Source organism: Physcomitrium patens, chromosome 4, assembly GCF_059467195.1.
Source record: "Physcomitrium patens ecotype Gransden chromosome 4, ASM5946719v1, whole genome shotgun sequence".
Classification (NCBI taxonomy): domain Eukaryota; kingdom Viridiplantae; phylum Streptophyta; class Bryopsida; order Funariales; family Funariaceae; genus Physcomitrium; species Physcomitrium patens.
In genome coordinates, this window is record NC_143413.1 from 21,115,821 (window position 1) to 21,187,560 (window position 71,740).

At 34.2% G+C, this 71,740-nt stretch overlaps 5 protein-coding genes across 14 annotated transcripts; 2 read left to right on the forward strand and 3 right to left on the reverse strand.

Annotated features, from left to right (window-relative positions):
• Positions 1-7,041: 7,041 nt before the first annotated feature.
• Positions 7,042-10,010, forward strand: LOC112280891 (NEDD8-conjugating enzyme Ubc12). Its single transcript, XM_024516808.3, has 6 exons — positions 7,042-7,174; positions 7,885-8,017; positions 8,395-8,503; positions 8,755-8,833; positions 8,948-9,064; positions 9,695-10,010. The coding sequence occupies exons 2-6, from the start codon at positions 7,912-7,914 to the stop codon at positions 9,830-9,832; spliced, it is 549 nt and encodes a 182-aa protein (XP_024372576.1). The 5' UTR covers positions 7,042-7,174; positions 7,885-7,911; the 3' UTR covers positions 9,833-10,010.
• A 3,718-nt stretch (positions 10,011-13,728) lies between these two features.
• On the reverse strand, positions 13,729-15,581 carry LOC112280997 (ubiquitin-like protein ATG12). 5 transcript variants are annotated; one of them, XR_016502742.1, is made up of 6 exons: positions 15,361-15,578; positions 15,065-15,181; positions 14,753-14,869; positions 14,392-14,545; positions 14,117-14,179; positions 13,729-13,982 (listed from the first exon to the last, which is right to left on the reverse strand). XR_016502742.1 is itself a non-coding variant. In XM_024517028.3 (6 exons), the coding sequence occupies exons 2-6, from the start codon at positions 15,108-15,110 to the stop codon at positions 13,923-13,925; spliced, it is 297 nt and encodes a 98-aa protein (XP_024372796.1). In that variant the 5' UTR covers positions 15,111-15,181; positions 15,361-15,423; the 3' UTR covers positions 13,729-13,922. The 5 variants fall into 5 exon arrangements, 3 of the variants coding, with proteins under 3 accessions (XP_024372796.1, XP_024372795.1, XP_073389506.1); XR_016502743.1 differs by having other exon boundaries at positions 14,753-14,811; positions 15,361-15,485; XM_024517028.3 differs by having other exon boundaries at positions 14,392-14,460; positions 14,753-14,811; positions 15,361-15,423.
• Positions 15,582-17,515: 1,934 nt separating this feature from the next.
• Positions 17,516-20,362, reverse strand: LOC112280865 (protein FATTY ACID EXPORT 4, chloroplastic). Its single transcript, XM_024516758.3, has 5 exons — positions 20,187-20,362; positions 19,391-19,682; positions 18,464-18,528; positions 18,152-18,239; positions 17,516-17,821 (listed from the first exon to the last, which is right to left on the reverse strand). The coding sequence occupies exons 2-5, from the start codon at positions 19,671-19,673 to the stop codon at positions 17,703-17,705; spliced, it is 555 nt and encodes a 184-aa protein (XP_024372526.1). The 5' UTR covers positions 19,674-19,682; positions 20,187-20,362; the 3' UTR covers positions 17,516-17,702.
• An 18,889-nt stretch (positions 20,363-39,251) lies between these two features.
• On the reverse strand, positions 39,252-46,430 carry LOC112281528 (putative E3 ubiquitin-protein ligase ARI2). 6 transcript variants are annotated; one of them, XM_024518167.3, is made up of 9 exons: positions 46,252-46,430; positions 44,827-45,110; positions 44,253-44,285; positions 43,527-43,812; positions 42,913-43,393; positions 42,252-42,812; positions 41,772-41,962; positions 40,620-41,112; positions 39,252-40,215 (listed from the first exon to the last, which is right to left on the reverse strand). In XM_024518167.3, the coding sequence occupies exons 2-9, from the start codon at positions 44,971-44,973 to the stop codon at positions 40,197-40,199; spliced, it is 2,211 nt and encodes a 736-aa protein (XP_024373935.1). In that variant the 5' UTR covers positions 44,974-45,110; positions 46,252-46,430; the 3' UTR covers positions 39,252-40,196. The 6 variants fall into 6 exon arrangements, with proteins under 6 accessions (XP_024373935.1, XP_024373934.1, XP_024373932.1 ...); XM_024518166.3 differs by having other exon boundaries at positions 44,827-45,113; positions 46,159-46,419; XM_024518164.3 differs by having other exon boundaries at positions 46,150-46,414.
• Positions 46,431-48,361: 1,931 nt separating this feature from the next.
• On the forward strand, positions 48,362-50,132 carry LOC112280887 (large ribosomal subunit protein eL33z). Its single transcript, XM_024516799.3, has 5 exons — positions 48,362-48,449; positions 48,743-48,778; positions 49,036-49,264; positions 49,641-49,686; positions 49,970-50,132. Exons 1-4 carry the CDS (start codon positions 48,421-48,423, stop codon positions 49,680-49,682), a joined length of 336 nt encoding a protein of 111 aa, XP_024372567.1. The 5' UTR covers positions 48,362-48,420; the 3' UTR covers positions 49,683-49,686; positions 49,970-50,132.
• Positions 50,133-71,740: the final 21,608 nt, after the last annotated feature.

The window sequence follows — 71,740 nt, forward strand, 5'->3', positions numbered from 1 at the left end:
TTTGTAATGTTTGAATTAGATTTTTATATATATATATATATATATATATATATATTTTTACTATTAGATTGAAACATATATAAAATTTTAAATAAGATAAATTTATCAATAAATATTTTATTGTGGTTTTAACACTATCCTAAAGTTGATTAAGATTGATTAAGTTTTGGATAGGATTTAATTAGGATTTTAAAGATAATTTTAGGATTTTAACATGGCATGTTAGAATTTTGGTTATGATTTCATTAGGTATTTTGGAATATCTTTAAAATTTTATTAATTATTTTTAAAATATTTTAAATAAAAATAAAATAAATAAAATAGGATTTATTTAGGAGTTTTTAGAAATTATTTAGAATATTTTAAGAATTATGAGAATTTATATGGGTTTGGTTAGATTTTTTAATAGAATTTTATTATGATATTTTTAAGATTTATTTAAAGATTCTATAGGATATTTTTTATAATTTTTTTATGATTTCTTATTTTTTAATTTTCTATAGAATTTTTGTATAATTTCTTTAATTATTTTTTTTATGTAATTTCTTTAGAATCTCTATTTGGTTTTTTTAGGATTTTTAAAGGATTTTTTTATGGTTTCTTTATGATTTCTTATGGAATTCTTTATGAATCCTTTTAGAATTGTTTAAGAATATTTTTAAATATTTTTTGTAATTTCTTTGATAGTTTTTATGAATTATCCACTAATTCTTTAGAATGTCTTTAAAATTCTTTAGGATTTGATTTGACAATAATTTTTAAAATTTAAGTAAGTTTTGTATAGAATTTTATTATAATTTTCAGATTCTTTGTTTTTTGCAAATATAAATTATCTTCCACAATCAGATATCCACTACATTTCCAAGTTAATTTTTACATAACATGAAAATGGCTTTATTGTATAGTGGATGAAAGTATTAGTTTTTGAGGTGTAGAAAAAAAGATAACTTATTATAGAAGATAGATTTTGAGTGTGAAGTAAAAGTTAAAAATAATAATAATAATAATAAAAAAAAATACAATTGTGATTTGTTGAATTGGTGGCTTTTGGTATTCAGAGATCAATCTAAAAGCAACATATGGTGTCATAAACATAATTGGCACTTATAATTACCAAGTTAAGAAGAATTAAATAGAAATAAGTAAAAGTAAGAATATTGAATAATATCTTATATAATATTTTCTTAGAAACTTCATAGACATAGATTAGATTTTATATGTATTTATAAGTGATTGATAGGTTGAAAACTTAGCCAACAAGTTGGCCACTTGTTACACATGTTGGCAACTTGTGGTACAAGTTGTGCACATATAACAAACTTGTCTTGTTAGTTAAACATATGTCTCACAAGTTAGATACATGTTAGAGGTCTTATGGAATATTTAGTAACTGGTCTATACAAAATATTTTTTATCATCTTTTTATTTTATTATATATATATATATATATATGGAGTTTATATATGCAAATAATTTATTATTTATTTATTTACTTTGCTATAAAATATTACATATGATTTAAACAGATTTATTCTAGTTTATTTATAATCATAATAATTTTCTTTTCAATATAATAATAATAATTATCCAAAAAAAAATTGCTCAATCTCTTTTGGCTATTGAAACTTTGAAATTATAATATGATGTTTTTAGTTAATTAATATTTATTTAATTTTCATGAATTATGATTGATATCTGCCTTTTATTGTATTTAATTACTTATAACTATATTTATTATAATCCTAATTAGAAATATTTTTATTTGATAATATTTTTAGAAGTATATAATATATTTTATAAAACTCTAAATATAACTATTGAAAAAATTATAAAATATTTAATGATAAAAATTTAAAAAATAAAGTAATTTCTCTCTCAAGCATAGTATGTTGTGTCTCAAAATTCCTATCAACCATCTTTATGCAAAGCATACCTAAATTTTATTAAAAAAAAATGTTTTTTTGATCTTACAATTTATTAGCTTCTAATAGATTTTATAAATTATTCTTTTTTATTTTTTTAATAATACTTATATGTATAATTGAAGGAATTAAAAAATTATAAGATAAAAAATTTACTTTAGAACGAATTTAAAAAATAAAAATAATTTTTTTTTCATGAAGTTATTTATATTGGAAAAAAATCAAACTATGTAATTTATCTAATTACTAAAATTTATTAATATTTAATAAATTAATATTGATGTAATACATATGTATAGTTTGAGTTTTAGTCTATGTGCATATTAATTTTATATCTAATTACAATTCCTATTATAAGTATCTATCATGAGGGCCTTAGATTAATCTTCAAATTTATTTTCTTTAAGAGATTTTGCACCAAATTCCATCTTTTATTTCTATTTCTAATTTAGCAATAGCCTTAAGATTTTTTGCTTCCTATTAAATATCCTTGAAATATTCATCTATAAAAATGGTTGGTAGAACCAATATTACCCCACGCTTTAATCTTTGGTGCTTGGATTTTATTCAAATATTAAGACTTGAACATCTTTATATATTCTACTGCAATACATGGATAGCTCTCCCATGTTATTTCAACTAGATGCCTTATATTTTACAAAATATTATAATGTTGCATTCCATAGATGCATGGATAAGCTTAAAGTCATATTTATCAAACAAAATATGGACAAGGTTATTATGGATGAAATAAAAAAATAATAATTTGTATTCCACCAGCATCAACTCAAGAAGATAGTCTATAAAAAACTCAAGAACCAAACCACCATCCTTGTATCTTACTTCAGCCACTCATATAACCTTTCAAAGAAATTCTTTCTCTATATATATATATATATCATTATTTCAAATTAAGATAAGATATTTATTAATATTGTTAAAATTTTGGATCTTAAAATATCAATTTTTTTATTTTTTCAATTTTGAAAGTAATTTCGATTTAAAATAATTGTGGTTATTTTTATTTAGTTTTAATTTAATCTATGAGGTATATAAAATTAATATGAATCTATTTTAATTAAAAGTATTATAAAAACGTAATAAACTTAGAATATTTTTTAAAAAATTATGTTGTTTTATTATTACATTGATATATATAAAATATGTTTACTCTCATTTAACTACAAATTCAACAAGTATAGAGTTTTATGTTTTGAAATAAAAAAATAAAAAATAAAAATCTTAGATTTGTAATAATAAACTTAATTTTCAAAGTAACTAAAAAACATTTCAAATGATACTCTAGTATTCGAAATTTAAATCTTGTCTAACATTACTTTTATTAGTATAGTATTGAATGAATTCAATTTCTTACTTTTAATATTTATCCAAGTTAGATTTAAAAATTAATAAGATAATGAGAATATAATAGGTTCATAATAAAGTAAATATGAACTTTCTTGTAGAAATATCTATTTAAATATTTTTAACCTAAATTTAAAAACCATATGTCACCATGTATTTCAAAAAATTATTTATAAAACCTTATTGAATTCAGAGCTTTGTAAAAAAATACAATATTTTATTATAAAGTTAAAATCTTTATTTTAAAGGGTTGAAAAATATTTTAAAGCAAGGTATTTGAAACCTCACTTATACAAAATAAACCAAGTTGCTTAAATATTTTTTCAATATGAGAGAATTTAATTTAAAATTTTAAATATACCTATATCTATATATATATGTATATATATATGTATATATATATATATATATATATATATATAAAGATAACTTTATATGGTTTAGACTTCAATTTAATTTTTACTAAAATTTTGATTCCTAATACAGATATACAAAGTCATATTTTTAAAAATATTTATGACTTCGAAATGTCATAATGTTTCTTTTTTTCTTAATGCTTGTTCATGTTCAATTATCTTCTACTTTAAATTACATTTTTTGAATGGAAGAATATTTAATGTCACTTTAATTAATCGAATAGTATAAAGAAAAAAAAATCAATACATTAATATTTGCCAAGAAATTTAATAACATCTGAATAAGAATTTATATTGAAGAGCATATATATAAAGCGAGTGTACTTCAATTCATATTACTATGTAAACATGTAAATATTTAATAAAGAGAGAATAGTTGAGTAGATTTCAAACAAATTTATAAAAGTAATTTTTTAGGAATCATTAAAATCTTAGTAAGAGAGTAAACTTTGCATAATATTATAAACTATAATTTTTTTATGCTTTTGATATAGTTTAGTATTATTTTTATTGCACCATTTGATTTGTGTATATATATACATACATATATATATAGATATACTTAAAATACCTAAATACTATAAAATAAGTAAAATAAGCAACTGTTTTCTTCACAAAAAATAAGAACCATAATTAATCTTTTTTCATACATAAATATTTCAAATAAAAAGTTACAAAATCAATAAACGATTTTTTATGTAATAAATTGTGTCAGTATTGGATGATTTTCATTTCAGTTTTTGATATAGTGAAATAATTGCAGGTAAAGGAACTTATCTTGTACAGTTTGACTTATTTTACATCCAAATTTAGATTAATTTGCTGCATATATATATATATATATATATATATATCTCTGTGTGTGTGTGTGTGTGTATGTAACTTCTTTCTAATTAAATTCAACTTCAAAAAAAATTCAATGGTTACAAATGCACATTTAGATTAAATGTATTATTTGCTTATTCCACTCGTGTAAGAATTTTTATTTTTTATTTTTTTATTATGCATGTAATTTTTTATAAACTAAAACCAATATTTCATGTTGAAATTATTACGACTAAACTAGAAATAATATGACCTAATAATATATTTTTTTGATTATTTTGAAGATATCTATGCTTAACTTACATCAAAATTATACATGATTAAAAATACAATTATGTTAACTATCATCACAAAGTTAGAACATTTAAATGAATAATATAAAAAATTGAGATAGGTTAATTGTGATTTATTCATTTTTTTAAATATCTAACATTAAAAATAAGACCAAATTCCATAAACCAAGTAATATTTGTAAACTCTCTTAGAATACATATGATTCAGAAATATAAAATATTTAGTTATAATAAATATAAAAATAATATGTTTGTTTTTTGTTTTTTTAAATGATAACTCTTAGAACACCAATTTTTACAAAACCCAATAACACAAGCTTGCTTTGAAGAATTTATTAAGATTGAATGGATAAAATTTTAAGTGTTTTAAGCATTATCAAACTTTGAATTTTCTTAATACAATCATCATAGAATAGTGGATATAGACCTAGTATTTGAGATTTAATTACATCTGTAGATGTTGATAATACAATTATTAGTAGTCTAAAGTGTATACATAAACACTTGAAAAATATTTTAATGTAGCAAATATAAAGCTATATACAATAATATGATTATTTTGTATTGTTTTTCATCTAAAAAGTGAAACATTGTATAAACATTGACTTCTAATTATCTTTTCAATCTTATTTAGAATATTAAAATATCTTAGATGTTATATATATATATATATATATATATATAATTTGATATCTTTTTCAGCTCTATTTAAATTTATATATGTAAAAAAATATATACACCAAAGGCATAGTCAATCAATTACTAGAAAATCTATGTATATATATATATATATATATATGTGTGTGTGTGTGTGTGTGTGTGTATGTATGCATGTATGTATGTATATATGTATATATGTATTGCAACATTTCTATATTATGATATGGTAATGGTATATTTTCTCTTTTTATTTTATTTATTTATTCATTTTTATTAAACCACCTGCCTATGATTTAAAAAGCAAATAAAGTCTCTAACAGAAAATCATGTGCATTTGGATTTTTTAGATAAGATTGAACCTATTAATAATTTATTTATGCATTTATATTATTTATATTATTATAAAGTTTTCTTATTATCTTTCTTAGTAATAAAAAGAAAGTATATATATATATATATATATATATTCACATATACATTTTGTGTTATTATGTAGAATTTCCATAGAACCTCAAAGAATTATTGTGATATTTTTAAAATTATTTTACACGTCTTTTTATTGCATATTTCTTTAAAAGTTTTAAACATAATCTCTGTATTTGAACTCTTTGTTTGAAACAATCTACACAAAGCGGATTTAAGATGAGCTAATATGAAATATCACATTCAAATACAAGGTTAATTATAAAATAATATTATTTTCATGTTCCCAAAACACAAATCAAATCTAAAGAACAATTTAATGTCCCACAACTTAACCAATTAAAAAAACTCGTCCTTAACATCAATAATTTTTCTATTTACGGAGTAGAGGAGAATATCAAATATAAATTTGTACACACGATTTTTCTTCTATTTGGTTAAATACATTGGATTCTTGTTTCAAATAAAAATCCAAATCTACAAGCAACGTTACACCCTAAAACTTGAAAACCCTAAATCAAAAAGAAAAAGAAAAAGAAAAAATCACTTTGTCTTTGATCAATATTCACTCAAATCACGTAATCAATCAATATTCCTATTTAGGGGGGGGGGCAGAATCTAGAAGGGTGCGGATAAACTACTGGCGCCACGTAGGAGGCCCTGGTCGTATCACCCTCGCCCGTCATTTTCGTTCGGAATCTCCCCCCTCGGTGCCGTGCCGCCCTTCCATATTCCAGAACGGGAGAGAACGGGTCTCGCCATTGGGCGGCCCCCTGGGGTTTACTGCTCCACGATGCAGGAATCATACGACGACGACAACCAGCGAACGTTCCGGAATCGTCCCTCTATCCGTCCATCCGTCTACCCGTGTGTCCGTCGTCGTCGGCTTCTCCCTCTCTACTGCCTTTGTCGTCCAGTCGTCGTCGGCTTCTCCCTCTCTACTGCCTTTGTCGTCCAGTCGTCGTCGGCTTCTCCCTCTCTACTGCCTTTGTCGTCCAGTCGTCGTCGGCTTCTCCCTCTCTACTGCCTTTGTCGTCCAGTCGTCGTCGTCGTCGTCGTCGTCGTTTCACCTCCGTTGGTAGAGAGTGCTGGGGTTAGTAGTGTGTTGTGTGTGTGAAGAAACCCCTAGAAACACTCCCGTCGCGCTCTGTCTCATTGTGACTCTCGGATCAGTTCTCTCTGCCTTCGTTGGTCTCGGCTCATGCTTCCTCCATAGCCCGGAGCACCGCTTCCGTCGTCCTTCCGGAAACACGTCTTCTTATTATTACAGGTATGCTGTTGCTTCCATTCCCGAGTAGGCGCTTCGTTGGGAGAGGAAGTGAGTGAGTGAGTGATTGATTTACACGTAGACGACGAGATGAGGCTTTTTGTGCAAATGGGACTTGAAGAAGTCGGGAAGGAATTTTTACGAGGCGATTAGTTAGCGTGTTGTGGTAGCCGCGCGGGATTCGCGTGGGAGGCGTCGGCTCGGGGTAACTCGGTTGTGGTGTGAATTGCTGGTTACGCTGAGGTTTAGGTGCCGGAGTTTGGCGGGTTTTGAGAAATGATCTGAGAATTGTATTTGCGGGGTTGCATGCTAGTGCGCAGACGTGGTTGTATGCTGTTTATTTGTAGCGAATTTGATGTTATCCTTCTTAGTTCGGCGAGCAGTTGGTGTCTTTGTTGGATAGGACTAGTTAAATGAGTTCCTAGTGATATGAGTTGATTTTGAGAAGGCTGCTGCTACCTTGGATCGAGAGTTACACTGGTTTTCCTTGGGAAGGCGCTCGTAGAGACCAATTTCTTATTAGTTTCCAATTGTTTTGAATCGATGATTGTAACATACTGCGCGAGCCAGTGGTCTGTCGATCACTGTGGAATTGTGTTGTGATGGCGGTTCTTCCCTAGTTAGAGATTAAGAATGAACCGAGATAATTACGTGGAGTGCGAACGGGAGATGTGATTGCACACTGAATGTTAAAGATTGTTGATTTTTCACAGAAGGGGGAGGAAGCACACGGGCTCATAATGATTAAGCTATTCAGTGTGAAGCAGAAGCAAAGAGAGGATGCTCTGAACAACAATGGCCGTCCCATCAAGAAGCAAAGTGCTGGTGAATTACGAGTTCAGAAAGGTCTTGATTCCCTTCTTTCTTCCATTCTAGTTCCATTGTTGTTGTTCAGAATTACCCGACTGTGATTAAGCCATTGATGTGTTTTTGGCTTAGGTTCAGCAACTCTGAGGTGTGCGTTTTTCAACTTCGTCCTTTTCTTGGACCTCTTTATTTATATATTTATTTATTTGTTTATTTTTTCCAGAAGTGTACTGTTTCACTTCGCTCATCCCTTATTATCTGACTTCGTGGAAGGTCCGGTCCAGATTGTTGGGAACAAACTGCTTTCACCTGTATTTTAACTCTGTATTCCTTTTGTAAGAGCTACCAGCTGAAGTTTTGACTGAGCTTGCTCTTAGATCTGACAAACCTTCAACAACTGCGGGTTGATATTGCAGATATAAGTGAATTGAACTTGGCTAAGACTATCTCTATACACTTCCCAAATGGCAAGGATAATCTTCTCAACTTTGAAATCACCATTCGGCCAGATGAGGGTTACTATCAGTGAGTCCTTGAACCGCTTCCGAGTTCCCTACACGCTCTTTTCTGATTCTACGAAGCCTTGGACACCAACTTCTCAGATGTTATGGTTCTGCCAAAGGAATCCAGCCGCTTCCCGAGATCGGGATGATGTTATGAGGAATTTTTCATGGAAATTCTTTTATTTGAAGCGAGAAGCTTGTGCCTTACACATCCAGTGGGGTATATTTGGAGGTACCATGGTCTCATCGAATGCCACTGTAATGTTTTTGCAGAGGTGGCACGTTTGTCTTTAGCTTCTCGATCTCACAGGTGTATCCTCACGAGGCACCGAAGGTGAAATGCAAGACCAAGGTAAGCGAGCGTTGGAAGGAAATTCTCCTACTCGTCGTATAGATCACTCTGTATGTTGAAATTAGGACATATTGAACAAACTTATTTTAATCCATGGTAGTAGCGCTTGTGCAGGTATATCATCCTAACATAGATCTGGAGGGCAACGTCTGCTTGAACATCCTCCGTGAAGATTGGAAGCCTGTCCTTAGTATCAACTCCATTATTTATGGCCTTCAATACCTGTTTTTGGTGAGTTCTTTTCCTGTTTACCTTCTGTAGTAGAGATGCCACTGTATTGACTAGGATATTTTAATTTTTTTTTTGTGTGATTACGTATGCACTAGATCATTCATGGTCCTCGAGCAGTTCATGCGTAATAAACTCTTAAGACACTTCTTAGAGAATCAAAACATTCGGTGTGTATCTTGTCTTCTGCCTATTTTGCTGAAGCCAGTTCACTGCCAATGTGGTATTTTAGATTTCATTAGCGCTCGCTTCACAAGGCATCTGTCTAATCTTTGGCTTTTTCTGTCGAGGGCTTTGGATTTTTTTCCCACGATTGATTTCTATATTTGCAAGAATTATGCCTCATTCTTAGAAGTTTGCGTCTGTTTCGTATTTGTCTAGTTCCTTGCTATGGAGCAGCTGGGTTTGGGTCTGGTATTGTGCTGTTTGCTTAGTTGCTGGAAGCGAAGCAGAGCCTGACCTAAATGGGGCAACTTTGTGTTACCTATGAAAGATCATATTTTACATATAGGAATTTCTTATGAATCGTTACCGGGTCTGAATGTGCCAGCTGTTCCTCACATCACACTCGGCTGAGGATTTTTGGTAATATGGGTTGTTTGTAGTGGTGGCTAATAAATTCTTGCTTTGCAGGATCCCAATCCAGATGATCCTCTCAATCATGAGGCTGCAGAAGTTTTGAGGGACAATCCTCGGCAGTTTGAACAAAGTGTGCGAAGATCGATGGCCGGCGGTTACGTCGGTGGCACTCATTTCCCTCGATGTATTTAGATTAACATAATATTGTAATAGTAAGGTTGAAAGGTACTCTCGAATGTTAAAAGTTGATTTCACATGCGCCTTATGAGCCTTTGGTGTGAAAGTATCACAGGTTTCAATCTACCATGCAAAGAACCAAAGAGATTTGTCCATCGATCTTGGGACTTGAAAATGACTTATTTTTTATGCACAGGTAGCTGAAGTAATTTTTTGTTTTTGTTTTTGTTTTTTTTTTTGTATTGCATCCCTTGCACACTGGATGTTTACTGCAGTAGTTTATTTTAAGGTCAAGTTTCCCACTACGGGTAGAGAATTTATTTTTCAAATCATGACCTAAGAAGTGCCCTGCGTGGGTATACGTATGACGATGCGCAAATGAGAGGTCAATGGTCGAATGCAAGTGTATTTCTCCAATCAGGTGATTGGTCTCTTCATGCTAAGACCTCGAAGCACATGCAGCAAGTATTTTGAATATTCACTGGGTGCTGTTATTTATTGTAAAATCATATTATATTATTGTATTAGTAAGTAGAATTTTCAAACAACATTTTAGTTTATGAATGAGCATCAAATATATCTCAACAGTTCAAAGTCTATGTAGTGAAAATAATTATCCAATACTAGGTCTAATTGATGTATAATAATAGTATCTAAGTAAAATCTATTTTATGAAGGTTTTTTTGATTCTTACAATTACAAAATATTAAGAGCTAGGTAGAAGGTTTTTGCAACCTTACTAAGAAGCGAAGGTTTTTTTAATTTTTAATTTTTTATCTTATTTTTAATTTTAGTAGAAAGTTATCAATATAGATGAAAGGTGTCTTAGATTTGTTAGGCATAAGTTTTGCAATGCTTCTTACATCTGATCTAATTATATTATTTCTAAAATCTCAACTTATCAAGATACAAATATATTTTTTTATATACTAATATATATTCTATATATTTTTAGCTATCATTCAATAAAAGATTTGTGTATTATAGAATTGACAAGAATTACTTTGTGTCTTCATAATTAATGAATATTATTTGGTTGTCAAAGAGATTTGATACTTAAGGCTGTTTATTCAATAGCTTATTTTTATGATAGTTTGTTAACATATAGAAGTAAAACGTCTTATAAAGCTTTATATGATTCAAGGATTGAATTTAAGTTGAGACATGTTGTTCTAAATATTCTTGCTTAATCTAATGGTACAAGTTTCGATTATGTTAGAACGAACAAGTATACTTATAATTTTGAGTTAAGTTTGGATCTCAACACACATAAATGCATGACACATTGAAATTTAGTAATAATTGAAAGAGTTTACAAACAAAGAAATCCTTAAAGTAAAAATAAATACTACAATATTGGTTATTTTTGAAAGAAGTGGTTGGATTTTGATAAGCTATGTAAATTAAACTTTGATGATAATGTTCATAGAATTAAATATTAATGAATTGCAAAGGAACTAAATTGCATTCCTTTTTGTATTTACGAAGGAAACTACTTATTTTATTAATGCATCTGTAGTTAGAACTTCAACTGTTCATTGACATTTACTTGTAGTTTATGTCACTCTCATGAAAGAGATTGGTTGTTAGAATGAAAAAATACTTTTGATGGATGATATGACATGTATTGTTTGTTGTATAAGTTTATATCTAGATACATTGAAACAAAGAAATTAATATATATTATATACATTTTTAGTTCATTTATTTATAGGTCAAGATATTGGTCAAGTAATCTTTTAAGGTTTAGAGATTTCTACTAGTAAGGAGATGATTCTAAGTTTATTCATGCTCTTGGAGCACAAATCACTATTTTACTGTATCTGACTTCAATTTATGCCTAATTTTGTGCTCTAGATCTCCGATTGTTTTGTATTTTACTAATAGAGATTCTTTGCCTAAAAGAGCCTAAGAAATTTAAATACTAACTAAATACTGCTTTAGTGAATGTTATACATTACTTTTCTTGGCAACATGTTTCTTCAACTGCTTGAGTTGTCTAACAAGGACTAGACGTGCTGAAGATCTTTGCACAAGAGAGCTAGCACAATAGCGATTGGCCTCACCTTCCATAGATACTAGGCATTGACGATCATTAGTTCTATAGTTTGTTGCATGCTTCATTTAATAGTGGTAGCTAATGATTCACCATTACTAACTAAGGCCATTATTGAAGCACTAGCATTATACATTAGAGTACCGGGACCAACACCAATAGCACCACCTCTAAAGCCACTCATCCTCCATAAAAAGGTTGTTGCTGCAAGGAATAAGCACTATAATGAATATAACAAATTACAAAAAAGAGGTGGTACTGCCTAAAAGTGCACCTACTCTTGTGGATAACAATCCTTTATTAACTCTCGAATTGATAACAATGCCAACTATGTTGAAAACTGCCAATCCTAATACAAATGATATGGCATATGCTACGACTAATATTGCAAGTATTATAATCCTAGTCTCTACATTTGCATTTGTGATAACTTTCTTGTAGGTTTGCACTAGATGTTTATGATAGATTTTTGGCAAAGTTTTTGTTTGATAATTGTATATTATATGTATCATTCTCTTCATTGATGGAATAGAAAAATTTTTACTCCCATAGTTGCTATGTTTATAAATATATGGTTTACCAAGCATAACTTGTACATTTAATCATCTATGATAGAGGGGCAATAACATATTACCTATAGTGGCTCTATATTTTATATTTGGAGTTATTGTTAAATTACTTACAAGAATATCAATCATGTAACCTGACTTTGTTTCTAAAACTTAATCAACATCTTTGTTTAGACACAAGCTTTTTATTCTTCAATGGTCTTTGCAATCTTTGCAATCGGCATGCCTAGACTTGAATTTGAAACTAGTGAATGTTTCCACATATCTCACCAACAACAAATCTTAAATATTGGTCTTTTAACATTGATTCAATCAATTTAGACATTGAGCCCAAGTTTTGTGGAGCTATTGACATCTATCGACAACCATTGAAAACCTTCTCCAATTAGTTTTGTGCTTGATTTTCTCATGATCCTATATTAAATGAATAGAATTGAATGGCTAATATTTATGCATACTATGTCATAAGAACTATTGTTGTTGAAAGATAGTATTAGCTATGAAATCCATTGATGTATATTAATATAGTTAATGCCAATCATGTTTCTATAAAACTATATTATATATATATATATATATATATATATCTTAAGTTGAACATTATGGAAAAAAGACCTTGCATATTGATGTTTTAGTTCCAAATTACTTGATGTTAAATAGAAGATTTGTTGAATTGTGTTTATATTTTAAAACAACTAAAAATTAAACATTTAATTATGACATTATACATGTTTGTATATATATATATATATATATATTTGCATTCTTCAAAGCTTATTGAAAATCAATTAAATTTATAATTATTAAATGAGTATAATTTTGTAAGTTACAATATAATAAATAGTTAAATATTGAATATTACTGCTGCCACCACAACTTTTGCTATTACCACTACTATCTAAAACTATTTTTTTGATTTATTTTATACCAATCAGGTAAATATTTGTTTGGAGGTTAAAAAAAATTATAATTGTTCACATATGTTAACAACTATTTTTTTGATTTATTTTATACCAATCAGGTAAATATTTGTTTGGAGGTTAAAAAAAATTATAATTGTTCACATATATTAACAACTTGGAATATCAATGTTACAAAGTATAATATTCTCATATTTCTTAAATAATTGCTTAAATATTTAGAATATTGCTAACAAGTATTATTAAAAAGAGTACTTTTGTTAAGAATATTTAGGATATTGTGGTTTTAGGAGCGCACAGAAATGTTTTAAAAATCAAGTCATCAGAAGAGATTCATGCATGTGCCCAGCAAACTCGAGCAGAAAGTAGTGAAATCGCACAAATTATGGGATTACTTTATTTACAAAATAAAATTATAACCTGAAAACCTACTTACAAAAGCTAAAAATTTATGATCCGCACTTCGACCTCCCTCATAGTGGAGTAGGGCTATTCAGTCCGGACAAGTTTGTGACGTTTGTAGTGACTTACAACAACGCTGCAAATGCAAGAATTCTGGGTTAACCCCAAGCCATAGAGCAGGCGTAATTCACTATCAACTTCCCATCAATGCCGAAATTCTGCGTCTCAAATCAGAACTAGTGTAAGTATGAAGCATCCCATCAAATGTTTCTTTCACAAGACTAAAAACTGGCATCCAACAGATTAACTTTAAGAAAAAGAAGAAGAGGAAGAAGAAGCAAAGTAAACATACCTCAAACAGGTCCCAGATGTTTTCATCAGGAGTTGGGGAGAAAGCACTGTTTATATACACGAACTGACATTAAGAGGAAAAAGTCGATCAGATCATCTTAAATATGAAAGTAAAAATAAATACACAAGAAATAATGACCGCTAAAACTAATCGTGTGCCCTTTCCAGAAACCATTTAGACCAACACATATAAATGGTGAATTTGAAAATTCTTTAGAATCATGCACGATCGACCTCACAGGAAATGCAAATGAAGGGCGAAGTGTTCAAACTCACCAATGTCTCACGATGAAGCTGTTTGCGCAGAAAATCAATAACCTTAGCAAATTTCTCAGTGCCTCCAATCTAAGCACAAGGGGAAGTGTTCCCAGCATAAGAAGTAGTGAGAGAAACAATCCAGCGTCCAGATGAATACCTGAAAATCCACAAACTATAGTCCAACTATCTCTTCAAAAATTTCATGGACCTGGAAAATTCATCGATGGCACACGAGTATTATGACAAGCGGCATCCGAACGGGTCCTCCCCTATCTCCCTCCAATTGTTACGGGCAAGCGTTCGCACCAGTAACAGGAAGATGAGGGTAGCTCAAAACGCGATTACAACACTACATTCTCTATGAAAAGATTACACATACCTTGAACTTAGATTGCTTCATAATAGGTGCATCCCCAGTAGCCCTAAAGAGCACCACCACTGAGACATACCACCAACCCAATAGGACAATGCGAAATATGAAAATCCTCCCAGGCCACTGAAGCAGGCTTCAAAGGACACAAACTTCAGATACTTCACAACTACTTCACGCTAAATCACGGATTTTCACAAATGCACCAGAAATTCAATCGTTCTACAGCATCCACCACCAAAACAAGCGGCTCCCCAACAGAACTTCGCAGCTAATAAAAACCACCGGAACATACTCCAGAGCATGAGGTAGGGCACCCACCTTTCCGAGGACCGGTCACGGACGGCGATTCCGCCGAAGTTGACATAGTCGGCGGATCCTGACCCCGGTAAAAACCTCAAGCGAGATGGCTCCGATCGGCTGAGGCTACAGGATCCCCTTCACAACCAAATTCCTCTTCACGTCGATCAAAGGCTCAAATTCTCGCTTCAACAGACCTCTCATGGGCAATTTGCAACATGGAGATCACACAAATCCTGACCGCGCTTGGAAAAAACTAAATTGTATTAGCCAGCACTCAACGACGTGCTCAATCAAAGTGACTTTCTCATTACTACCTGGCGAAGAAATCGTTGAATACCACGATCGAGCTGAAAGGCTGAGAATTGAATACGCGCGGAGAAAACCCTGAAAATGCACAACAATGTGACGCCTTCGACAAACACATTCAACCTCGTTCATCGAACGCTGGATTGATGATGGATGAATGTCATCGACGAGTATAAGCTCTCTCGTCGAGGTCATTCATCCATGTTGTTTCGTAGAGGAGAGAATTGTGGGTACTTAAGAGTAGTAGCAATGCAATAGGAGATTGTTCAAAATTCATATTGAATTTGAAGTAAAAGTGTGGATTAGAAGAAAAATATGTTTATAATTTTCTTTTTTGCTTTAGAACAAAAATATCAATAATATAATAAACATGTTTTAGTGTTTTTTTTTTTATTATTATTATTTTTTTTTATAGCTTTCATAATATCTATTCATGTTTACAATCTCAAGTTTAATTCTACAAATTTTACACTTGAATTGATTCATCTTCACCAACATGAGGAGTTTTTTTGTCTTTCTAAATTATAATTTGTTATTTCATGCCATATTATTTAATAAATTAATTAATATTTGCATGTAACCTTATAAAAAAATTAAATAAAAAAAATTGTGTGGTGTTAATACTTTTGTAATTTTACAAAAAAATTATTTGTTTTATAGTAATTTTTTGTTTATTTTCACTTCACAATATAATAGATTTTATAAAAAAATAATTTGGAGTTATTGAAGAAGAAGAACTTTGAAGTCACCAACACATAACATTAACAAAGTTGCTCACAAAGAAAGTATAGAGTGAGATATTTCACACTTCCAACACCCATTATTTATAGGTTGTGGCTACTACTCTAATAAACAATTTTCATCCTTTGATGAATACATCCATTCAACATTCTACCGAGACTATTCATTGTTATTTTATCTACTATGAAAATATACCTTTAATATATTCTATATATTCTTAAAATCCTTTGTCCATTCATCTACTTTATCTCTTGACCTTCTTACATACCAAGAACTAACCCTTTAAAGAATAGCAACTTACCTAAAATAATATCCTTTACATATGATACTTATTCTACTTTCACATTTACTTATATACTTTAACACAAATAACATTTGAACTAGATCTATTTATGCTAAAAGTAGTTTTGATGTACTTGATATATTTTTTGTCTTAGAAGTTTATATTTGTTTAAAACCATATTTCTGATTTTCATGAGCAAGTATTTATCTTAAAATTTCATTTCAAAAAGAGAAGACTTAAAAGTGTAAAAATCTTACAGTGAATTTATTACAATTTATTTATTTATTTTCCCTTCTTCCTGATTCTCATGTTTTTTTGTTTTCTGTTTTTTTCCGCTGTTTACATGTCCATTATCCACCTTTTAGGGCATAGTGTTGAAAAACTAGACTCTTCATACTAGTAAATAAGACACAGTTAATATTCAATCAATTTGAAAGGTTATAATTTCTACATATCATGTGGTAAAAAAAAAGGACCTAAATTCCACTGTACTTTGAAAACAAAAAGAAGAATTAAAACTGCAAAATGAACCCAAGGAGTTTTGAATAAATCGGACACGTCCATGACAAATTTTACTCATGGAACATACACAAATGTCGATTAAAAAGAAAAAAAGAAAAAGAAAAAAGAAAAAGAAAAAAAGGTTCTTAACACATGAAAAATATCTTCTATTACTTCTCTACACCACATTCCTTGCATAATGAAATCCAATCAAGGAGCTTGGACAACGACTTCACATTAGTAAATGAGACACAAACAAGTGTTTAACATTTACGAATCACACTCGGAGGCTTCTCTAATACGAACTATTAGTTGAACAAGCACATATGATGATTCCAATCCATGGCATAGTTTTTAACCTTCGAAATGAGTGAAAAAAACGGGGCACCACTCTGTTAATTCCATTAAAATACTTGATATCTTCTCCAGGGATGCTACTGATCACATACCTTTGAAAAACTGCTTCTCACACTTGTAGAAAAACTGGCCGCAAATGGGCGATGAAAATGCTTAATTACAGAAACAACCACGAGGACATTAAGAGCTTTAACAAAGTTCATCTGTTAGTATATCTCCTGGAATTCGCAGACATTCAGCTGCAGAATCAATGCTGGATGAGCATGCTTGCTAACATCAAATATTCGAAACAATCGAGCATCAACTAGAATGTTATATTTCGTGCAAGGGTCACCTGCGATAGGAATAACAGCAAAAGATTGTCTAGACCCCAGCTAAATTTGGCAGCCTTAAATTGCAACTAGCAAGCCGAACATCGCCGATGGCAGCTTCTGCCTAAGCTTGCAGACTGCACTTGTGTAAAGTACTTCAAGAGAGAGGCACACGAGTTTCAAGGTATGAAAGAGCAAAAATCACCGAGGTCGCTGCACTCAAGCCCAAGAGCGGTCCAGAGGGAACAGGTTTGCCTGTGGATGCTAGTCGGATTGCTGCAATTCGAAACAAGGAAATTTCATTAGAATTCCACCTTCAAGTCCAAAAATTTCATTAGAAATTCCTTCAGAACAGAAGATACCACATACTCACGTTTGCTTAAAATAAACAACCTGTATAAGATTTTGTGAACCACCTACATACCACACAAATCAATCGACTTGTATTACCATCTTGTTTTTCTGCTGTAAAGGTTGCAATAATACATTTTTGGTACAAAAGTTTAAATCAACGTCGTGCAAACATCTCAGAGGCGACTCCTACTACGAGTCAAAACAGAAGCGAAAGGTAATCCCTGCAAATAAACTACAGTTAGAGACATTTACCGAAGATGGCAGCAAAGAGCACCGCAGCACCAAATCCAACAGCCTCACCAAGATCTCGAGTCTCAGGTACCTGCATCAAGAAGAATGCCTGCACATATTTCCCAAATTCAAACCTACGAATGAACGACCGTCATCCTCTACGAAGCAAACATGAGTTTCATGTCTACCAAACAATGACCAACATCCAGTCCTATAAAACAGGAACGTGAGAAATTGACCAAAAACAAATGCTGCAGATTCCAGCCAAATGATAGCAATACAGATAGCTCAAAGGTTGCATTGTGAAAACTAAAACTATTCAATCTGCCTTACCACGCCAAGAGCAATGCCGCCCGTAATTCCACCTCCAAGTGAACTCGTGCTGCCAGTCCTTGTATCTGAAACAAAATAAGTAAATAGATAAACATGCATCCATACGCTCAGATTTCTACACAGTATTCAGAAGGCAATGAAGCCAAACTAGCAAACTTTCAGTTGCATCCATCCCATACTACCTACATTTTCGAGCCTCAAATAACCTCAACCAATTCACGAATCGTAGCTAATATTTACAAGGGTGAGTCCGAAGAGTCTGACGACATGAGGAAATCTAACCCGTCAAGATTAAAATAAATAAATAAATAAAGGAAAATGAGAGATCATCTACTAAGGGTTCAGTGCTGCATCATAACTCAATCACGCTCCCTTAACGCTCAAATTCTAAATTTAGGCAGCTCTCACCCGTCAAGATTAAAATAAATAAATAAAGGAAAATAAACGCACGGGTGGTTCAATATGTGGCAGTTTTGGAGTATCTTTGAAGATTTGAACGTAGGGGGGGGGGGGATCTTGTTCACTACGTCAGTACAAATAGTTTGGATACCTTGACATGTAAGGCTCGTGCACTGATTCAGAGATTACCAGCAGACCGATACAATGCTGTATTGAGAGATACCGAGAAAAACTCTAGTGCTAAGCTGATTGTTCAAATTGGCTAGAATGACGGAGATACATGCACGCCTAGAAAGGTATTTCAGAAAACCTATGTATGTTTTATAAGCGTTGGCTAACTTGAGTCTAGTTTGAAATCTCTTCAGATTATACACCCCTTTGTCTCGTCTTGAACTCGCTGCATGAAGCTACCAAGAGCATGACTAAACGAGCATGTTAAGCGCCTAATTCGACATAAGCGAAGAGGCAGGGTGGAGAAGAGTAAAGTTGAACTTCGATGAATGTGGTTGAAGTCATGTGATAACTCACATGCATAGAGGCCACCACCAAGAAGACTTGCGCCATAGACGGCGGCAGTCAAGGGAGCGTAATCGTTCAAACTCGCCGTGGGCGCACGATTTCTCACCCCAACGGAGGTAATTTCCTGCCGTTTGCTGAAGGAGAAAACTTGTTCCCCCGCAAAACTGCTCTTGAGAACAAGCCTCTGCCCCTCGAAACACGATGCGGCGGCATTACGAGCTCTGAACTCAGTCGCCGCACACGGAGAACACTTCAGTGCGGAAGTAGCGAAAGTAGCGTACATGGATGCCATTTCAATGCCCTTCAATGTCACAAACGACACACAGTCAGCCAGTGACTGAACCCAACTGGCTAAAACCCAACTAACCCATTGCCCATCAACAACGTTCAAGGAGAGGTTCGGTGACAGATGGATATCTCCGCGGATATCAACAATGCAATCTACTAGCTCTTGTACATGACATTCTTCGAACTGCTCTATAACTCGGAGTCCCTCTGGCTGATGCAGAGTCATCTGCTCTAAGGCATATTGTAGCGGAATCGAAGAAATCAAGAGAGCATTCAAAACCTTCCACCGATTTCGAAAACCATTATCGAAAACCAACATTCCACAAACTAAACCCCTCGAGTCAAAACAAGACAATTAATCCAGTCCCAGGTTGTCGATTCCCTTTGAAGACCTCAGAAACCACTCAATCTATCAGAAAACTCTAATCCAGCCCAGATCCTTCACAGAATAAACTTGCAAACACCACCTACTTAGCCTGTGCGAGAAAACGACGCCCGAAAACGACACGAGGATTACCAGATTCTGATCGATGTATTCCCCTTCGACTCAGTCCAGACTTTGTCGAACGAAGAAACAAAACTGTGCCTTGCTCAACACCCACAAAAATCACTTCGACAAGGAGTAAGTAAGTAACACAGAGAAATTGTTGGATTCGCTCGAGGAGGTGCCAGGCTTGCTAATCACCAATTCAAACAGGTCAATAACGGAGCTTGAAAGGCCCAGTGCATTCTACTAATCACGGTGGCATCTCACTGTTCCGAGCCGAAGAAGAAGACTGACATGGCAGCGATCCAGATAAGCCCTAATGAATGACACGACCACGAACTGCGCGAAAAAAAAAACAAAAAAGTCGTGGGTTTTGAGGGGCGTGGAACGCGGCATGGCTGAGTGTGTGCATGGGTTTGCAACGCGAGTCGTAGTGGCCACTTGGCAAGGCCATGCCCGCACTTGAAGGCCAGCTTGTGTTGTGTTGGCGCATTTGCGTCGTCGTTGTGGGCACTCTCCAGGCGACATTACAGACACAAAAAACACAACAGCTTCCGATTCGTGCAGGCTCAGAGTTCGGCGTTTCTTCGACGCACACGCACAGCAAATGCTGCTTCTCATCCTTAGAAAGAAAAAAGAAACATTTTAAAACTCGACTTCGGCTGCTAATTAGTCTTTCAATACTTTTAATTTGTTAGGTATACGCTTACATTCATCTATTCCTTCTTTTTTGTGTTGAAAATAAATTGTGTTGCACATCGAAAAATTGATCTTCTTCATTTTTTTGAAGGAGATCAAAGAGTGAAATTAACATCAAAATTTGTAACATGTTTATTCAAAGCCAGTGACATATATTCCTGAAGCTGGGAAAGTATCTTGGAGAAAAATAATTAAAAAATAAAAATAAAAATAAAAATTGGAGAATAGAAGACCGAAGAGTGAGTTGCTATGTATTTGGTGAATCACCAAATCTATTCATGGTTTGTTTTGGGATAAAAGAAGGCAATAGCAGTGCTATGAGGAAAATGTTAGTTGAAGTTGAATGTAGAGGATATTAAATGAAAACAAAATAGAGGCACTAGAATATTTTTAGTTATTAGTAGGAATTCTAGTAGAAAATTTCAAATCAAGAAGGCATCTTTAAAGACATCAATTGAGCATCTTTGTAGTATCTTAGAAGCATTCAAGAAGAATCTAAAATATTCTAAAATTCTAATATTGTAGGAAATATAAATAATTGAAGAAAGGCAATTCTTTTGTCTCCAACATTATCTTTAATTACTTTTTATTGTGCACTTTTGCAATCATGAGTCTCCATATTATATCTATTGATAATTTTGGATCATATTATGCATGCCAAGAGACTATATTTAGTTAAAAAGTTACACACTAGAATGTAGAAATTCACTAAGTATAGAAGGAATAGGGTGTCAACTTCAACCTAAAGCCAGGGTGGTCAATAGCATAGAGATTGTATTCAAGCTACTATTAGCTTCCAAGGAGGTTGGTCTGTAGCAATGTTGGAGTGTTGTTGAGTCATTCATTGGACAATGATTACCAATAAGTTAAACATCTAGACTCATGACATTATATGCGTGGTAGAAAAAGCTTGTGAAACTATGAAGATTGTGCAATATTAATTGTTGATGATGGCTTTACAAGAAGAGTGGCAGATGCAATAAAGAAGTCACTTCTCTTCACAAATCAAAATTCAGAGTTTGGAGTCCATTAATTCTAGTTTTTTTTTTTTTTTTTTTTTTTTTTTTTTTAAATTCTTATTAGTTTTTTTAAGCTAATGCAAGGCATATAATCATAATCAAAAGAATTGATTATTAAATAATTAAATATTCTTGAGTTAAGTTAGGGCTTGTATTCAATGAATTAAGATTGTATGGAAGAATTTTAAAGCAAGTGGATGATAAAATATAGATGAAATTTATTTAAATTTGGATGATTTTTTTATTAATAGATAAAGATTTATTCATGGATGAAAAATAAAAATTTGATGATAATTAATACTAATTTTTTAAAAATAAAAATCATATAAAAACTAAAATAAAACCATATAAAAATTTCTCTTTCAATTGTGGTGTCTTTTTTAAAGTTAATTAAGTGGCTTATATTATTGTAGAGGTGTCAAGGACAAGAACTCGATGAAAAAACAGTTCAGACAAGTAAGCCTTCACTCAAAGAAAAATAACAAAATATGAATAATAAGTATGTATATTGAAAAGAGAAACTAGAATGGCTATTGCCAAAAGACAAGAAAACTAGAGACCCTTGAAACTAGACTAGAAGCAAGAAAGGAGTTGACAAGAGTGAAGAAGCCTTCACTCTTGTCTCTATATATACTATCTAACTAGGAGCTACGTGGCGACGTTCTATAGGACCTCCAATATGTGTTGACTTTGTAGGACACATGCCTTGACTTACAAGGCAAGTTTTTCTACGTGTGGGCCACATAGTTAGCTTGATCTTCAAGCTAACAACATGTGTGGCACATGGCCAACTTGTTGACCACGTTTTTAATCCAAAAAGTCAATTAAAGACACCTATGAAGTCAAAGCAGCGTCTAGGAAGTTTCTAGGAAGCTTCTATATTAAATATTATAGAATTAACTTATTTTTATCTACTTTTACTTACTTCTACCTATTTCTATATGTAATTATTAGCTTACATGATTATGGCCGTGACATTACCCCCCCTTCTAGAGACGAGTTCCACGAGGAGCGGTCATCATATGTTGAGGAAATCTATGATGCGACGAATTGTATTCGCCACATACTCTGATCTCTGTTCTCTTCGAAGATGATTGATAGGGCCTCTCAACCATCGGTAGTGTCCCATACCAGGGCGGGAAGACCACCCAGTTATTTGATCATTGTTGAGGCCTTCGTAACTTCCTTCGAATAGAATATTCAGAACACCATCAGGAGTTGTTCCTAGCTCTAGCAAAATCACCAAACATCGAGAGTCCCTTCCCAAATCGTGATACCAAACGCATTGTATCTCACCATCTATTCGAGGAAGAACATGTCGTTCTTGAAGATCTTCATCTCGATTGCGTCGTCTTGAAGGTTGTGACAATCGTAATGTCTCATCCGGTAGGTCAGCAAACGAAGGTTCTTGAGTTGAATCCGCTGGTTGTTGGCTCTCCATCTAATTAGCATCACAAATGCAAAGAAGTTACAAACAAGGATAGGAAATTGAATGTTATCTTGCCTCAATCTTGTCTCTTTTATAAGAGAGATTTTCATCTTGGTTTTGATGGATGTCGTTGATGAAAAACTTTAACTTTAGCTGATGCATTTGCTAGATTCCTGGATGGCTCCCATGTGCGTTCACTAATATCATATCCGCGCCAATGAACAAGATATTCCAGCTTATTTCGGCGTCGCCTTGAGTCTAATATCTCTTCCACCTCAAATTCTTCATTATTATCTACTTCTATAGGAGGCGGTGGCATTTGTCTTCTTCCTTGTATATCCACTGTCTTATATAGTTCAAGAAGAAACACGTGAAATACAGGATGGATCTTCATTGACTCCGGTAGATATAACCGATATGCAACTGGATTGATCTGTTCAGAAATAGAAAAGGGGCCAAGCCTACGATACTCCAACTTGTCACAAGGTCGAGTAGTCTTGATATTGTGACGAAGTAGCCATACCTTATCATCCACGTTGAGTTGTGGTTGCTCCTTACGATATAGATCTGCGTTTATCTTTTGTCATTCTTGAGCTTCCTTCAATTGCGTCTTCATTATTGAATATAACTCTGACAACTGATTTGCCATATCTTCTGCTGCAGGATTATCAACTTTTGAAAAATCAAAAGTATCAAGTCGTGGATGATAGCCATAATTGGCAAAGAAAGGTGTTTGTTGCGTGGAAGAATGTACCGTATTATTATAAGCAAACTCTGCCAATGGCAGAAAGGTTGTCCAATCATCTTGTTGGTAGTTGATAGTACACCTTAAATATTGCTCCAACACTTGGTTTACGCGCTCTGTTTGTCCATCAGTTTGAGGATGGAAAGCCGAAGATAGCTTTATGTCCACTTTTAAAATCTTGAAAAGGGTCCTCCAGAATCTTGACACAAATTGAGTTCTCCTATCCGATATGATATCTTTAGGTAATCCATGATAGCGATAGATATTATCAATGAAAAGCTTAGCTGTTTCTTCACCTGTGATAGATTTTGTACATGGCACAAAGTGTGCCATCTTGGTGAAACGATCTACTATCCCAAATATAGAATCATAAGATCTTGAGCTTGGAAGATCTGTGATGAAATCCATAGAAACAGAAGACCATGGTTGTTCTGGTATAGGTAATGGCTGAAGAAGTCCGTAAGGTCGATGACAAGGAATTTTTGATCTTGAACAAATATCACATGATTGTACAAAGTCTTTGACTGACTTCCACATTTGTGGCCACCAAAAATCTCTTGATATGAGTTCTAAAGTCTTATTATATCCAAAGTGCCCTGCTGCTGGAAAGTCATGACGTGCTTGAAGAACACGTAAACGTGCTTCTCCTTCTGGAACATATAGGCGTCCTTCAAAATATAATAGATTATTCTTGAACTCGAACTTAGAAGGATCATGAGACTTGGAAGAATTATTCTCGATATCATGAACAAGAGGGTCTGAGGACATACTGGACTGGATTTACTTGAGAAAAGTTGAATCAACAGTCAATGTTGATTTCATTGCTCGGAGATGAAATTGTTCCGGTTTCAAGAGGACCGTTCTTTGTTGCTCAAAAGCTGCATCTCCTTCTTTTGGTGCAAAATAAGAACGTCTAGATAGGGCATCAGACAAACCTTGTTGTTTTCCTGGCCGATAAGTGATAATGAACTCGAATCTTGACAAAGACATACTTCAACGAGCTTGACGATGATTCAACACCCGTGCTGACATGAAATACTCGAGGTTCTTGTGATCTGTATACACAGTGACTAGACTGGAAGCGCCTTCTAGATAATGACGCCATTCTTGAAAGGAATCCACGATCGCAAGAAGTTCTTTATCGTGGATCTCATAATTGATCTCGGCTGCTGAGAATTTTCTTGAATGAAAAGCTATCGGATGAAGTTTGTCATCTGTTCCCATTTGTGATAAAACTACACCCAAGGCAAAATCTGATGCATCTGTTTCCATAAAAAATGCCTTGGAAAAGTCAACACGATATAAGACTGGTGCAGAGACAAACGATGTCTTCAAGGCTTCAAATGCTACTTCCGCTTCTTGATTCCATTGAAATTTATCTTTACTAGTCAAGCGTGTAAGTGGAGCTGCAACTCGTGAGAAATCTTTGATGAAGATCCGATAGTAATTGGCAAATCTCAAGAAACATTGGACATCTCTTACTGTCCTTGGAATCTTCCAATCCATGATTGTTTGGACTTTCTTAGAATCCATCATGAGACCATCATTTGAAATAATGTATCCTAAAAAGTCAACTTGAGTAGTATGAAATACACACTTTTCCATCTTGGCGTACAATCCTGCATCTCTAAGTTTTTGTAATACTTGACGAACATGTATTTCATGTTCTTCGACGTTCTTAGAATAGATCAGTATATTGTCTAGATAGTAGACGACAAAATTGTCTAAGAATTCACGAAATACATCATTCATGAGATGTTGAAAAGCAGCTGGTGCATTCGTGAGTCCAAAGGGCATGACATTATATTCACAAATGTCCACACCTGGTTCGAAACGCAGTCTTCCATTCATCTCCTTCTTTGATCCGTACTAGATTATATGCTCCTCTTAGATCTATTTTTGTATAGATCTTAGCTTGATTCAACTGGTCAAGGAGTCCTGATATCAAAGGTAATGGATACCTGTTCTTGATTGTGATCTTGTTGAGTCCTCGATAATCAACACACATTCGTAAAGATCCATCTTTTTTCTTTACGAATAGAATTGGAGCTCATGCTGGAGATTTTGAATGGCGTATGAAATTCTTCGCTAAATTCTCGTCAATATATGTCTTGAGTTCAGCCAACTCATCTTGCGATAAACTGTAAATTGGTCCAAATGGTGGCTGAGTTCCTTCCTTGAGGTCGATTGAACAATCATATGGACGATGTTTAGGAAGAATATCTGCATTCTTTTTCTCAAAAACGTCTTGATACTCCTGATATTGACTTGGAATGCCACTTGAAGTCTTTACGTTTTCAGAAATAGGTGCAGCATAAATAGCAAAAGTTGATCCTTCTTTTGCTGCGTGTATAAATGCTTTTGCACCCATCAGTACGAGTTTTACTATACTAGACTTATAATTTTTTACTTGGTTAGTAGAACTATTAATAACGCTCTGGGAAAAGTCAAGTTTACGCGAATTCCAATCTATTCGAGGGTTATATTTTTCTAGCCAGGATAAACCTAAAATAACTGGATTGGATGGGGATTTAATTATGTTAAAAGCTATGTAGCTATCATGACCATCTATTTTTACTTTTATAGGATGAGTTTCATGAGTGACATCTCCAGAAGACAAGGGACGACCATCTATGACTTCTACATGTACTGGTTTAGGTTTCTGTACAAAGGGTATTTTACGACTTTTAACAAATTGTTCATCTAAAAAACATGCTGAGGCTCCCGAATCTAATAAAGTAGAGGCTTTGTAATTCTTAGGTCCTAAATATAAGTCTATTATAAAACAAGGAGAGGGTTCTGAGGAGAGGATAGGACCTTCATTAGGAATTGTACAAGGTTCCAGCTGCATGGTCCCTATTGTAGCTAGACGAATCCGTTTTCTGAAATGTTGTCTTCTTTGACCGTCGTACCCCTCATTTTATAGTTGCGTCGTTTCTTTGAACAATGTTGAGCAGTGTGCTTAGGTTCTCCGCAATATAAACATAATCCTTCTTGACGACGACGAATCTTTTCTTGCTCAATTAGGGGTTTAAAACGTACCGCCTCAATTTGCATGTCTTCTACTTCCGAATGTACGTTTGGCAAAGATGTTGATGTTGCCATTGAGTAATAACGTTGAGGTTCCCGTGAATGATTCTCAGATCGAAATTTGAAAAGTCGATTATCACATTTTACCCCAAAATCGATTGCTTGACTCAAAGTTTGAGGATCAGGTAAGTTGAGCATCAATTTCTTTACTTCGTATTGCAATCCATAAAGAAATTGACTAATGAGTGCAGCATCATCCCACTTGATGTCAATTGCAAGTTATCGAAATTGTGAAGCATACACTGTTACTGAGCGATTTCCTTGTCGCAGAATTCGGATCTTATTTGTTGCAACACGAGTTGCATCGTGTTCACCATACATAGATCGAAACTCTGCCAAAAAAGCTTCCAAATTGTCCAATATTGGATTTCGTTGTTCAAGAAAAGACGAAAACCATGATAATGCAGAACTAGAAAGTAGAGTGCCAATAAACCTGACTTGTGATTCTGGAGTTGGATAGCTTTGCGGTTGAAGTTCAATTGCCAATTGTACTTGATTGATGAACCCTCGAAACTTAGATCTCGTACCATCAAATTTCTCGGATATGGCAATTCTTGGTTCTCTAGTGCTTACAGAGTGTTGTACAATTGGAGAAGGAACGTGAGTTGTTGTAGATGTTGAAGCAGCTCCGATCATCTCTATATTCCCACTTTCTGCTATTCTTGTTCTTTCATGTGTTGGTGAATTGAGTTGATGCATCGCAAGCATTAACTCCCTCATTTACTCTTGCATTTGTGCCATTGCACTCTTTATTTCAACAAGCTCTGCCATAATGACACTAAGAAAAATTTGTTAGATACTGCTCAAGACAAAAGAAAAGAAAGACTTAATAACAAAGAAGATACTAAGAACAATATCAGTTTAGAAGTGGGTAATCCGCAAACTTCTAATACGCTTATGTCTTGTCAAGAGAAAGGGGCAATCCACTCTCACTCAAGAAAAACAAAGCTCTGATATTGTAAGTGTACTCTTGTCAATCTGTCAAGGACAAGAACTCGATGAAAAAATAGTTCAGACAAGTAAGCCTTCACTCAAAGAAAAGTAACAAAATATGAATAATAAGTATGTATATTGAAAAGAGAAACTAGAATGGCTATTGCCAAAAGACAAGAAAACTAGAGACCCTTGAAACTAGACTAGAAGCAAGAAAGGAGTTGACAAGAGTGAAGAAGCCTTCACTCTTGTCTCTATATATACTATCTAACTAGGAGCTACGTGGCGACGTTCTATAGGACCTCCAATATGTGTTGACTTTGTAGGACACATGCCTTGACTTACAAGGCAAGTTTTTCTACGTGTGGGCCACATAGTTAGCTTGATCTTCAAGCTAACAACATGTGTGGCACATGGCCAACTTGTTGACCACGTTTTTAATCCAAAAAGTCAATTAAAGACACCTATGAAGTCAAAGCAGCGTCTAGGAAGTTTCTAGGAAGCTTCTATATTAAATATTATAGAATTAACTTATTTTTATCTACTTTTACTTACTTCTACCTATTTCTATATGTAATTATTAGCTTACATGATTATGGCCATGACAAGAGGTTGTGTAAATGTGAATTTAGTTAAATAGAGAATTTAAGTATTTTTTAGTAAGAAGAAAAAAAGAATTTAGTTAATTATTTTATAATTTTTTTATTGTCATGGACATACATATTTATTCTAATATTTATTTATATGATTAAATAGAAATAGGTAAAAGTAGATTTATTTCATAATATTTTTTAGACAAGCTTTCTAAAAGCTTTATAGATGTTGCTTTGACTTTATATGTATTTGTAATTGATTAGTAGGTTAGAAATTCGATCAATATCTTAATTACGTATTTGTAGCTTACAAAACAAGCTAACTATATGGTGTACATATAAAAAACTTGACTTACAAGTTAAGATACATGTCTTATAAAGTCAACATGTTTTGGAGGTCCTATAGGATACTGTTACATAATTCTTAGTTAAGAGAATATATGGAGGCAAAAGTGAAGCCTTCTTCATTCTTGTCAATGCCTTTTTAATTCTTAGTCTTATTTCAAGACTTTCTAGTCTTCTTGTCTTTGACAATAACCATTCTAGTTTAATACTATATCATCTTTGAGTGATTTTCTAATCTTTTTGAATGACACAAGAGTGTATTGACATATTAGTTCTTTGAGATTTATATACTTAATAGTTTGACAAGAGTGCTAACTTATTATTTTTATTGTTTTAGAAGTGAGTGGATTATTCCACTTCTATTATTGTATTTTGGAGGTTGCAGATTATCCACCTTCAAATAAATTGTTTAATTTTCTAACACTAATATCTTCCTTACAGAGAGTAGATTACCTCTCTTTATCAAAACTTCTATTTAATATTAGAGGTTCTAAATTACCCTTTTCTAATTTGACTTGTAAATTTGTTAAGCTATTTGAAATGGAAGAAAAAATCATAAATGCTATACTTGGTGGAAGTTAGAATAGATTTATAAGTATTGTAGATCTTCACAAACTTGTTAATATTCTTAGAGTGGAAATTTTAGGCATCACTAGGACCAACCACGAAAATACTAATCCTATGCCTATAGAAGAAGTTTAGAATCTATGACAAGAAGTTGTATAATTAAGGGAAGCAAGTAAATTGATTTCACAATCAAATCTAAGAAGTTTTGCTTCTACAAGTACAATAGAAATACGGATTAATATGTCCAATAAGTTTGATGGAATGAGATCAAAATTTTGAGGATTTTTATAATAAGTCAAATTCTATTTAAGATTGCATCCTTTCTAATATCCTGATAGATTTATTTAAGTTGGATTCATAGATGCACCTCTATTTGGAAGTGTCTCTTGGTTTGTACCATTAATGGAAAAAGATTCAAAACTCTTTTGTGATTTGAATTTATTTTTAGAAGTATTTATGGCTATATTTAAAAAAATATGATTGAAAAAAATAGCAAAGATCAAGCTCTTATTCTTATGACAAAGATCATGGTAAGCTACTATATATGCTACTGAATTCCAAAACCTTGCTTGCAATGTGGACTAGAATGACAAAGCTCTTATCAATCAATTTTGATATGGATTGAAGGATAATATCAAAGATTTGTTATTAACAATGTTGAAAGCAAAATCTTTGAAACAATTTATTACTCAAGCCATTGCATGTGACAATTGATTATTTAAAATGCATCAAGACAAAGATTTGATTGAAGAAGAACAAACAAGGTAATAACGGTAGCTCCTAAGTTTTTAGAAACTTATTTATCGAGACCAAATCCAATACAAATTAATATAATATGTTTTAAATTCCTCACTAAGCAAAAAAAGATTCAATGTCATTAAAAGAGTTTCTGCTTAATTATAGAAAAGCTAAGCATACTACTCAAAAACATTCAAAGAAGCAATGCAATCACAAAATAAAGAGTACAATTGCTAAAGAAGACAATGCATCAAAAAACAATTTTCTTTAATTATAATTGGGACTGTGCGGCTCGAATTATGTGCAATACTTAGTAAAGGTCCTATTCTTTCTTCACATTCCTTTCCTTGTTTTATAATAGATGTGTATTTGGGACCTAAAAATCACAAAGTATTTGTAGTATTAGATTTAGGAGCCTCAGCTTGTTTAATAGATAAAGATTTTGTCAAGAAACAAGAAATATCTTTAGTCAAGAAAACTAAATTTGTACATGTAGAAGTCATAGATAGATATTTGTTATCTTTTAGAGACATTACTTATGAGATTATTCTTTAGATGTAGCAATTAAAGTTTATAATAGTATAGTAATATTAAATTTGATAAGATCTACTCTTAATCTAATTATTTTAAGATTATTATAGTTAAAAAATATAACCTTCAAATAGATTGGATTTCTTATAATCTTAACTTTTTTATAGTTAAATCCAAAATTTTGATAATAAAATAGAAATAAATAAACCTAATATATCTAAATTCTTATTAATAGATACAAGAGCTTTCAAGCATGTGACTGTCATGGACATATATATTTGTCTCAATAGTTACTTATATGATTAAGTAGAAGTAGGTAAATATAGAATAATTTAATAAAGTCTTCTAGAAAAGCTTCCTAGAAGCTTTATAGATGCGGTTTTGATTTTAGATGTATTTGTAGATTAGAAACTTGGCCAAAAAGCTAACCATGTATTGGTAGCTTGTGGAACAAGTTATCTCTGTATAATAGCTTGTGAAACAAGCCAACTACTTGGCGCATACATAGATAACTTGCCTTACAAGATAAGACATGTGGCTAACAAAGTCAACACATGTTGGAGGTCATATAGGATATTGCCACATAGCTCTTAGTTAGATAGTATATATGGAGGCAAGAGTGAAGCCTTCTTGACTCTTGTCAACGTCTTTCTAGTTTTAGTCTTGTTTCAAGACTTTCTAGTCTTCTTATTTTTAGCAATAGCCATTCTAGTTAATATTACATCACTTTTTGAGTGACTTTCTAGTTCTCTTCAGTGATAGGAGAGTGTATTGAGGATTCTCTTTCTTTGAGATTCATGTCCTTGTCATTTTGACAAGAGTGCTAACATATTATTTCTGTCTTGTTTTAGAAGTGAGTGAATTATCCTACTTCTATTCTTATATTTTAAAGGTTGCAGAATATCCACCTTTAAACAAAAAAATCTTATTTTCTAACACTAAACTTTTCTTTAAAGAGAGTGGATTATCTCTCTTTAAGGGATTTATTTTTAGAAGTTACAGATTACCTTCCTTTAATTTAACTTTTGAATTTGTTTGAGTTGTCTATGGAAGGAAAGATTATGGATGCTACTCTCAACGAAAGTGAGAATAGATTTACAAATATGATAGATCTTCATGAGCTCGTCTATACTCTAAGAGTGAAAATCTCATGTATTTTCAACAAGAATCATAGAAGTACTATGCCTATGCCTATGGAAGAAGTTCAGAGTCTGTTGCAAGAAGTTGTGTAGTTAAAAGAAGCAAGTAGATCAACGTTACAACCAAATTTAGGGAGTTTTGCTTCTATAAGTATGACAAAGATAAGGATTAGTATGCTTGAGAAGTTTGATGGAATAAGATCAAAATTTTGAAGATTTTTGCAACTAATCAAGCTCTATCTAAGGTTGCACCCTTTCCAATATCTTAATGGATTTACCTAAGTCGGATTCATAGGTGCATTACTATCAAGAAGTGTTCTCTCTTGGTTTGTACCTTTAATGGAAAAAGATTCATGAATCTTTTATGATTTGAATTCATTCCTAGAAGTATTTATGGCCACATTTGGAGAAAGTGACCGAGAACGAGTAGCAAAGACCAAGCTTTTATCTTTACGACAAGGATCACAATCAACCACTATATATGCTGTCAAATTCCAAAACCTCGCTTGTGATGTAGACTGGAACGACAAAGCACTTATCAACCAATTTCGATATGGATTGAAGGATAGCATCAAAGATTTGTTATTAATAATGCCAAAAGTAAAATCTTTGGAACAATTTATTACTCAAGCCATTATATGCTACAATCATTTATTTGAAAGGCATTAAGAACAAAGATTTAATTGGAGAGGAACAAGTCAAGTAATGCGATAGCTCCCAAGTTTTTTGAAACGTATTTATTAAAGCCGAAATCAATGCAAATTGATATGATACGTTTTAAACCTCTCACGAAGCAGAAAAAGACTTGACATCACTAAAAGGAGTTGTGTTTACATTGTAGAGAAGCTAAACTTATTGCTCAACATTGTCCAAAGAAGAAATGTAATTACAAAATTAGGAGCACAATTATCAAAGAAGATAATGTGTCAGAAAATGAGTTTTTTCAACTACAATAGACAATGTGCTGCTAGAATCATATGCAACACCTAGTAAAGGTCTTATCCTCTCCTCAGATCCCTCACCTTGTTTTATAATAGAAATATATTTAGGACCTAATAAATACAAAGTCTTTCCCTTGTTAGATTCAAGAGCCTTAGCATGTTTTATAGACGAAGATTTTGCCAAAAATCAAAAAATACCTTTAATGTTAGAAAGTTAAATCCGTACATATAGAAGTCATAGATAGTCGTTCATTGTCTTCTGAAAATGTTACCCAGAAACTATTCCTTTAGATATAGCAATTAAAAATCATAACAGCATAGTAGTATTTAATGTAATAAAATCTCCTTTTAATCCGATTATTTAAGGATTATCATGGCTAAAAAAATATAATTGTCAAATAGATTGGATTATTTGTAACCTTAATTTTTTTGATAGTTCAATCTAAGATTGCATTAGCAAAGTAGAAGTACATAAGTTCTGTACATCCAAACCTTTATTAGTAGGTGAAAAAACCTTCATGCATGCTGCAAAAGAAGGATCATCTTTTGCTATATATGCTACACCCATTTCTAATGATAAAACAACGTTCAGTCGTATTCCTAACCAATATCAAGAATTCTAAGACGTTTTTGAAAAGAAAAATGTAGATATTCTTTTCAAGCATCGACCTTATGATTATTCAATTGATCTGCAAGAAGGAGCTCAACCACCATTTGGACCAATCTATAGTTTATTGCATAATGGGTTGGCTACTTTGAAGGAGTACATGGATCAGAATTTGGCAAAAAACTTCATATGCCATTCTAAATCTCTGGTCGGTGCTCTTATCTTATTTGTAAAGAAGAAAGATGGATCTCTGTGAATATGTGAGGATTATCGAGGACTCAACAAGATCACCATAAAAAATAGGTATCTTTTACTTTTGATTTCAGGACTTCTTGACCAACTCAATCAAACAAAGATCTATACTAAAATAGATCTACGAGGAGCATACAACTTAGTTCATATCAAAGAAGGAGATGAATGGAAGATTGCTTTTCGAACTAAGTATGGACATTTTGAATATAATATCATACCTTTTGGACTCACGAATGTACTGGCTACTTTTCAACATCTTATGAATGATATTTTTTGTGAGTTTTTAAATGGTTTTGTTGTTTGCTATTTAGACGACATTCTAATCTACTCTAAGAACACAGAAAAATATGAGCTTCATGTTTGTCGCATGTTACAGAAACTCAGAGATGTAGGATTATATGCCAAGTTAGAAAAGTGTGTATTCCACACTACTCAAGTTGAATTTTTAGAATACATCATTTCTAATGAAGACCTTATGATGGATTCCAAGAAGATTCAAACCATCATAGATTGGAAGATTTCAAGAACAGTATGAGATGTGTAATGCTTTTTGGGCTTTGCTAATTACTATCGAAACTTCATCAATAATTTTTCTCAAGTTGTAGCTCCACTTATACGTTTGACTTGTAAAGACAAACTTCAGTGGAATAAAGAAGCAGAAGTATCATTTGATGCTTCAAAGAAGGAGTTTATTTTTGCACCAATCTTATGTTACGTTGACTTCTCCAAACTTAGAAGTATCAAGCCTTCTTCAAGGCTTAAATAAATATTCTAGTTTCTTTACTCTACTTAAGTTTGTCTTTATATGTCAAGCTTGTAAGAAGAATTGCAACTTGAGAATAGTTTTTAATGAAGATCTAGTAATAATTTATAAATTCCAAAGAATATTATACATCTTTGCTTATTTTTGGAATCTTCTAATCTATGATAGTCTAGACCTTTTTAAAATCTATTATAAGACCATCATTTGAGATAATATTTTCTAAGAAGTCAATTTAAGTAGTATGGAATACACACTTCTTTTTTTTATATATAATCTTGTATTTTTAAATTTTTGTAACACATAACAAATATGAAGTTCATATTATTTTTTGTTTTTAGAATAGATTAGAATGTTGTCTAAATAAAAAATAACAAAATAATCAAAGAACTCACAAAAAAATTATCTATGAAATATTGAAAAATAGTTGGTGCATTTGTGAGACTAAAATGCATGACATTATATTCAAAATATCCATATTTAGTTCAAAAATTAATCTTTTATTCTTTTTTTTCTTTGATGAAAACTAAGTTTTATGCTCTTTATAGATCTATTTTTGAATAAATCTTTTCTTGATTGAATTGATCAAGAAGTCTTAAAATCAAAAATAAAAGATACTAATTTTTAATGGTGATCATGTTAAATCTTTGATAGTCTATGCACATCCACACAAATCTATCTTTTTTCTTCAAAAACAAGATAGGAGCTCTTGCAAGAAATTTTGAATAGCATATGAAGTTTTTAACCAAATTCTTATCAATGTATATCTTTAGTACAGCCAACTCATTCTGCAATAAGTTATAAATCAGTCAAAATAGTGGTTAAGCTCTTTCTTGTAAATTAATTAAACATTCATAAGATTAATACTTTAGAATAATATATGCATTTTTCTTTTCAAAAAATATTAGAATTCTTGATATTAGCTAAGAATATTATTTAATATTTTTCTACCATCACAAATAGGCATAGCATATATAACAAAAAATGACCTTTTTTTTGCCATATGCATAAAAGCTCTTGTACCTATAAATAAGGATTTTGATATATTAAATTTATGTATTTTTATTTAATTAATAGAATTTTGGATTTAACTATAAGAAAAATAAAGGTTATAAAAAATATAATCTATCTAAAGATATATTTTTTTAACTATGATAATTTTAAAATAATCAAATTAAAGGAAGATCTTATTATATTAAATATTACCATGCTATTATGATCTTTAATTGTTATATCTAAAGAAATAGTCTCATGGATAATATCTCCAAAAGATAACAAATGACTATCTATGACTTCTACAGATATAAGTTTAATTTTCTTGGTTAAAGATATTTCTTATTTTTTTACAGAGTCTTCATCTATAAAATAGGCTAAGGCTCTCAAATTTAATACTATAAAGACTTTGTGATTTTTAGGTCATAAAAATATATCTATTATAAAACATGGTGAGAGATTTGAGGAGAGAATAGGACTTTATTAGGTGTTATACATGATTTTAGCTGCACAATTCTTATTGTAGTTAGAAAAACTTATTTTTTTGACATGTTGTCTTCTTTAGCAATCATACTCTTCATTTTGTAATTGCATTACTTCTTTGAACAATTTTGATTAGTGTGTTTAGCATCTCCATAATACAAGCAAAAATCTTCTTAGTGATGTCAAGTCTTTTCCTACTTCTTAAGAGATTTAAAACATACTATATCAATTTGTATTGATTTTGGCCTTGATGAATAATTTTTTAAAAATTTGAAAGCTACCATTATGATTTGACTTACTCCTCTCCAACCAAATCTTTTTTCTTGATGCCTTTCAAATAATCAATTGTTGTATGCAATAGCTTGAGCAATAAATTATTTTAAAGAATCTACTTTTGATATTATCAATAACAAATCTTTGACATTATCCTTCAATCCATATCAAAATTGATTGATAAAAGATTCATCATTTTAGTCGACATTGCAAGCAAGGTTTTGGAATTCAATAGCATATATGGTGGTTGACTATGATCCTTATTGTAAAGATAAGAGTTTGGTCTTTGCTACTCTTTTTCAATCAATTTCTCTGAATGTGGTTGCAATCACTTTTAGAAATGAATTCAAATCATAAAAGAGGAGTGAATCCTTTTCCATCAAAGGCACAAAGCAAGAAAAAGCACTTCTAGATAGAAGTGTGTTTATAAATTCATCTTGAATAAATCCATTAGGATATTGGAAAGAATGCAATTCTAGATAAAACTTGACTTATTGCAAAATAATCTTTAAAATTTTAATCTTGTTCTATCAAACTTCTCAAGTATATTAATTCTTATCCTTGTTGTACTTGTAGAAGCAAGACTTCTTGGATTTGGTTGTAAAGCCAATCTATTTGTTTCCTTCAATTGCACAACTTTTTGATATAGACTTTAAATTTTTCCCATAGGCATAATATTAATATTTTTATGGTTGGCTCTAGTGACGCATGAAATTTCTATTCTAAGAAAGTTGACAAGCTTGTTAAGATTTGCTATAGTTACAAATCTAGTCTCATTTTTTCCAAATATAGTATCTATGATTTTACCTTTCATTTCAAAAAAATTAATAAATCTACAAGTTAAATTAGAAGAAAGTAATCCACAAGCTCTAATATCAAATGAAAATTTCTACAAAGAGAGGTAATCCACTCTCTTTAAGGAAAAAATCAGTATTAGAAAACTAAATAGTTTGTTTAAAAGTGGGTAGTCTGCAACCTTCAAAATACAAAAATAGAAGTGAGGTAATTCATTCACTTCTTAAACAAAATAAGAACAATGAATTAGTACTCTTATTAAACTATCAAGGACATGAGTTTTAAAGAAAGAAAACTCAAGATACTCTTGTATTACTCAAAAAGATTAAAAAAATACTCAAAGATGGTAATATATTGAACTAGAATGGCTATTACTTAAGACAAGAAGACTAGAAAGTCTTAAAACAAGAATAAAGACTAGAAAGGTGTTGATAAGAGTGAAGAAGGTTTTACTCTTGCCTCCATAAATACTATCTAATTAAGAGCTACATAGTAATGTTCTATAAGATCTCCAATACATATTGACTTTATTAAACACATATCTTAACTTGCAAGGCAAGTTTTTTATATGTGCGCCACATATTAAGCTTGTTCTACAAGCTATTAACATATATGGTATGTGGTTAATTTGTTGACCAAGTTTCTAATCTATGAATTAGCTACAAACACATGTAAAGTCAAAATCGCATCTATAAAGCCTCTGGGAAGCTTTCCTAAAAGATATTATGAAATTAATCTATATTTACCTATTTCTATCTAATCATATAGGTAATTATTGAAATAAATACGTATGTTTGTGACATGCTATGAAGATGAAAAATCAACAACCATCAAATTCAACTCATGAATAATTATTTATTGAATTACTAGATAAAACATTTTCTTTCTCCTTCCATCTTTTTTTCACTTAATGTTTTTATTTTTTTCAAACAACATAATAAAAGAAGGCATCATCTTTTATTTTTAACATATTCCTATAAATAATAATCTCTAATACAAACATTATTTAGGAGATAGGTTTTTAGATTTTTTTTGTAAAGAAATTTTCTATATATTATTTAATAACATATTTCATAATTTTATTCATTTTTTATTTATATCCTTTTTATATTAAAATCTTGATTAAAATGTTTTTGATGTAAAAGATATTTTATTATTTTACAATTATATATGAAATCAAAGAATAAGATGGCCTTCGAAAGCATAAAGTTTCAAAATTGTTATTTTAATGAATCAATTTTTTTGTTATATATCATATTTTATCTTAGAATTGGACCTTTTGATGTTGTTAAGGATACAAGATTAAAAGACTAAATTATCAAGAGATACAAGAAAAACAAAACTCTCCAAGACTTATTTTAAGCAGGTTGAGAATAAATCAGAATGTAAATTTGTACAAGTTTTGCATATGATAAGAAAATGTTATTTTGTAAATGATGAGGCTCATGCGAACACTGTGTGAATTCAGAAAATGTATTGAAAACAGAAAACCTCTTTTATAATAATGTTGGTTTTTTAAATGGTTATCATTCAGAATTGAATTTGGATTCATACACAATTATCAATTTTGACAATTTTATATCATAATGTAAACAAGACAAGCATTTGACAATGGAGTAAAGCAATATTATTAAAATAAAAAAGTAGACAGGTTCATTTCTAGGATATTTCAGACTTAAGAATTTACTTTTATGTACATTTTTTTTAAATTAATATTCATCTTAATCAAAGGAATTACATTAAATGAACAACTTCACACTTCCAAAATTATTAGCTGTATTGATTAGGTTCTCTCATTGTGTATATAATCGTATGTATATACATATATATATATATATATATATATATATTCTTTTTTATCTTATTTAAACATATATACCAAAAATAGAGTGCTTGTAAGAGAATTGATGGATGTAATTCCATCACAAGAGCAACATTTTTAATAATTTCAATCATTTTTCAAGTTTTACCAATAATGTTTTTCACAGCATGCGTGTATGTGCACCAAACCAACAACATACATCAATAAATACCCATCAGCCAAACAACATCCACATTTCATAGAACTTGAGGATTGGGACCTTTGGATTCAAAATACATTCTGCAGTCCTAAGTTGCTCATAACCCCTAAATCCACCACAATGAGAAGACACAGGAACACACTTTTAGATGTAGACAGCAGGAATAGACAGTACACAGAATGTCATTATCAATACACGAGCGTACTATCAAATAAACCAACTAGTTTTGTGGTACTCAAGACTAGAGAAACGACACTCCAAATCAGGGGATAAGAAAACGCTCATCCTCCAATTCTATCCGGGTGGGTTGGCACACCCCAGCGCATTCAGTCCTTCAGATAGAGCGTTGAATGTCGTCAACAGTACAGCCACTTTGTCGCAACACATCAGTTCACAAAGAAAAGTTTGAAATCTGAGTAAACTATGGCGTTCCTTTTGCTGGTTGACAGAACACCTCATGAGAAACATGTCGCAAGGAAAATTACCTGGTCTTGCGAGGTAATTAAGTCTAGGAGCCTGCTGGAAATAGGCAGAGTACAGTTGGGTTATAAAAACCGCAATAACTGTTGGGTTCCAGATGCAAGTTTTTGGAAGCACGTACCGGTAAAACAGCGAAGTACCCATCATATGGCAAGTACAGCCACTCTGCCTAGACTTCAACGAGCTAATTTCCCATAACCATTGCAAAAAGCTAAGCTACTTGGTTGCACCCTCGAAGGTTCGAAATAAGCCAGTATTTTACAAGTCAGATATCATTTTGTGATCACACTTTAGGCAGAAAGATGCCCAAGCGCATGCAGCCCGCAGTCACAAGAACTAACGAGGCAACCCAATTATTTCAAGATTGGTCAGTCTTGGACGAGAGACGATGTCTTCATCGACCCCATTCCAAGTGGTCCTGAAGATGAACTATGTCCTCAAATACATGAGGGAGGAAGTTGGTCCCTGACGCAAGAGAATTGAGGCTGTAGCGGAACAACAAGGCTTCAGCGTACCCTAAACTCGAGGTAACACTACACCTTCTCATCCAAGCTTCTCAAATAAAAGCCTCCCCTTTCATTAGTTCCGTGACACTTCTATCGCAGCATCACCTATCATGCCACGGCCTGCGGACAAACGTAAACACGAATTCAGACAAATACATTTCAAAGTGAGCCCCTACATGAATATCTCACCAACTTTGAGAACCTAGAAAACCATGTCAAAAGCAGCAACTTACAATTCTTACACTGTGTTATTGCAACGCTTTTCGAAGTAATTACTAACTTTCAGAACTCCTCCAAATTTACAAAGCTGACAGCATAAGCATTTCTTCGACCAAATAAACCAAACAAGTGAACCAAACAAGTCATAATACAAGTAACATTCAATTGGCAGCTACTATCTGCCCAACCTAGCTAAGCTAATCCCAATATCCGAACGAATGTGAAAGGTGATACTCATAAAAAAGGAATTAAATAGATCTGATTCGTTTTCACTTCAGTAGAGAAGGGCATAGATAGAGATGAACCTCCGATTGATATTAAATTCCCGAATGCCTCCATGGGAATCGAAGCTACTGGAGCACGTGGAAACTCCAGGCCTAGAATTTATAAGCCCATATTGCCAGTCGGTTGATTCATCTGTGGGTGAAACATTCAAGTTTTTGTTTTCCCAGCGCATCCTGTCCAGAGGAACTGATCTTTCTTGACTAGGCACATACCTGTTGTCAAGAGCTGTACTCCCTATCCCATTCCACAACGCTATAGAAAAGCTAGAACTGGGAACAGAATCTAACACTGCATCCTTATCAATAGTTTTTGATGTTGACCCGAAAATCTTTCCTGCTTCTCGCACTACTGATGGTCCAGAAACAGACAGTTCTTTACCAAGCCGTTTGCAGCTTCTTGGTGAACTGGGGTCAAAGTGTGATCTTTTGAGAACTTGATCTGTATTGTGTGTTTCCCAGCAAGCTTCCACCTCAAGCTTGCCTCCAATTTCTGAACCGGCATAGTTTACAATTCCTGAAAAATGAGCAATTCTAAAATTAAACTTCCAGAACATATTCAAAGAAGAAAAATAAATAGATAAAACCTAAAAACATAAAATAGGGCTGTAAATTATTAGAATTTACAGAGTCTTAATGAGTTCGAACAAGGCTAGCAAGGAAAAACAAAGTTATACAAACAATTGAAGATAGGTTTGATTTTAAAGTTGTAGTATTATAAATTTCAAAATGAGTGGCGTTTCTTCATATTTAACCAATAAATAAATCAATGGATGAGAGAATCATTTTCTATTGGTTAAAAAACAAGAAACACCATTCGCTCTGGAGTTTGACTACCTTATCCAAGTTAAACTCACTCAGGTTGCTTCAGAACGTAATGTTGTCCAATTCAATGTATATTCATTTTAATTGTATCCACTTAAGATGAGGTGTTTCCAACTAAGATAGGGTGATACCAACTTCAGTTATCAACATCTGAAACGGGAGAGTTGCAGCATCCTGTTGAATAATTTTTTTAATACGTATAGGTCTTATATTTCTAAACGTCTACAACTGTACGATTAAAACTAATTGAAGGACCACTTCTGTATCATGACTCCTTTCACTAAACTAGAGCTGGCTAAATTACGGCTATAAAATTTCTACATAAACTTGCTTGCATCTGTATCCACTCACCATTTGCAACACATGGACGATCTGTCTTGGACCTGAACTCAGAATTCACAACTTGGGTCCCGTCAGAATGTGAAATTTCAGGTTCCGCAGAAATTTCAGAGGCTTTTTCTGCACCACCAGTCTTGTAAGGGGCGATGTGATGCGTGGCAAGCTGTAAAGAACCTAGGAGATCATTCTCTATCACCTCATACCTGTGACGAATACCACATGCAACAACTAAGTTAGGAGCATGGCAACTTGATTGAGAGGACAATATTCATTTCGCCTGCATCATTTCAGAAGAAATTACAAATGCAAAACGAAAAACAGCATGTTCATCAAGACTCTTAGTTCTTCTCACATTAATAAGGATCCCCAGATAATCTAAACAACTCTAAAAAGCAACTAGGATGCTTCAAAAGCAGACAGGAAATATAGTTTAAGACTAAAGAATGCCAATGATGTAAGTTCTAGAGTTCCTAGAACGACGAGGAAACTTACATGCGCCTGCACAGACCGTCCGTCAAAGTGGTAAAATTAATAACTTGCAGACGAATATCATGCACATAATTGTCATCAGTATCTTCATCCAAAGGTGTCTCCACCGCCTTCACGAGCTTAGACAAGCGCTCCACAGTTTCCTCCAACTTCTGCTGCTGATCCTCGAACAAATTTTGATTAATAGCATTCTGTTCTTCAGAGATATCGTCCTTGAAACTATCATTTCCAAACATGAAGTAGGCGAATGCAAATGAGTAGGATAGAGCCCGGCGGGCATGAAACAGCCTCTGCATACCGGCAGTAAGCCAGCTGTAATCCTTCACTTGACACTGGCTTTCTTCTAATCCAATGATCTTCTCTTTAACAGCTTCTTCCTGTTTCTGTTCTAACTTTAAAGAATCCAGGTGTCCTTTCCAACGCGAGTGGTAGTGAATGTATCGTTTTAAGTCATGTTGTGCTTTTGCAGCCTCTCTCGCTTTCTCGTCCCTAAAACGACCACAGCTGTGCCCCTCGATGCTATTCCAATTGTGTTCTCGACCAGTTGCTGCTCCACATAGCCAACTGCAAGCTTACATGAGAAGCGTTAGTCAGCTTGTAATTTTGTTTAACTGTAGGGTTAGAATATGAACGCTCACAAAATAGAAACAGGCGAATGGCTTACCAGAAGGCCTGGCCGCAAATACAGCTGACAAGATTACAACCACCATTTTTCTCCACTGGTTTGTGGCACTTCGGACAAGGTTTAGTGTGGACGGTGAGCCAATTTACTGTCTCGGACTCATCATTGCACTTCTTGTCCCACGAAGCCCACATGTGGCAAGAGCACGGAGAGTGAGGTTCAGCCATACAGTTGAAGCAGAATTGCTTCCCACATGTACACTCGATCTCACAGAAAGGATCGCCCTCCAATCGAATAGCATTGCCACAATGAGGCACACTAGGACACCATTTCACTTTAGCGTTGTCTTCAATGTAAGACTCCAAAAGGAACCGCTCATAGCGCTCAACAGACTCCGGATCTTGTGAGCCCACCAGCTCCCGTACTTTGTCTTCGTCGCAGATCGCACCACACTGGTGCGACATACACGTTATTCGTCGGCTCTGACCATCCTTTATTTTGATAATGAAATATTTTGTCCAACCTGAGTGTAAAATTGAGTCAAAATCTCAGCTCCACAGACAATCAAACGAAGACAAGTCTTGCCTATGAGAATTTCCATTTCTATTTAACAACCGAGTTTACAGAAACAAGTGGAATCCGATAATAGTCCTTACATTCATTGCAAAAGGCATGTCCACAATCCATTCGTGTGACTGCACTCATTGACACGTCTTCTAGACATGTTCCACAATCAACACGCTCGCTTGGATCATCGGCAACTGGCACTACAAACTCCGTCTCAGGTGGTGGTAAACCAGCTTCTAAGAAAACTGGAGCATAACCCTTCTCCACAGCGGCACTCAACAGATTCTCTAAATTCCACCGATAATGTATGAGCAATAGACGTGCATGGCGGGAACTTAATGCCAAGATTTCCTTAACTTTTCTCAGATCCTCACTCTGTTAACAAAACCCACGAAAATCCGTGAGAAGGAGAGACCAAAAAAATCATGAATAACAAAACGAAATAAATTGAGAGAGGGGGAGAGAGAGAGAGAGAGAGAGAGAGAGTAAAATAAACTAAGTTACCAAGTATCTGTGGGCTAATGCATCCACGAGAATACCAGCGCAATTTAATCCTGAATATCTTTACAAGTCATAGACGACATGACCAAAAAAATGCAGTAATATTTGAGTCAAGACACTGGTACAAATATCTATACCAAGTAGGCAAATGAAGCTCTAGTAGTGGCTGGACAAGCATACATGGATGTTCTCCAAAAGAAGAAATGTAATTAATATATTTCAAAAAATATTTATACAATGTATATATATATATATATATATAGAGAGAGAGAGAGAGAGAGAGAGAGAGAGAACTATTTACAGAAAACACCAACCTGTGCCGCGAGAAGGGACTGCCTTGTGATAACCTGAAAACAGAAAAGGCAGCAGATGTCAGATCAAAATGTAAACAACAGAAAGTGGCGAAAGATGAATGCCTATAATAGTTGCCCTAATTGAGTAGCTGGAGGTATCTGTAATACTAGACGCACATAATCATCTGGTATGCAAACATTGCATTGAATTGCACTGCCCTTTCACACTTGCAATGCAATTTCATAAATGCTGCTCTAAAAGTATGTGACCAGGTGAGGTGCACAGAGCTATACGCATCATAAAGACCTAATTCTTAATTTATCACAACTAAAGTGCGAACGATTACGAAGAAATATCCTCCTGCAAACATTGCACTCAAACCCCTGACTAAGTGCTCATGAAACATACTCAGAGCGAGCACCAACCTCCAAATACTAAGTTCGACTCAGGTATAACACATCAAATGCACCCGGCTGAACACACTTAGGTGGCAACACGCATGACTATTCCATTCCAAGACATTGCTTGTGCACATTCGATTGAACAAAACAAACGCTTCGTATGGAAATACAGAGTTCAATGCCAAAGCAACACCTTGTGACTAGTAAATGATTTTCCATTTTGAACCAAAATCTCCTCGTCGTCTCCATATCCAGAGCAATCTTCATCATCTCCAAAATAATCCTCCTCGGACTCTGTGCCTTCATAATCACTGTCGTAATCCATGCTGTCGTCACCCATGATCAACCAATGACGTACACTAAGGAACCGCCAAAATTCCACCTGATTGATCCAGTAACTACGTTCTGTTGAATTGCTGCAAAGGAAAAATTTCCATAAGGTATCTCCTTGCCGATTGATCTCATACACCTCCAATCCTGCTAGAAAAAGAAAAAAACGGACATGCAAGTATTAGATTTAACTCTAACACTGCCTAAATAAAATCCTTGAAAATTAAAAAAGACTGAAGCAAGAAGTAAAAGTTAGAACGAAGCGCTAGACTTTATTTCCCCACTCTGCTATAAATGGCTCCGAACGAACAAAGACAAAACAGTGCTGTTGAACTGCTTCAAATTCTTGCCAAATGTGCACAACCAGCAATTCAGGGATGTGCTTATCACGTCTTATGCAGCCACCCAAACAACAAATACGGGCAATCGGACAATGACAGGGCTTAACCACCAACAAGGACTGAACTACGCCTTAAGTCTAAGAACCAGCAAGAACCACCAAGTCTGAGACAATGTAAAACTAGATACTAAAAACTGTCACCAATCCATTAGCTCGTCTGCAGAACCTTGGGTTGAACGCACAGAAACAGACCATACAGACAAGACCACAGTGCAAGCACTGTCGGCACTCTTCATCCGTAGAAAGTCCCGATTACTCGCACGGAGCACGCAAACCTGGACGGAACAATTCCTAATCCCCGTCCCCCGTCCATTCATCCTACATACCGACGCATCCTCTCCCACAAAAAAAAAACGGACAATACTGTCATTTCCGAACGGCCGACGTGTCTCTCGCCAAGAACACCACTCCACGGCCACAACAAAAACAAATCAAAACTCCGTTCTCGCTCCACCACCAATGCAACTCCGGAATTGCATGCACTCGACCTACACCAAGTCCAACGTACCAATTCCGACAATTACTGAATCCAACTCAGACAGCGGAAGTGTACACCGTGTACAGTGCCGACTCACGCTCCACAGTCGGTCACACCGTGTAGTCGAACAAGCAAAGACAGAAATCAACCACGGGCGACAGACACCAATTCACTCAAAACACCAAAAAAATAAATAAATCAATCAATCAATCAATAACAATAACACATTTCCTCCTCCATACGTGGACCGCGCTTCTTGGAGGCAACCGACAACAAGCCGAACGCTGACACAAGGCACAGGAACGAACATAACAAACCTCGCACCGGCGTTAAAACGCCGATTCGAGCACGGCGTGGTTCCGCCGAGAGGGGAGAGCGTGACGGAGCGATCAGCAGGCATACGAAGAGACCTAAAGGTGCAAGAGGGGACGAAGAGCGCCGGGAAGGGGAAGAGAAGGGCGTGGCGATGGCGGAGGGGGGCGTTAGTCCCTTTGCAATAGAGAGTGAATAACAGAGAAATAGATAGGAAAATAATAAAGTGAGAGGAGTCTGTGTTCTCTTCGGCTTCAGCGAGAGCTTCGCAGCTTGTGGGGCTCCGCCTGTTTTATGCCTTTGCACCTAAATTTGGATATTTGCGTTCATCTTTACTGACATTTTCTGTTCGTTCAACGGTTGCAGACTGCGGGGGAGGCAGTCTTGCCATGTCAGCAGCACTGTGACGCTGTTGGTTGGTTGGTTGGTGTGGGCTCATAGCTTCATCTGATTTATTTATTTGTTTATTTATATTATTTACATAAGATTACATTATCCAGTGTATATATGTGTATATTTATTTATTTAGGGAAATGCTAAATATATCCATTGTCTTATTAAATATACTCGCCTTGATTAAGAATATGATAATTATGATGAATGTGGTTAATTTTTATTGGTTGTAGATCCAATAGTGGAGAAATGAATCTAGAGGTCATTTATTTATTTGCATGATGGTTAAAATGGGTCGATTCAGTAGAAACTCTTCTTTATTTATTTAATGTTTTTTTTGTAAATTCAAAACATTTATTTTTTAGTACATTTTGTTCAAACATGGTTGTTGTTGTTATTATTGACTTGTGGGCAACATGTGAGCTTGTAACCTGTGAGCTTGGAACCTAGTTATTTTCATCTCCATTGGTTTGAGTTTAGTTCAGGTAAATAAACACATATGCATAGTTAACTCCACTTTATTTTCAAGTACCCATCTTGTTATCATATTTGACACTATTCCTTATAGCAAATACAGTCTGAATGCACAATCACATGAGCTTGTAATAATTTATTTTACTAATTTTATGTTATTATTAGAATGTAACTATTTTAAAATAGAAAAAGAAAAAAACACTAATTTTATGAGTTTTTTTATTTTGAAATATTTTATTCTCTTTGCCCTCTTCTCCTCAATTACATATAAGTCTTTCTTTATTATTATGTTATAGAATTCTTTTGTATATTTTTTTTTGGTAGAATTACTTGTTTCTGATTTAATCTTCTTTTTTTTTTTTCTTTTTTTTTTTTTTTGGAAATTAGTCACATACTTCCAAAAAAATGAATGAACACATAAATTAAGAACATGATTTACATACATACACATATAAAGTTTTTACTACCATGTAGCCACCAATTTAGAGTTCAGTTTTATAAATTACAACATTATTGTAATACACATGAGTAGAATTTTGTTTAAATTATATTGATACAGTTGCAAATACGAAATTTTTTAATTTAAACATATATTTATAGATGCTCGTTTACAGACATTTACGTATTTTATTTTTTTTACTTTATTTTAATTTTTTTAATTTTGCATAAATTTTTGAACATAAGTATAACAATATAAGTCCAATGGTAACATCCTTGAGAAATTTCATTAGTTGAACTACCAGTTTCCCAATTTGTGAGATTGAGTAACACTTAATATATACAAAGAGTAGTCAAAGATATTTTTGTTTAAGTCAGATATTTACACTTGTATCTTTTAACACATTCTAATATCTGCTCTCTGAATTTAAAGATAATAGTTGACATGTGACAATTAACAAAAAATATTGTTTTACTGTAAAATATCAACACATGCAAAACTTATGTAAATCAAATAATTGAATATATTATATATATCATTTCTAAAAATTTACATAACACAGTCTGAAGTAAAACATATTCCCCACACGAAAATCCAATCGTTTTCTTAAGATTCCCTTAAAAAATCATTCACCAGAATTGAAATGAAAAGGAAAGAACGGGCTTCCGATGTCTATTACCAAGAGTCTGTACATGAATGGATGAATATGTTCGTTCAACATGAACATAAAATCGGATGAAATATTTTCGTTCGTCTGTAAGTTTTCGTCATCAGGACGACGACCCTGCGGACCCCGTGCGACGGGAACGTTCACAGGGAACAAGAGAGTTCTCAAACGTTCGCGATAAGCTTAGAGTTCTTAACGTCAGGCCGAAAACCTAATTGAGCTCTCTTGAAGGAGTTTGTGTCATCGCTGTTTGCCCCAGCAAGTTTCTGCGGCGGAGCTCCGAGACTTTCAGCCATGGTGGAACGCAAGGGAGAGCGCGTCAGGTTCACTCTCTACGATACCCATCTATTATTTTCTCTTTTTTTTTTTTTTTTTTCCCTTCTTTTCGGTTCGTGCGAGTGTTTTGATTTCAGCGCTGTGGTGTTCTCTGCGGAGATTGTTTGAGTTCGTGCAAGTTTTCAAGGATTTTGGGGAGAGGTTTCTGGAAGGGGGACTGCATGTGAGTCGTTTCTGTTTGTGCCCAGCAACCCTGAAGCTCATTCTGAGTCCCACTGACTGTTTTGGTCGGCGTTGTTGATTCGTGTGGCCTGGCATTGTCTTCTTTGTTGTGTGGCAGGTTGTATGTTCGGGGTACTATCCTCGGCTACAAGAGGTATTATGCCTCACGTACGCTCTTTCTGTGGGCTGTTGAGTATTGTTCTTTTTTGGATAGATTCCTGTGATTTTTCCTTTGCGAAAAAATGACACATTCTGTCCTATGCATTACATCGATAGGGACATTGGAAATAGCGATTCCTTGGTTTTTAAGGGACCGTCAGTATGATATTTTGATCCAGATGTAAAGCCGAATTATCGTTTCTTTATCACGGTAGTACTGTTATTCTGAGAATGACATTCATGCGAATGCAGGTCGAAGTCTAATCAGTACCCTAGCACTTCCCTCCTTCAGATCGAAGGTGTGAACACCTCCGAGGAAGTTAACTGGTACCTCGGAAAGAGGCTGGCTTACGTTTACAAAGCCAAGACCAAGAAGAACGGTTCTCAATTCCGGGTTATTTGGGGCAAGGTGGCGCGGGCACACGGTAGCAGTGGAGTCGTTCGTGCCCGCTTTAGGAGCAATCTACCCCCTTCGTCCTTGGTATGTTAGATGTTCACGTTATCTCCACCATTCCTCATTCCTTCTGTACTCGTAATGGAAGCACGAAATCACGAAATTTCCAACTGTTGTAGCATGCCCTGGTATCACTTAACCGGTTCCGCCCCAGTATGTCTGTTATTTTGTTTGCAAAGTATGTGATGTTAAGCAATTCATTTGCCTTGTTGAGGGTAAGGCGTTACATCTAGATTGTCTTACTGAAATATGTTTATTGGATTTACTATAAATGTCATGGATTACTGTAGTACACGAACATATTAATTGTTTAGCGCCACCAATTATTTGTGTCAGTGTCTGTTTTCTCTTGGACCTTGTGAAAAACACTTCCGTTGATTTTGGTAATGGCATGTGTGTACAGGGTGGCAGAGTGAGAGTGTTCATGTATCCTAGCCGCATTTAAACTGGTAAGGAAATCATCGATTTTTTAAGTCCTGAACGGTCTGAGGTTGTCGTGTTGAAGAGCTTTTCTTCATTCAGTCATAAATATGATGAATTCACGTGAGGTTTTATTTTATTTTTTTCATTTATAACCTAACCAGAATTAAGTGGCAAGTTAGACTGGTATACTGCAGTTAGTCCGTATCTAGATGGTGCATCATGTTGCAACTAGTATTTTAGACTTATTTATTATTCTTAGTCTATTAAGCATGTCATGAATACTTACAGTGTCCATACATCTGTATGTAGGAACCATTGTACCGGACGAAGATATCACTTCTACCAGTTAGACTTGTGTTGGGTATTATATGGTCAGGATCTGTGGAGCAGTCAGTGATGGCGTTGGGTGTTTACATGTTATCAGCATTCCTTCTCGAGGAAAAGTAAATTTTCAAATTTGCAATTGTCACTTCACGTGGTTCCACTTTCGGGTCTGATTCATTTGATCTGCATGAGAGTAACGCTACTGCGCAGTAGTATCTTGAGATTTTGAATCATTGACGAGCTGAATTGAGATCTGAAACATTTTTAGACTTTCTCTGACTGGTTACCATTTAGAAATTGAGTATATGGAGGGGTATGTCTATACAAAGCTGTCTGAATGGCAAATCTAAAATGGCAAATTTAGAAGTTCTGTGCATGAGAGTTTACTCTTGGGTTGTTTTAGGCATCAACTAATATAAAGCAAGGTCATTATAAAAGAGGGAGCAGTTTTCTTTGTCTGGGTCCCAGCTAATGATATGTCTAGAATGTTATGTCCTGAACTTGATACACCCATACCCATTTGTACTCCATGGTTTCATATTATCTCAGCCTTCGATTGCTTTGTCCTTGCAAAATTTTATCAAATTAATTTTGGAATAATAGAACATGAAAAATTGTGTTTTATTAGTGATTTTATTCACCAATGTCATATATAGATACTTTAAAGAATCTCATTTAAGAATCAAAACTAGTTTAGTTTTGCAAGCTGTGTATGTGGGGTAAACATTCATTGGTGTCCATGCAATTAAAGGGGGTGTCTACCAAGGGAAAAAAGTGAATCAAAAAATGCATTCTAAACTAGTTATGAACATTTTATACTCATCGACAGGGGATATATTACATTACAGGGGATTTACGATTACATTAGAATTATTGATGATATATTACATTACATAGGCATTATGCTAATTTGTGTTGGAATTTTAGACTTTGTTATTTCGATCATTGATTTATTGATGGATTAGAGATGAATCTAAGTTGTTACTAATGTAATCAATTCCAAGTGCAATACATAATTTAAAGTATTTTAAAAAAAATATCATTAATTTTACATAGTATTTATTAAGAAAGACTTTTATATAGATGTCATTTTTATGTACTTTCATGTATAAATAAGTTAGAATGACAACCTAATGTGAATAAAACCTTTTCTAGATTCTAAATAATAATTTTTACCACTTTGGACTTAATTTATTTTGTCAAGTTGATTCTATAGAGAAAGTTGCCCCAGATTTTGCTCATATATATATATATATATATATATATATTTGGAATTGCTAACATTTTATTGAATGTATTGCATTATATCTTATTGCATATATATATGTATACAGATATATAAAACATTTGAAGCATATTCTGTTGCATTGTTTTTTGAATATATAATAATAAGTTTTTAGATGTCTTACTAATTTGTATGATTATTGTATTACTTGTAGGATGAAAAATCAAGAAGGGTTGCTAAAACAATTATGTGAGTGAGTAAAAATATCTTGTTTCTAATTATAAAAGTGTTTGCATGTGACCAACAACAAATAAATCTAACAAAACCAAAGAAATTTCTTTTTGAATATAAACCAAAATATTACAATCATTTTTATCTATTAATGATATGTTTTGAATAATACTTGTAAATTCTTAAAAGAGCAATGTAATTTAATGAATTACAAATACACTAATTTTTTTCTATTCTTGTATCTATTTAATATAACAAAATGGTAGAACATATTCAAATATATATATATATATATATATACTATCAAGTATGCAAGATCATTGAAGATTTTTTTTTGTTTTAATTTTAGTTTCCAATATTAAGAGTAATATTTCAAAAATACAATATATTCTTTTTGAAAGTTTGGTTATTGACAATTGTCAAATAAATGAAATCAATCAAGTATTGAAGCAATATTTGATGTTCATTATCAAATACTAACAAAATAAATAAATATTCTTTTGTATTTTTAATATATATATATATTTATATTTCTATTCAATATTTATTTTTAATAAATGGTTTCAATTTAATTTATAAAAGATATTATATTATTTGCTAAAAAATTGGTTATTGTAGAATAAAAAAATAATTTAAGTTTGGATTTGAGTACATGTTATTGATATTGAGGACTTAATTTGAAGTTGCTTGAAAATGTTAAAAAACAATATGTGGAAACTTTGGAGTTACTTTATGAAACTTTAGTGCATGTTGAACATATTCCATATCAAGATGTCAATCAATAAATTTTTTGTGAATCCAATTTCCTTCTTTATAGATAACCTTGAAGAGTATGAAACAACATTCTTTATATATATATATATATATATATAATTCTCCAAATTTAAAAATTGAACTTATTATTTTATTTCATTGTTAAACCTTTGTAGCATCACCTTGTCTTCACTTACAATTTGCAACTTGTATTGCAAACCAAATTCTACATGTTGTGAGTATTAACAACACTTGTGATTAGAAGCTCAAAAGGTTGTCACTAACTAGACTGTAGACTATATTATTCTCAACTAGCAATTGAAGTGCATATTATCTTATTATGAATTCTAACTGGTGTACATTACAAATATTATGTTTTTTATTATTTATTCTATTTTTTTATAGATCGTCGTACATTTAATATGTTGAATATGTACAAGAAAATAATAATTTTTTTTGTATTATTTTTTATTTGTGGTTTACGAAAAAAAATTCAAACAAAACTTTAAAATCATGGATAATATGCAATATAAAGTATATATATAGTATTTCCTCTTATAAGTTTTAGGATTGATTCACCTTCCAAAATATAACTTATAGGAGCTTAAAACTTACAAGGTTTAGCCAAAATTATGAACTTGCTCAAGTGTCCATTTATTGCAAGCCTAATGCTTTTCCTCCTATACATCTAAGACCTGCATGCTTTACATAATGTTGCATTGTCATATTGCAACATGACTATATGGTGAAAATATAAATAGAAAAGATTTATTAATATTTAGTCATCTTGGATTTTATAAACAGTGGCCAATTCCAGTGCCAATATTCAGGGGCTAGTTAATGTCACCCTATTGCAAGCTATACTACCAAACGTGACAACAATATATGCTCCACCGGCGTCATCGTACCAAGTATCCTCCGTACCAACGTGACGACCAAGATTATTTTCTAATCCTACATGAAATAAGTCTAGTAGGCATATACCAGTGGAGACACCCAATATGCTTGATGGAGGTGCAAGAAGACCACTTCGTTGTTTCCATTGCAGACAAATTGGTGATTATGCTAGTGAATGTCCCAATCCTAGAGCTAGTGACAATTACAAGCCAGTGTGTAGGAATAGCAAGCAGTCGGGGCATACTTATCAGCAATGTAATGCTCCGTTCAATTTCAATAATCGAGATCAGCAGATCCAAAGTCAGGGAAAAATTGAGGGAATAAATCGAGGTCCTCAAGATTCTCAGATAAATTGGGTGGAATAAGTCCGAGCCGTTGTTACTAGGAGTCGGCAAAAGGAGAAAGGACCAATTCAATATTCAGGTGAGTCTGATGTAATGGACAAATTTGATCTAATTACGAGGATATCCAATCTAGGTCCTGGTATGGGCCTCTTACCCAGTATGAGACCTGACTCAGTTGGGTAATGCAATGAGGTCCCGAATACGGAGGCTTTGGTTTTATTTCAAGCTGTTCCGTTCTCTATGCCGTTTTGGAAAAATGTTGTTTCCGTGGAAAGATCCTCTTAGAGACGGGAATTCCATTGAGGCGGGTCTGCTGTTCCAATTTGGAGTCCAAGGCAGAAGAATAGGAGATGTCATGGAGTTAAAAGAGAGGAGAGAAAAAGAAAGTGGGCATTCAAAGATCGGGATTTTGGAGTCAAAGAGCTAGCTTTAAGCTCCTTCAAAAGGTGTAGAATTGGATTTTATAGGGTTAGGAGGACTTTGCAATCGTTGCTCAAAGTCAGTGTTTGTATTGGTGAATTGGATTTTTGCAATAAAGTAAAGGCTAGTACTCCTCACTGTTTTGCAAAATTAGAAAGATATCTGTGGTTAAAATTTTAGAGGTGTCTAGATGGTTGAATATTCTAAGTGTATGCAAAAATTTGTGTTAATCTTATGGTACGGATAGAGGATATTTGATCATTAGTATAAAGAGGTATCAAAAGTTGGCATATTGGAGTTGTTTAGGATTTTTGTAATATCTAAGATCTACCGACTGGAATAAGGTGAATTTTGACACGGTAAGTCGAGGACTTAAAGGCATAGCTGCACACAAAGTTTGAATGAAAATTAACGGTCACAGAAGGAGAAATTGCAAGTTAAAATTCATCATCAACCTTCTAGGTGGCGGTTAAGGGACTTCAACGTGGATTTATGGTGTTCTTGCAATCTGTAAGTTGGATTGGATTGAACTTCTTAAGCATTTAGAAGACTTGTAAAGATAATATTGGTAGAAGTCTCACAACAATCGGAAGGTCAGATTGAAAATTAGAGCTTGCCGAGGCTCGTTGTCTAGGGTTAGGACTTTAAAAAATAAATAAAAATAAATAATAAAATAGAAATAAAAATAACAAATAATAAAAAGATCTCTGCTTATAATATCCAAAAGCTATTAAAAATAGTGTTCTAAGCACTTTGTATTGGGATTAAGCTTTTATATTGAAATCCGAAATAGTTTGTGTTTAGATAGTTGAAACCCACTAGACTACTTGAATACTTCTAAAACATCGTTTTATCTTCCACACCCAGATGTCCAGTGCATTCTCAAGCTTGATAGCATGTAATACGATATAAGTGGTGAAACCGACATGAAACGCTTGAAGTGGGAGGTATTGGGATTCTTTTATTTCATTTTTATTTTATAGAGAACGAGAATAAAAATTTTGAAGGAGCTTCAAGTGGAGCTTCTTCTAAAGGACAAGGTATGTACATGGTTCCATCCGTTGTTGGTATGTTTCAAGCCTTATCATTATCTATGCTGCAATAGTAAAGCAATGATCACAAAGAAGCTTTAGCAACCAAAGCATTGCAAGTAGTGGTCAATAAAATTGATCAATTTGATGGAAGGGATATTTCAAAGTATTTAAGATGTTATGTTCGGGAAATGGAAATAAATCGGATTTCTGAGAAGAAGATGGTTGAATTATTTGGACTTGCCACAATATCGGAAATAAGAGAGCATATTACATCTATTATGGAGAATTATGGAAATTCATGAGAGATTTTTTCACATGCATTAAAAGACGAATATTTCTTAGAAGACACTAATCGTATTACTAAGAAACAATTTCTAGAATGGATTGAGCGGCCTAATAAGAATTTGCAAGCAACAGAGCTACTAAGGGAATTTGAGAGGCAGTATTCTCAATTATCGAAGGTAGAAAATTTGACATTAGAGCCAAATAAGATTGAATTATTTCTTCAAGCTGTTGATGGAGAGTTACAAGAAAAATTGGCATTGCTTCTTGAAGACAAAGAAGAAGATGAAGGATTGACAACAAAGTGAAAAAATGTTGAAAATGTAGTGGATTTGCTTGCAAAAAGAGAAAGGAGGAAGGATAGGAGTAATATTCCAAAATCAGTACAAGCACCTAAAATTCTAGTACATACAATACGACCAACAATGTCTATTGTTCAACCTTGAACATCTTTATCAAAGAAAGGAGAGATGGAGATTGAAGAAATTATATGTGGAATGTGAGATCTTGAAATCAAATTAGCAAGACTTGAAGAAAATACTTCTACAAACAATTTGAAGAATGTTTCAAAACAAGGGTATGTACAAAGATGTATCTGGTGTAATGATATTTTATATACGAAGAAGGATTGCAGTGAATTTAATAATGTAATGCAGTAAGGAGTTATTTATTGGAAAGATGGAAAGATTGCATTAAAGGATACAGAGGATCTCCTTCAAATCAATTTTGGCAAAGGAAGTATGAGAGCATTGATTCAAGATTATTTAATAGAACATGGAATAGCAACACGAGAGAGTGCAAGTTATGGTGCTAGAGTAGATGATGACTTTGGTGGAAGTATAGAAACTAGTGAATTTTGGGCTTCTGCTATTTCCACAATGCAAAAAAGAAAAATGCCTCGAGAAGCGTTATTGAGGATTACAGCTATAATACAAATTGAAACAGGTTGGAAAGTTCTTGTTGAGTTTCTTTCAATTCATGCATATATTGCTAAGAGCCAATATGAAGCTTTGATGGAAGAAAAGAGATGAGAAAATTTTGATGATACAAGAGAAGAAAATTCTTCTGAGAAGCAAAATTGAGGAGACAAGGCTCGTGAAGCGGCTTTACAAGAATTGCCTTTAAAGGATACTTCGGCATCATTAGAAGAAAAAATAAAGGAGACAAAAGAAAAAGATAAATCAATTACTTATAAGCTACTTTCTGATATTGAAGCGGCAACAAATTTAAAAGGGGTGTTGGAAGAACATATATTAAAAGCTAAGGTGGAATTTACATTGAAAGAAATTTTAGGAATTGCAAAGAAGGAGTTTCATGATGTTATCATTGACAACATTAAGTGATAGAGGCAATTAATGTGCAAAGCTGGAATGAGTCATACTATTGATACAAGATTATATAAAGATGAAGAAGAAGTTGATAATGGTTTCAAGCAATCAACAAATGAAAAGAATGGATATAATGAATGAGTACGTTTCGAAGATTATAGTGATAAAGAAATGGAAGCTTCAAGCCATTATACTCAAAAACATTAGGCAAGGACAACTACAAAAGTATTGGTGAAAGTAGGAGATATAGAAGAACCAATTGTTGCTTTAGTTGACGATGGTTCTGAAATAAATCTTATGTCTAAGGATCTTTATAAGAAGCGGAAATGTCCAATTGATATGGAACATGGATGGGTAATATGAATAGCTAATAACACGCAAGGTGAATTATATGGAGCTTGTCCAGATGTCAAAATTTGGATTGGAGATGTTGCGACAGAATAACATTTCTTTGTTCAAGATACAACTTCTTATCCATTGATTTTAGGACAACCTTATATTATGACAACACGGATGGAAACAAAAGTACTTGACAATGGTTCTGCTTATACAAGAGTACGTAATGAAGATAGAAAGAAAGCTATACAATTTCTACCAATACCTCCTAATTATGAACGAAATCGAGATAGGTTGAGGGAGAAACCATTGCCAAGGGTTGTTGAAGGATTTAAGGATTTTGGAGAAGTACCACTATAAAACGGGATTATGGAGGTACAAAAGAGGAGATACTCTTGCAAGATGAAGGTGCCTTTGATGGAAATTTTATTGGTATTTTTGAGAATGGAAATATTATGTATAAGAAAGTTGATGATTTTAAAAGAAAAGAAAAGAAAAGATTATATAGTATTGAAAAGAAATTACGCAAGTTAGGGACATTAGAAGATGATGAGAAGATTTTAGGTGTTTATAAAGAAAATGGATTGGAGGATTCTTTAGAATTAATTGTATCTATTGGATTAGGAGATAATGATAAGATTATAGAAATTCATTCGAGGGAGGTTTATTCTATACTTGAATCTTTTCAAGTACCAGAAGTTATTGTAGAGACAAAATATAAAACAGTAGATAAAAAAGTAGAACCTATTGCCAGACCTTACCAGAAGATTCTAAAGAGCAAATAGAAGAAGTATCAAAAGAAGAGAGTTTAAGAGATCCAAAGAAGATTGGACATCAGTTTACAAAGGAGACTTTTGAAGAATTGAAGATTGCATGTGATGGTTCTTTATTTCCAACAGAAATTGAATATTTTAAAAAAATATTTACAAAATGAGATAAATCATTTGTATTTGGATCTCATGAAATAGGATGTTTAGATCCTAATGTTGTTGCTCATATGATTATCTTTATAATACTTCATGTGCCTTAGAACTTAAGGCCAGTTTTCATGCTGAGGGCACATTTATCTAAATTGGTCGAATTATTGAAAGAAAAGATGCAAATGAAAATTTTGGAGCCTTCTTTTGCTCTATATTCTAGTCGTTGGTTTACGATGCCTAAGAAAAATGGATTGTTACTGTTAGGGACATAGTCCTTAGACCTTTCTAGAGACGAGTTTCTAGAATCTTCTAGAAAGAAGTCTCTAGAAACTTCCAAAAGATTCTTTGAATATTCTCTTAGAATATTCTTCAAAGATTCTCTAAAGATTCTTTGAAGATTCCCTAAAGATTCCCTTAGAAGGCTCTAGAAGATTCTTAGAATATTCTAGTAGATTCTAGGAAGTTACTTGAGAAGCTTCCTAGCTCTTGAGTAGTTGCTCGAGAAGCTTCATAGTTCTTGGGAAGGTTCTTGATGCGCTTCCTTAGAACCATAGGCCAGTAATATATATAGGAGTCGAGGCTGAAGAGTTCTTCAGTCTCGACAACACATCTCTTGAAGCTCTAGCTCAATTCTCTTGGCGTTGCTCTTGTACTCATCTGATAATCTAGTTCTTGTCATTTCTTCTTGAACTTCTTGTTTAGATTTCTTGTTTGTATTTTTGGTCCGTGACAGTTTGTCGAGACTACCTTTATCTTAATATCAGAGCTGAATCCTTCTTGTTTGAGAGCGGATTACCCCTCTTCTTGAAGGTATTCTAGCGCTTTAGGGATTGCGGATTACCTTCCTCTAAACTGATATTTTCTGAATCACAATATCAGAGCTTAGTTCTTTGAGGCAGAGAGTGGACTACCCCTTTCCTTGGAGATACTTGAGCATTCTGAGGGTTGCGGATTACCCTCTCTTGGACTGATATTAATTCCTTCTTTTTGTTAAGCATAGCTAGTAGAAAAGACTGTTAACATCGATTTCAGAGCTTTGCCTTCTTGATAGAGTGCGGATTACCCCTCTTCTCGAAAGCATTGAGGCATTTTTAGAGGTTGCGGATTACCCTCCTATAAAACTGAAATCGTTTAGTATTTTTTTTTTTCTTTTCTCCGAGTAGGTTTTAGTGACAGGTAGTGCTACAATTTTCTCCAAGAGATTTAGCAATTCCTTCTTCTCTCAAAATTTTAATCCATCTATTCTCTAAATATGGAAGTAGACCAGGTCATAGACAATGCATCTCCACAAGTAGACAATAGAGTGGCAACTCTTGCAGATCTTCAAGCTCTTATGAATAGTGTACGAAAGGAGATTGTATTTCTTCGCAATCCAAGTAAAAAACCTCAAATTGATCTAGTGACCGAAGAAGCTAGACGCGAAATTCATAGCCTACAACAAGAGATTATTCGATTGAGAGAAGCAAGACATGTATCACATACAACCCCTATAGATACTTCAAGGATTAGTACAAAAGAACCAAAAGCGAGTATGCCAGACAAGTTTGACGGAACAAGAGCCAACTTTCGAGGTTTTGTGCAACAAGTACAGCTTTACCTACGCCTATACCCTTCTCGTTATCCGAATGGATTTACCCAGGTTGCTTTCATAGGTACTCTTTTATCAGGAAATGCTCGCTCTTGGTTTGCTCCACTATTGGAGAAGGATTCTCCAATATTGTACGACCTAAAGGCTTTCATAGAGAGACTTACTGCTGCGTTTGGAGATAGCGATCGAGAAAGAGTGGCTGAAAGAAAGATACAAAATCTGCGACAAGGATCACGTTCTGCTGCAATCTATGCTGCAGAATTTCAACAGCTTACATGTGATCTTGATTGGAATGATAAGGCGTTCATGACACGATTTCGATATGGACTGAGAGATGATGTCAAGAACTTATTGATCACCATGCCTAAGGGGGATACTTTAGAAGAACTTATATCTCAGGTAATTATTTGTGACAACCGCCTCTTTGAATTACGACAAGAAAGACGATCAGGCTGGAGAAATGATGGAGCATTTGCTATATTTTCAAAAGGTCCAGAGAATCACTCCACAGATCCTGAACCCATGCAAATTGATGCGGTACATTTCAAACCCCTCACAGCTGAGGAAAGGAAGCAACGGTTTGAACAAAACTTGTGTTTATATTGCGGAGAAGTGGGCCATAAAGCTGTAGATTGTCGGAAGAAACAGAAGCCTCAAACAATAAGACTCAGGAGTACAAGCATGCAAGAAAACAAGGACACCCAGCCACAATAGGGACCGTGCGGCTGGACATCTCAACATCCAAAATTAATCAAGGTCCCTTTCTCTCAGCTCAACCTTCAGATTGTTTTATGGTACCTTTATATCTGGGTATTCAAGAACTACAAGTCGATGCTTTATTAGACTCGGGTGCATCTGCTTGCTTTATAGATGAAGAGTTTGCCAAGCTTCACAATATTTCTCTTGTAAAGAAACTTAAGCCTGTCCATGTAGAAGTCATAGACGGATGACCATTGTCTTCGGGCAATGTTATCCATGAAACTAAATCATTGAAGGTACGTCTTGAAAACCATGAGAGCAATATTATGTTTAATGTTATCAAGACCCCTTCATGTCCTATCATTTTGGGACTATCTTGGCTTGATAGATATAATCCATTGATAGATTGGAAGTTGCGGAAAGTGACATTTCCAACAAATTCTTTAAAGGTGGAATCTGCCAAGACAATGTCTAGAAACAAATCCTTGTTTATAGGTGCAAGGGCTTTCATGAAGGAAGCCAAGCAAAATACACCTCTTGTCATCTTCGCAACTCCGACTCGAGAAGATGCAACTCCGACTTTGGTTATTCCAAAGTAGTATGAAGAATTCAAAGATGTCTTTGAAAAGAAGAATGCTAATATGCTGCCAGAGCATCGACCCTATGACTGTGCCATTGAATTGCAAGAAGGAGCACAACCACCTTTTGGACCAATCTACAATTTGTCGCAGACGGAGTTGACTGAGTTGCGGAAGTACATTGATGAGAATCTAGCCAAGAACTTCATCCGTCATTCGAAGTCGCCAGTTGGGGCACCAATCTTATTTGTGAAGAAGAAGGATGGCTCACTACGGATATGCGTGGACTATCGAGGTCTCAACAAGGTGACAAAAAAGAATCGCTACCCACTGCCTTTGATCTCTGGTCTTCTAGAACAACTTGGGCGTGCAAGGATCTTTACAAAGATTGACCTAAGGAGAGCTTACAACCTTGTGCGAATCAAGGAAGGAGATGAATGGAAGACAGCTTTCCGAACAAGGCATGGCCATTTTGAATACAATGTCATGCCAGTTGGTCTTACTAATGCTCCAGCGGTCTTTCAACACATGATGAATGACATCTTTTGAGAGCATCTAGACGATTTTGTTGTCATCTATCTAGATGATATTTTGATATTTTCTAAGAACGAGGAAGAACATGAGAAGCACGTTCGTCTGGTACTCAAAAAACTACGGGAGCGAGGACTCTATGCCAAATTGGAGAAGTACTTATTTCACCAAACTGAGATGGAGTTTTTGGGATTCATCGCGACTACGAAAGGCTTGAAGATGGATCCAAAGAAGGTAGAAGCAATCATGTCTTGAGAAGTTCCGAAGACGGTTAGGGACGTACAATGTTTTCTTGGATTTGCTAACTACTATCGGATCTTCATCAAGAATTATTCTCAAGTTGCTGCCCCCCTCACTCGGTTAACGTGTAAGGACAAGCTCGAATGGGGACCTATCGCAGAAAAAGTATTTCAAGATTTGAAGATGGTATTTACTATAGCTCCAATCTTGGTACATCCGGACTTTACAAAGGCCTTTTATTTGGAGACAAATGCTTCGGATTTTGCTTTGGAAGCTATACTTTCACAGATGGGCGTAGATGAGAAGCTCCATCCAGTTGCGTTCTATTCTCGAAAATTCTCTGCTGCTGAGATCAACTATGAGATCCACAATAAGGAACTCCTTGCTATAGTAGATTCTTTCCAAGAGTGGCGCGACTTTCTCGAAGGAACTACACATCCAGTGACCGTATATACAGATCACAAGAATTTGGAGTATTTTATGTCGGCTCGGGTTTTGAATCGGCGTCAAGCTCGGTGGAGTATGTCGCTATCCAAGTTTGACTTTGTTATTACTTATCGGCCTGGGAAGCAACAAGGGTTGTCCGATGCATTATCAAGGAGATCATATCTCGTGCCAAAGGCTGGAGATGCAGCATTTGATCAACAGTGCACGACATTGTTGAAGCCAGAGAAATTTCAGCTCAACGCAGCTATTGTACCAATTGATGCTGACTTCCTCGACCAGGTACGGGCCGCAACCATTGAAGATTCTCTAGCCCTTGATATGAGGCAACATGCTAGTGATGATAAATTCAAGATGGAAGGAGATCTAGTATATTTTGAAGAGCGGTTGTATATCCCAAAAGGGCCAACACGACTCCGAGTTCTTCAATCTCGTCATGACTTTCCAACTGCGGGACATTTTGGATTCAATAAGACCTTGGAACTTATTTTCCGCGATTTCTGGTGGCCTCAAATGTGGAAGGATGTGAAAGATTTTGTTGTATCTTGTGACATTTGTTCAAGATCCAAAAACCCTCGACATCGACGTTATGGACTTCTACAGCCATTGCCTATTCCGTGCCGACAATGGTCTTCGGTTTCCATGGACTTTATTACGGATCTACCACCATCGAATTCATTTGACAGCATTTTTGTTGTCGTAGACCGGCTTACAAAGATGGCACATTTTGTCCCTTGCAAGAAGACATCGTCAAGCGAAGACACAGCAAGACTCTTTCTTGATAATGTGTATCGATATCATGGTCTACCAAATGATATCGTATCGGATCGAGGAACCCAGTTTGTGTCAAAGTTTTGGAAATCTCTTTTTGAGATATTGAAGGTAAATATCAAGCTTTCTTTGGCATTTCATCCTCAAACGGACGGCCAAACAGAACGGGTGAATCAAGTTTTAGAGCAATATTTACGTTGCACCATCAACTATCAACAAGATGATTGGGTCGCATATCTACCGCTAGCCGAGTTCGCATATAACAACACCTTTCATGCGTCAACTCAACAAACGCCATTCTTTTCCAATTATGGATACCATCCGAAGCTTGACTTATGGAGTTCGTCAACAATTAACAATCCGGCAGCTGAAGGATTGGTGAAGGAGCTTTCGCAGCTTCAAACTACATTGAAGCTTCAATTACAAACTACCCAAGAATCTTACAAGGCGTCCGCAGACAAATTTCGGAATCAGGCACCTAAATTCACGATTGGAGACAAAGTTTGGCTGCTTCGACGAAATATTAAGACTAAGCGGCCATGTGACAAATTGGACTATCGGAGATTGGGACCATTTGTTATCCAGAAGCAGATCAATCCTATAGCGTATCGTCTGGAGTTACCAGCTACTATGAAGGTACATCCTGTCTTTCATGTTTCTTTGTTGGAGCCTTATCGAGAATCATCTTTTCTTGGAAGAGTACAATGTCCACCACCTAGCATAGAAATAGAGAACCACGAAGAATACGAGGTAGAAAAGGTCCTGGATTCATCGCAAAGATGGGTTAAATTAGAATACTTTGTGCATTGGAGCGGTTACGATATTAATGAACGAACATGGGAGCCAGCCGAAAATCTCGCGAATGCGTCGCAAAAGGTACAGGAGTTTCATCGACGATATCCTGAGAAATCCAAGCCGGTTCGACGATAGCTTCTTACTGAAGCTTGCTCATCCAGAAAACAGAAAAGAAGAGAGAGCACCACCAAAATCCATAGTTGATGTAGTCATTCTCTCCAAGATAGCGTAGAACTTTGTTAGTAGCCCAAGTTTGTTCTTATTGTTTTAGCCTTTGAATATGGATAGCCAAGATACTACACTTGTCATGTCATCTCAAGCAACTAGCTCACGAAGACGACCGCGAGATGAAGAACCGCTTGCACCACGACGACGTCGAAGGATTCCGAGCAACAGATAGCTGGTGATTGTATTTGAGGTCGAGCCTACCTACAATGGTCAGCCAGAAGGAGTGTTTGCAGGACAATTTCACAATGAAGACACGGAGGTTCATGCTTGGTCAGAAATTGAAGGCGTGGGCCACTACCGTTGGCTTCAAGGACCATTGAATCACTTGCCTCGTGAACAACAATTTGAGTTCATAACAGAGGTTATGCGACAGATCTTCATTTTCTTGCATTGGTATTGACTGACGATAACATTGCTTCTCGGAGACCTCGAAGCTAAAGGAGGAGGTGATGTTAGGGACATAGTCCTTAGACCTTTCTAGAGACAAGTTTCTAGAACCTTCTAGAAAGAAGTCTTTAGAAACTTCCAAAAGATTCCTTGAATATTCTCTTAGAATATTCTTCAAAGATTCTCTAAAGATTCTTTGAAGATTCCCTTAGAAGGCTCTAGAAGATTTTTAGAATATTCTAGTAGATTCTAGGAAGTTACTTGAGAAGCTTCCTAGCTCTTGGGTAGTTACTCGAGAAGCTTCATAGTTCTTGGGAAGCTTCTTGATGCGCTTCCTTAGAACCATAGGCCAGTAATATATATAGGAGTCGAGGCTGAAGAGTTCTTCAGTCTCGACAACACATCTCTTGAAGCTCTAGCTCAATTCTCTTGGCGTTGCTCTTGTACTCATCTGATAATCTAGTTCTTGTCATTTCTTCTTGAACTTCTTGTTTAGATTTCTTGTTTGTATTTTTGGTCCGTGACAATTACATTTTATTAAAGATATGCAGCCAATGAATGTAATAACTATAAGAAATGCATGTATAGGATCTTTAGTAGACAAGTTTACAGAAGCGTTTGCGGGAAGGATAATTTATTCAATGGGTGATTTATATTTGGATTATGATAAATTTCAACTTACGCATAGGAGTAGAGATCTAACAACATGAGAACACCACTTGGATTGCTTAAAATGTGTACTCTCCCACAAGGTACTACTAACTCAGTTGTACATATGATGAATGGGATGAATAAGGTACTAAGAGACTTCATTCTTGAAAAAACTATGCCTTTTTTAGATGATGTTCCTATCAAAGGATGTAAAGATGGAGAAAAAGATGAAACTTTAGATGAGAAGGGGTGTCGCAAATATGTTTTTGATCATATACAAGATTGTGAAAAGATTTTAATTCGACTTGAAGAGGTTCATCTTACAGTTTCATGAGCAAAATCTATATTTGGAATACAGGAAGTTCTTATTATTGAGCATTTGTGTGGATTTTATAGGAGAAAGCCAGATCTAAGCAAAGTTGATATAATTGGAAGGATGAAGGATTCATGTAATTCTTTAACAGAAGTACGCAGGTTTTTAGGAGCTTGTGTATTTTATCGTATATGGATTCTTCATTATGCTCATGCAGCAGATCTATTGTATGAATTATTACATAAGGATTATCAATTTAAATGGAAAAAAAATCATACTGAAGCAATGGAAAAGCTAAAGGTGTTATTGGTGACACCTCCAATTTAAAAAAAAATTGATTATGACTGTAATAGATAAGTAATTCTTACCAACGATACCAATCCTATTGCTATTGGATGGATTGTGGATCAAGATGATTTAAGTGGAAATAGATTTGTAGTTTAATTTGAAGCTAAAATTTTAAGTACTCGTCAATGTGCATATTTGCAAGTCAAAAGAAAACTTTGGGAAGTTTTTTCGGCTATGAAAGCTGAAAGGGATTATTTGATTGGTATAGCAGTAGTAATTTAAATGTATTGCTTGCCATTACTTGGAATGATTACTAATTTTTCAATGTTGGATATTGCAATGTTAAGATGGATTGCTTATATTAAGTCATTAAATTCGGAATTTAAGCATGTTGTTGGAAAAGACAATTTAGTAGCAAATATGCTATCTAGAGCAAGATATGAAAGAGAAGATGAAATGGTTGAAGACATTGATGATGTTGGATCAAAATTCTATTCAGTATCAAATCTTAACAAAGAAGTCAAACTATTTCTTAAAGAATTTTATGAAGGAGAATTATTGGATATTAGTCATTATTTGAATACCTTGACTAAACAAAAAAAATTGTCTACAGAAAAATTTAAACAAATAAGAAAAAAGACATATGGATTTTTGCTTCAAGAAGGATTCTTATCGAAGAGACCATAAAAAGGAATTGAAATGCCACAAAGAGTGATAGGCAATAAGAAAGAGAAACAAAAATTATTAAAGGGGTTTCATGATAGTTTATAGGCAGGACATAGAGGAATTTGGACTACTTTTGCTAAGCTTAAGGAATGATATTGGTGGAAAAATATGTATAGAGATGTGCTCTTATTTGTAGAGTCATGTGAAATTTGTCAAATGTATTCTAATATACGACATCGAGATGATCTTCATCCTACATATCTTCTAGTTATTTATTTTAAATGGGTTGTTGATTTGGTTATTATGTCAATTGGATTATAGCAAATGATATATTTGATCTTAGCTCGTGAAGATTTATCAAATCAGGTAGAAGGAAGAGCATTGAGAACAAAATCTACAGAAGGAATTTGTAGATTTTTGCTTGAAGATGTTATTTGCCGCTACAAATGTGTAGAAAAAATCACTGTAGATCGTGGAGAATTAAATGCACTAGAAGCTCGTGAATTCTTTGAAAGATGTGGAATTAAACTATCAGTGACTACTGCTTATAATCTTGAGAGAAATACAAAAAGTAAGCGTGGTCACCCACTGATTGTGAAAGCATTAGTTAAAGTTTGTAATGGAAAAATTAGAGAATGGCCACGACTTTTTTTATTTATATTATGGGCTGATCGAACAACTCATAGCTCAGTAACGGGATATATGCCTATTGAGCATATGACAGGTCAAAAACCAATTATGCCAATTGAAGAAAAAGCACCTACTTGGAGTGTGCTACCATGGGAAGATGGATTGACAAGAGAAGAACTTGTAGCAATTGGAATTCAACAATTTGAGCAAAGATCGGAAGATGTGCAAATAGCATTAGAAAGATTAAAAAGATCAAGGTTACAAAACAAGGCACGATTTGATAAGCAGTATGGATTGAGGCCTAAAGCAATTGAAGAAGGTGATTAGATTTTGGTCTATGATAGTAGCTTGGACAATCAACATAGTACTTTAAGGAAGTTTTTTAAGCGATGGTTTAGACCATTGTCGTGTTGTAACACGAGTATACCGTGAAAATATAAAGAAAGGGGACTTTTATTAATGTTCAGTTTCCTCAAATATTGGGAACAATGACCGATTCCAGTGCCAATATTCAGGGGCCAGTTTCAGACACTCCGTCACAATCAGTCAAGGCATACTTACCAGTAACGAAATGCTCCATTCAAATCCAATAGTCAGAGTCAATAGAATCGAAAGGACTAAATCGATGACTGAGCGAGCCTGACGCGAAGGACCAATTTGATCCAATTACAAGAACATCCAGGTCTTATTACGGGCCACTTAGCCAATATGAGACTTGAATTGGTCGGGGGACTCAATGTGGTCCCGATTATGGGGGTTTTGATTTTGTTTCAGGCTATCCTATTCTCTGTGCCATTTCAGGGAACATTGTTTCTAAAAAAAAGAACCTTTTAAAAGGCAAAAAAATGGAAGAAAAAGCTCTGACGATGGAGCCAATTCCAAATCTAAGACAGAAGATTGAGGAAATTCAGAGGCTAGGTTTGAAAGAGGAGACAATAAGGATTTTTTAAGGGTTGGAGAGCTAGCTTCATGCTTTGGGGGGGGGGGGGGGAGAAAAGACAGAAAATTGGTGTTTTTTTTTTCTTCATAGGATTTTGGAAAGACTTCTGGCGATCAATGCTGAAAGGTCGATGTGTTGTACTGGTGAATCGAGATTTTAATCAACTGGATGTGATTATTCTTGACTATTTTGTGAAATTGAAGTTACGTCTGTGATTGAAGAATTAAAAGGGTGTCTATAGGATTGAGTATGCAGAGTGAATGAAAATTTTTGGGTTAATCTAACAAGAGAGTCAGTGGATACAAGGTCATGAGTATAAAACGATATCGGAGATTAGCAGATTGGGTTGTTCGGGGTTCTCTGTAACGTCTAGAGACTTACCGACTGTGACAAAAAGGATTTGGACGAGCAGTCGAAGGACATTCGTATAGATTTATGGTATATTCTTATAGTTGTTTATATTCCAACAGTCAAAAACTGATAGACTGCTTGAATTTTAGCGAATCTCTATACTACCTTCTACAACCAGACGCCTGATGCAATCTCGAGTAGAAAAGCACGTAATATGACATAAGTGGTGAATCTGACGTAAAAGCTTGAGGTGGAAGGTATTGGATTTCATTTGATTTTATTTTTATTTTTATGGAGAACGAAAATAAAAATTTTGAAGGATCTTTGGGAGGAGTTTGTGGTGGGGATTCTTCTAAAGAACAAGGTATGTACATGGATCCGTCTATTGCTAGTATGTTTCAAGCCTTCTCATTATCAATGCAGCAACAACAAAGCAATGATCGAAAGGAAGCTTTGGCAACCAAAGCATTGGAAGCAATGGTCAATAAAATTGATCAATTTGATGGAAGGAATATTTCAAGGTATTTAAGATGTTATGTTCATGAAATGGAATTAAATCGAGTTTCTAAGAAGAAAATGGTTGAATTATTTGGACTTGCCACGATACCGGAGATAAGAGACCATATTACATCGATTACAGATCATTATGGGAATTCATGGGAGGTTTTTTCACATGCATTGAAAGACGAATATTTTTTAGAAGATGTTGATCGCGTTACTAAGAAGATGTTTCTGAAATGGATTGAACGGCCTAATAAGAATTTGCAAGCAACAGAGCTACTAAGGGAATTTGAGAGGCAGTACTCTCAATTATCGAAGGTAGAAAAATTGATATTGGAGCCAAACAAAGTTAATCTATTTCTTCAAGCTGCTGATGGAGAATCGCAAGGGAAATTAGAATCCTTCTTGAAGACAAAGAAGAAGATGAAGGATTAACAACAAAGTGGAAGAACGTTGAAGATGCGGTGGGGTTGCTTACAAAAAGAAAAAAGAGGAAGGATAGGAGCAATATTCCAAAAACAGTACAAGCACCCAAAGCTCCAGTATGTACAACACCACCAACAATGCCTACAATTCAACCTTCAACATCCTTATCAAAGAAAGCAGATATGGGGATGGAAGAAATTATACAAGGAATGCGAGATCTTCAAATCAAATTGGCAAGACTTGAAGAGAATACTTCTACAAATAATTTAAAGAATGTTTCAAAACAAGGATATGTACAAAGATGCATTTGGTGTGATGACGCTTCACACACTAGGAAAGATTGCAATGAATTTAATAATATGATACGGTAAGGAATTATTTGCTGAAAAGATGAGAAGATAACATTAAAAGATAGGAAGGATCTTCTTCAAACCAATTTTGGCAAGGGAGGAATGAAAGCATTAGTTCAAGATTACTTAAAAGAGCATGAAACAGCAGCACGAGAAAGTGCAAGTTATGGTGCTAGAGTAGATGATGACCTTGGTAGAAGTACGGAAACTAGTGAATTTTGGGCTTCTGCCATTTCTACAATGCAAGAAGGAAAATTTCCTCGAGAAGCATTATTGAAGACTACAGCTACAATACGAGGTGCAACAGGTTGGGAGGATCCTGTTGAGTCTCTTTCAGTTCATGCATATATTGCTAATAGTCAACATGAAGCTTTGATGGAAGAAAAGAGATGAGGAAATTTTGATGATACGAGAGAAGGAAATTCTTCTAAGAGGCAAACTCGAGGAGACAAGGCTCGGAAGGCAGCTTCACAAGAATTGCCTGTAAAGGATACCTCAGCATCATTGGAAGAAAAAACAAGGGAGACAAAAGATAAGGGCAAATCAATTGCTTATAAACTACTTTCTGACATTGAAGCGGCAACAAATTTGAAAGGGGTGTTGGAAGAACGTATATTAAACGCTAAGGTGGAATTCACATTGAAAGAAGTTTTGGGAATTGGAAATAAGGAATTTCATGATGTTATCATTGACAGCATTAAGCAAAAGAGGTAATTAATGGGCGAAACTGGAATGAGTCATGCTATTGATGCAAGAATATATAAAGATGAAGGAGAGGTTGATATTGGTTACAAGCAACCAACAAATGAAAAGAATGGGTATAATCAACGAGTACGTTTTGAAGATTATAGTGATAAGAAAATGGAAACTTTGAGCCATTATACTCGAAAGCATTGGGCAAGAACAACTATTGAGCTATTGGTGAAAGTAGGAGATATAGAAGAATCAATTGTTGCTTTAGTCGACCATGGTTCTGAAATAAATCTCATGTCTAAAGATCTTTATAAGAAGCAAAAATGGCCAATTGATATGGAACATGGATGAGTAATATGAGCAGTTAATAACACATGGAGCAAATTATATGGAGCCTGTCCAGATGTCAAAATTCGGATTGAGGATGTTGCGACAGAACAACATTTCTTTGTTCAAGATACAACGTCTTATCTGTTGATTTTAGGACAACCTTATATTACGGTAATACGGATGGAAACAAAAGTACTTGACAATGGTTCTGCTTATGCAAGGGTACGTAGCGAAGATGGGAGGAAAGTTGTACAATTTCTAATAGTACCTCCTAACCATGAACGGAATCGAGATAGGTTGAAGGAGAAACCATTGCCAAAGATTGTTGAAGGATTTATGGATTTTGGAGAGGTACCACTATAAAGCGAGATTATGGAGGTACAAAAGAGGAGGTACTATCGCGAGATGAAGGTGCCTTTGATGCGAGTTTTATTGGTATTTTGAAGAATGAAAATATTATGTATAAGAAAGTTAATGATTTTAAAAGAAAAGAAAGAAAGAGATTATATAATATTGAAGGAAAATTACGCAAGTTAGGTGCATTGCAAGTAGATGGAAGTGATTTGGATAATGAAGGTGATGAAGACGAACTGGACAAAGACGTAGAGAATATATTATAAATCAAACTGTAATTGGATAAATTAGTGCATACCGGAGGATGCACAGGTTCAGAGGGGGTAGATGTCGTGTTGTAACACGAGTATACTATGAAAATATAAAGAAAGGGGACTTTTATTAATGTTCAGTTACCTCGAATATTGGGAGCAACGACCGATTCCAGTGCCAATATTCAAGGGCCAGTTTCAGATACCTTGTCACAATCAGTTTAGGCATACTTACCAGTAACGAAATGCTCCATTCGAGTCCAATAGTGGGAGTCAACAGAATCAAAAGGACTAAATTGATGACTGCGCGAGCCTGACGTGAAGGACCAATTTGACCCAATTATGGAAACATCTAGGTCTTACTATGGGCCTCTTAGCCAATATGAGACTTGAATTGGTCGGGTGACTCAATGTGGTCCCGATTACGGGGGTTTCGATTTCGTTTCAGGCTGTCCTGTTCTCTGTGCCATTTCAGAGAACGTTGTTTCCGAAAAAAAGAACCTTTTAAAAGGCAAAAAATGGAAGAGAAAGCTCTGACGACGGAGCCAATTTTGAATCCAAGATAGAAGATTGAGGAAATTTAGAGGCTACGGTTTGAAAGAGGAGAGAATAAGGATTTTTTAAGAGTTGGAGAGCTAGCTTCATACTTTGGGGGGGGGGGGGAGAAAGACAGAGAATTGGGGTTTTTTTTTCTTCATAGGATTTTGGGAAGACTTCTGGTGATCAATGCTGAAAGATCGATGTGTTGTACTGGTGAATCAGGGTTTTAATGAAGTGGGTGTGATTACTCTTGACTGTTTTGTGAAATCAAAATTACGTCTGTGATTGAAGAATTAAAAGGGTGTCTATAGGATTGAGTATGTGGAGTGAATGAAAATTTTTGGGCTAATCTAACAAGATAGTCAGTGGATATAAAGTCATGAGTATAAAGCGATATCAGAGATTAGCAGATTGGGCTGTTCGGGGTTCTCTGTAACGTCT

What these genes read in the sequence shown, in the direction of transcription:
- LOC112280997 (XM_073533405.2), bottom strand. Translation starts at nt 15,470, where the DNA reads ATGTGTTTGTCGAAGGCGTCACATTGTTGTGCATTTTCAGGGTTTTCT. An exon ending in TTCAACGATTTCTTCGCCAG is followed by an intron (nt 15,182 to 15,360) that starts GTAGTAATGAGA and finishes TTGGTTGTGAAG; the next exon opens with GGGATCCTGTAGCCTCAGCC. An exon ending in CGTGACCGGTCCTCGGAAAG is followed by an intron (nt 14,870 to 15,064) that starts GTGGGTGCCCTA and finishes AGCCTGCTTCAG; the next exon opens with TGGCCTGGGAGGATTTTCAT.
- LOC112280865 (XM_024516758.3), bottom strand. Translation starts at nt 19,673, where the DNA reads ATGGCATCCATGTACGCTACTTTCGCTACTTCCGCACTGAAGTGTTCT. An exon ending in GCGGCATTGCTCTTGGCGTG is followed by an intron (nt 18,240 to 18,463) that starts GTAAGGCAGATT and finishes AAATATGTGCAG; the next exon opens with GCATTCTTCTTGATGCAGGT. An exon ending in GCTCTTTGCTGCCATCTTCG is followed by an intron (nt 17,822 to 18,151) that starts GTAAATGTCTCT and finishes TTCGAATTGCAG; the next exon opens with CAATCCGACTAGCATCCACA.
- LOC112281528 (XM_024518167.3), bottom strand. Translation starts at nt 44,973, where the DNA reads ATGGGTGACGACAGCATGGATTACGACAGTGATTATGAAGGCACAGAG. An exon ending in AATCATTTACTAGTCACAAG is followed by an intron (nt 44,286 to 44,826) that starts GTGTTGCTTTGG and finishes TTCTGTTTTCAG; the next exon opens with GTTATCACAAGGCAGTCCCT. An exon ending in ACATGCCTTTTGCAATGAAT is followed by an intron (nt 43,394 to 43,526) that starts GTAAGGACTATT and finishes TTTTACACTCAG; the next exon opens with GTTGGACAAAATATTTCATT.
- LOC112280887 (XM_024516799.3), top strand. Translation starts at nt 48,421, where the DNA reads ATGGTGGAACGCAAGGGAGAGCGCGTCAG. An exon ending in ACTATCCTCGGCTACAAGAG is followed by an intron (nt 48,779 to 49,035) that starts GTATTATGCCTC and finishes ATGCGAATGCAG; the next exon opens with GTCGAAGTCTAATCAGTACC. An exon ending in ATCTACCCCCTTCGTCCTTG is followed by an intron (nt 49,265 to 49,640) that starts GTATGTTAGATG and finishes ATGTGTGTACAG; the next exon opens with GGTGGCAGAGTGAGAGTGTT.
- LOC112280891 (XM_024516808.3), top strand. Translation starts at nt 7,912, where the DNA reads ATGATTAAGCTATTCAGTGTGAAGCAGAAGCAAAGAGAGGATGCTCTG. An exon ending in TGAATTACGAGTTCAGAAAG is followed by an intron (nt 8,018 to 8,394) that starts GTCTTGATTCCC and finishes TTGATATTGCAG; the next exon opens with ATATAAGTGAATTGAACTTG. An exon ending in GCCTTCAATACCTGTTTTTG is followed by an intron (nt 9,065 to 9,694) that starts GTGAGTTCTTTT and finishes CTTGCTTTGCAG; the next exon opens with GATCCCAATCCAGATGATCC.